We start from the raw sequence: 72,089 nt of genomic DNA, 5'->3' as shown, positions 1-72,089 counted from the left end.
TTCTGCACAGAGATAACACCATGGCAATTCTGCTGAAAACAACGTTAGTCCGGGTTAGTTCCATTCAAATCATGCAAGTTAGAGTCCAAAACAAGGGAAAAAGTGTTTGGAAAAGTAGATACGACGAAGACGTATCAAACCACCTTACCGCTCTTAACGCGGCCGCTCGAACCGTCGAGCTTGACTCGAGTCCGAATTGAGAGCGTTGCTAATTGCGGAAGGCTACCCTGCCACTCTCGACACGGCTGCTTGAGCTGTTGAGCGGACTCGAAACAGAACAAAGGCGTTGCCAATCACGGGAGGGCCGCTTTGCGTGCAGGTTTTCCATGCAAATAACGAGATCTCCGAGGGGAATAACCTTATATAGAAAGGAAATACTTAAAGTTCGGCATGACTTAGCTTTCTTGTCGCCGCTCTGGCGCCCTTCGCGCTTGTAGGCAGCGCCGTCCTCTTGGTCGTCTTCTTCCTGAGAAACCACGGCCAGGAGGAACTGCTAAGCTGGTTGCTAAACCAGATTCTCTCAACCGCGCCCCCTACCTGGCGCGCCAAAGATGTCGGGGATACGACACCTATGGGATCACAAGAATCCCTACTATGGTTGGCGGGGCGCGGGGTCGTGAGAAGTGCAGGTCTAACAAGAAGCACACGGATCGTTTACACAGGTTCGGGCCGCGAGGATGTGTAATACCCTAGTCCTGCTTTGGTGGATGTATTTGAGTGTTCTTGTGTTCTTGAGCTAGTTACGGGGTGTAACTTGCCCAAAGGAGCCGAATCCCTCTCCAGTATGCCATGGGCCTCCTTTTATAGTCGAAAGGGGCTGCCACAGTGGCACACATGAGGTGGAAAGGTCTACAGTGCTGCGAGCTTATCGCCCGTATTATAGGACAAGACGCATTTAATGCATCGCTTAGGTGTCCCTTAGCTTTATCAGGGACGGGAACGAGGCCCGTCCCATCCGTCGCCGCCTCGCCTTGCTTTGACACGCGCCCAGGCCAGCGATGCATGTGGCGCCATGTAGGCAGGCAGGTAGCTGAGGTGGCGCGGTGGTAGGGTCTTCACGAAGATCTGCATGCCACCACGCAGGTGCTTGCTGAATTGGCTTGGAAGCCGCATGTTGCCACCCAAGTGCCTACCGAGTTGGTCGAGCTGGCAGCTGCATGCGAGCGGCGGCGGAGTCTTGGTCGACGCGGGCCTGGCTATGGCTCCGCTCATGTCCTCGGCAAGGGCCTTGCCGGGGGCCCGGCAAGGGTCTTGCCGTCGTGTTGCAGTCGTCCCTGACAAGGCGCTTGCCGGGGGTCTTGTGGATTCCCTCGGCTGGGATGTCGCCGAGGGTCGCCATCTTCTGGTCATCATCTGATCTCACATGTTTATGATCTTGAGGAAGATCTGCATGCCACCACGGAAGTGCCTTCCGAGCCCTGGTTCCAACGTAGTTGGTTGGGTCGGAACCCTGAAGGAAATATGCCCTAAAGGCAATAATAAAGTATTATCTATTTCCTTATATCATGATAAATGTTTATTATTCATGCTAGAATTGTATTAACCGGAAACATAATACATGTGTGAATACATAGACAAACAGAGTGTCACTAGTATGCCTCTACTTGACTAGCTCGTTAATCAAAGATGGTTATGTTTCCTAGCCATAGACATGAGTTGTCATTTGATTAACGGGATCACTTCATTAGGAGAATGACGTGATTGACTTGACCCATTCCGTTAGCTTAGCACTCGATCGTTTAGTATGTTGCTACTGCTTTCTTCATGACTGATACACGTTCCTATGACTATGAGATTATGCAACTCCCGTTTATCGGAGGAACACTTTGTGTGCTACCAAGCGTCACAACGTAACTTGGTGATTATAAAGGTGCTCTACAGGTGTCTCCAAAGGTACTTGTTGGGTTGGCGTATTTCGAAATTAGGATTTGTCACTCCGATTGTCGGAGAGGTATCTCTGGGCCCAGTTAGTAATACACATCACATATAAGCCTTGCAAGCATTGTGACTAATGAGTTAGTTGCGGGATGATGTATTACGGAATGAGTAAAGAGACTTGCCGGTAACGAGATTGAACTAGGTATTGAGATACCGACGATCGAATCTCAGGCAAGTAACATACCGATGACAAAGGGAACAACGTATGTTGTTATGCGGTCTGACCGATAAAGATCTTCGTAGAATATGTGGGAGCCAATATGAGCATCCAGGTTCCGCTATTGGTTATTGACCGGAGAGGTGTCTCGGTCATGTCTACATAGTTCTCGAACCCGTAGGGTCCGCACGCTTAACGTTACGATGACGGTTATATTATGAGTTTATGTGTTTTGATGTACCGAAGGAGTTCGGAGTCCCGGATGATATCGGGGACATGACGAGGAGTCTCGAAATGGCCGAGAAGTAAAGATCGATATATTGGACGACTATATTCGGACTTCGGAAAGGTTCCGAGTGATTCGAGTATTTTTTGGAGTACCGGAGAGTTACGGGAATTCGTATTGGGCCTTAATGGGCCATACGGGAAAAGGAGAAAAAGGCCCCAAAGGGTGGCCGCACCCCTCCCCATGGTCTAGTCCGAATTGGACTAGGGAGGGGGGGCGCCCCCTTCCGTCTTTCTCCTTCTCCCTTCCCTTCTCCTATTCCAACAAGGAAAGGAGGAGTCCTACTCCCGGTGGGAGTAGGACTCCCCCCTTGGCGCGCCCTCCTCCTTTGCCGGCGGCCTTCCCCTTGCTCCTTTATATACGGGGGCAGGGGGGCACCCCATAGCACAACAATTGATCATTGATCTCTTAGCCGTGTGCGGTGCCCCCCTCCACCATATTACACCTCGATAATATCGTAGCGGTGCTTAGGCGAAGCCCTGCGTCGGTAGAACATCATCATTGTCACCACGCCGTCGTGCTGACGAAACTCTCCCTCAACACTCGGCTGGATCGGAGTTTGAGGGACGTCATCGAGCTGAACGTGTGCTGAACTCGGAGGTGCCGTACATTCGGTACTTGATCGGTCGGATCGTGAAGACGTACGACTACATCAACCGCGTTGTGTTAACGCTTCCGCTTTCGGTCTACGAGGGTACGTGGACAACACTCTCCCCTCTCGTTGCTATGCATCACCATGATCTTGCGTGTGCGTAGGAATTTTTTTGAAATTACTACGTTCCCCAACAAACCCGTGGATGAACAGTCGCAGGTGGAGGCTGGAGGAGGTCGACGGTGGATGAATAGTAGCCCGTGGTGGCTGGAGGAGGTCGACGATGGAGATGAACAGTGTCCCGTGGAGTCCCGTTTTGCGGTACGCCACACCCCTCCTCATGAACAGGACCCCCGTTTCGACCGTAGCATTCCAACACAAGTCCGTTTCCTCCGTTTTGTGGTACGCCACACCCCTCCCGATCAACAGGACCCCGTTTCGACCGTAGGAGGTCCGTTTCCTCCATTTTGCGGTATGCCAGACCCATCCCGATGAATAGGATCCCGTTTCCACCGTGGTCGGTCGAACACAAGGCCGTTTCCTCCGTTCTGCGTACGCCAGACCTCGTTTCCATCGGCTGTTCCGTCCGAGCTGGTTGGCTCCCGATGAACAGCACACGTTCCGTTGCCTCCCGATGAATACGACACATTCCGCTGCCTCCCCATTAACACGGCGACAATACAGTTTCTTCGTTCCGACCCAGCCATGTACACGAGCACTGGCCGTACGTATGCGCGAGTAGGCGTTCGAGACCCCGCCCGTATGTATGTACGTTGTCGTATTTACTTTCTTGCACCCTGGCCGATGTACATACGTGTACATGCTACATGTGCGCCTCTTCTACGACATGTGCCCTTCCTTACACGGCCACGGTTCATCGTTGCAGCCTGCAAACAGACCGATTGACCAGTATGTACGTACACGTTCGCGACCAGAATGACAACGCTATGTACGCTTCAACTGGGTGGGTCCTGTCGATGTCAAAACCGGCGGATCTCGGGTAGGGGGTCCCGAACTGTGCGTCTAAGGTCGATGGTAACAGGAGACAGGGGACACGATGTTTACCCAGGTTCGGGCCCTCTCTATGGAGGTAATACCCTACTTCTTGCTTGATTGATCTTGATGACTATCAGTATTACAAGAGTTGATCTACCACGAGATCGTAATGGCTAAACCCTTGAAGTCTAGCCTGTATGACTATTGTAATGAGTGTCTGTCCCTCCGAACTAAGTCCTCCGGTTTATATAGACACCGGGAGGATCTAGGGTTACACACGGTCGGTTACAAAGAAAGGAATCTACATATCCGGTCGCCAAGCTTGCCTTCCACGCCAAGGAGAGTCCCATCCGGACACGGGTGCAGTCTTCGGTCTTCGTATCTTCACAGCCCATCAGTCCGGCCCATGGCTAACAGGCCGGACGCCCGAGGACCCCTTAGTCCAGGACTCCCTCAGTAGCCCCTGAACCTGGCTTCAATGACAAGGAGTCCGGCGTGCAGATTTGTCTTCAGCATTGCAAGGCGGGTTCCCTTCTTTCCCAACTCCCAGGTAGTCTCCAGACGCGATGATTGTATCTGGACCTGTCACGCACCACACACAACCGTAGAGAGAACATAATACTCCCCGAGGCTAATCTGCTGATGACATCATATCTGTCCAGTCGTAATTCTGAACCGTTGTTTCGCCTGCGGCCCCACGTTCCGAAACGTGGTTGTCATTGACACGTCTTATCCAAGCAGAGATCGTGTCCCCTTATTAAGGGATTCTTTTATCGACATGGACGTGGGTAACCCAACCGTCTTTAGGGTACAATTCCTTGGGAATATGCAAATTTTAAGGCCCGGGAGGAGGCGTTCGATATTCTCGGCCTTTATAAAGGGGCATAGACCCACCCTTCCTCTCCACGCTTGCTTCTTCCTCGACTCTTAATACCCCGAGTTCCAACAACCAGGTTTCACCCTCCGTAAGCCTCAGTCATGTCCGGATCCAACCATCAAGGCCGGTGGGTGGCTTCTTCTATCACAGAGGAGGATATCACAAAGCTTCGGGCGGCAAGATATCCGACCGCAGAAATCCTCCATCGGCTTCCCGCGGAGGGGCAGGTTATCCCTACCCCTAGATCCAGCGAGAGGGTCGTGTTCATTTCCCACTTCCTCCAAGGATTAGGGCTCGCCCTCAATCCCTTCGTCCAGGGGCTCATGTTCTATTACGGATTAGATTTTCATGATCTCGCCCCGAACTCTGTTCTTCTCATCTTGGCGTTCATCGTCACGTGCAAAGCCTTCCTCCGAACTCCTCCACACTTCGGCTTGTGGCTCAAGACCGTCAATGTGAAACCGCAAATGATAGAGGGGGAGCAGGCGGAGTGCGGTGGCGCCTTAGTGTGCAAGCTTACCAGCGCTATCTGGCTAAAAGGATCTTTCAAAGAATCCTCCGACTTATGGCAGCAGGAGTGGTTCTATATCACCGAACCCCACGGTTCCATGTGGGCAGCTGCGCCTGCGTTTCGATCCAGCCCCCCAATTCAGCTTGCATCGTGGATTAATAAGGGGTTGGACTGGGGATCAGTTGACGAGGTGCGGACTCTGCAAAGTCGCATCTGAAGCCTCATTGAAAAGGATATCAATATTGTCAACGTTATTCAGGTAATGCTAGTCCACCGAACCCTGCAGTGCCAGCGACGGCCTCTCCGCCTGTGGGAGTTTTACCCAGAAGGGCCACGGACTCTTCAGCACTTCTTCGGCACTACGCACGAAGGAATGTGGAAATTATTCTTTGGGAAACAATGGCCGGATACCACCGAAGATACTGGCCTAGACTGTAACCATCCGGACACCCCGGTAAGTATTCATCCGCCGATCACCTCATAATCAGACATTCTGTGGTAAGACACTGAGCAAAACCATCTTCTTCCAGGCCTGGATAAAGAAAGCAGAACGGATTAGGAGTCCGGCCCCTCTTCCCGAAGACTCAGCGGACGCCTTGTTAACAAGGATGCTGGCACCAGCACCGCATCAAGTGCCGGCAAGGGAGGGCAAGGTGGAGAGTGGGAAGACTCGAGGTGACCTTCGTTCCGGAGGTAAATTAGATACTGAGTCTGGAGAAATCGACATTTCCTCACCCAAAGACGAAGGCGAAAGAGAAGCCAGTATACCTTCTCCCTCCAGGAAGAAAAGGGCCGCCTCCGAAGATTGGGAGGGGCGGTCTCCTAAGAGAGGGAAGATGCTACCGTCGAGCGGCTCGGGACTGGAAGGCGACACCAGTGAACAGTTCCGTTTCGAGGACAAGCCCTCAACCAAACTGTAAGTGAATCGACGGTGTTTTGATAGCGTCCCGCTTCTTTCCTATTACCGAAGAGATACGTAACGTGCCTATGTATTTTTACAGTACGGCACAGAGTTTTTCTGGGCAATCCTCTTCTTCGGGAGATCTCCTCCCAGAGATGATGGAAAGTGAGACGCCTCCTCCAACCTTCTCGCCCAATAAGGCGGACGACTCTGAAGTGTCATCTCGGAGGGTTATTCTTGATCAACAAGCGGTGCAGGGGACGAAGGAGGCAGTACCCGAAGGTGGACCTCCAACCATTCGGGATTCAGGGGCCAATAATGAAGGCCCCAGACTGTCCGGCTTTCAGCCAACGATGATTCTGGAGATGGGTGAATGGGTTCCTTTAAAGGATGGTCGTGCTCTTTCAGCGGCTTCCGGGGTCCCGGCGGCGCCGGATATCTTGAGGTATATGTTGCGAAAAGCATCTCTCTCGGGGGAACAACGTACCTTGATGGGTACAGTGGTTGAGAAGATTCTGTCCGCGAAGAGCGGATTGAATGAAGCCTTCATGAGCCTGCTAAGAGGCTTCAAGGTTTGTAATGTAATGTGTTCAACTATTTTTTTTGCAAAGATGCACCTGTGTATAGCTAGTAGCCCCTGAGACTCGGGTTGGCTTCCAATGGGAGGCAAACGGAGGATCAAGAACAAATACTCAAGGACTAATCTGATTAACTCAAACACAGGCAGCTCCCCCCTGCTACTTCCCAGACTACGGATATTGCTGAGCTGCAACGGAAGCTTGATGTGGCAGGGGATGACATTGCGTTAATCAATATGCGTCTTGACGAGTCGCAAGGTATGTATTTGGGGCAGTCCCTTCACATACATTTTTGTGACATAAGCATGATGCTGAAGGTTATATACTGGAATATGCATGACTGCAGATGGTGTTGCCGCCGTTGAAACTCTTCGGGCGGAGCTGGCCCGGTTTAGTAATGCGGCTGCCGAAAAGGCATCAGCTGAGTTGAAAGCCGAACAAGTTGCTCGGCGCCAAGACGAGGAGAAGATATCCACGATGGCGCTCGAATTAAAAAATGCTGCTAGCCGCTGTGAACTACTTGAGAAGGAAAATGAAGCCAAAACGACTGAACTTGTCAAGGCCTTACAAGAGGCGAGAGAAGCGTGGTCTGAATCCAGAGCAGCCCGTGAGGAGAACCAACAAGCTGGGGAGATTGCGGCCGGTAAGCCCTTTTTGCTACAGACTAAGTTCGGCAATCTGAACTATGCTCAGCTTAACCAAGTGTGGAGTTCTTCGGACGAGTTTTTAGACTTTCCGAAGAGTTCGTCCGATGTGGCGCAGTTTTACCAAGCGCGAGAGGGGTACGAAACGGAGAAGCTTTTCTGGTCACAATTTGGCGCATCGAAGCGCCCTCTGTTGCTGAATAAACAGATGTCCCGATGGGCCGAGCTTCATAGGATATCCGGCTCTGCCATGAAGAACGTCATAATCCGGTTGTGGCCAACTGAGCCTGTTCCGAATAGCTACTTCGGCTTGGTGCAGCGGCTTGTTGATGCGGCGCCACGTATCGACGCTGTGAAGCGGTCGGTGTGCATTGAGGGTGCACGGATGGCCTTTGCCCGAGTCAAGACATTCCGGTGGAAGATGAAGGCCATTGAAGTTGCGGCGAAGAGTCCACCCAAGGGCAAGGACCGTTACGCACCGGAGCATTATTTTGAAGACGTCCTAGAGGCCGCCCGCTTAATAGAGGGTCAATGCTCGAAAGACATAATGTTTGAGTGAGGTGTATGGGAATTGTAAAAGACAATTTTATAGTTAATCTATTTTTGATGTTTTGCTCGAAAGCTTGTGTTCCTCCAGTGCGGCCGTTTTAATATAGTCTGAAAGTTTTCCAGTCGTCGGCTTCAGCCCCCTCGTAGGAAGTACGGGGGTGTTCGGAAAAGCATTTAATCACTCTTGACCCAACGTCTTGGTCCATGAAGGAGGTGATAATGTGGCGAACCAGGCAATCAGACTATAGGGCGCTAACACTTTCACTTAGCCATAGGAGTTTTATAGGAGGGACTATGATATAGCCCCTGGCATGCGTACGGCTTATACCAATATGGTGCGTTACATATATGACCTGAAGAAAAAAGGTCCTTCGCGTGACACGGAGGGAATCACGACGAATTCCGGTAAGTCATCGAGTGGTTGACCAGCTCCCGCAGCATCATGACAGTCGGTTTTCGGCTTTCTCTACTGAGGTGCTTGACCATATGACCCGGAAGCACAATCGCAGTAGTTCTCCCTTTACTACCCTAGCCAATAGAGCGGAACGTAAGGTAGCAAGCACAGGAGCCGAGCAACCCAACCATTGACCCAAGACATGATTCGGAGCTGATGCATATAAGGCCAAACTCGTGACGCCGAAGTACACTTATAAAGCTGTTCGGACTTTGTTGGCGACTCATTTGTTCCCATACCGAGCCCCTGGCAGGTTGTGCCGAGGTATGGCTGTAAAACAACTATAGGGGCCGAATTAATTTGAAAAAGAAACGAATGATTAATTCGGATTATATTTACTGGGACCTGAGCGATATGCCAATGATTACTTTGTATATATAAAGACCACAACCCCAGCTATTTGACATGCCCGGGGTCGAAGGCGGAGGAAAAAGGCATATTACAGGCTCGAAATAAAGAGTGCGGTCTACAAAAGTTATTTTGGACCTCCTGTCGCACGTCTGCGCCGCCTGCCCTCGGCGAGGGGAATCCTTGATGGAAGTAGCCCCTTAGGTGAGTGTACGGATCCGAACTTCGATGGGGTCGGTTTAGATGCTTGTCCTTTGCGTCACCTGTTTTTTAAGAAATAATGAAGAAAGAAAAAATGAAAGTGGATAAAAATGTTACGGGAATGCTTGCCAGCTTGTCCGTATGGTGCTTCCGCCAATGCCCATGGTATCTTAAGTGCATAGTGATGTATACGTGGGGTGAATTTTGCGGGTATATGAGGTGGGCAGCGGAAGCCGGACTGCTATTTCTGCTCCGGGGTTGATCGATCCTCAGGGGGAAATTGCTTCTGACTCCCGGTATTTGGTTGGTGAACCTCTCCATCGTCCCTATCGCCTGGCGGCCTCCTCCCCTTGTGTTCGGCGTTGAGCTTGCCGGCCTGCTTGAAGACCCAACAGTTTCTGTTGGTATGATTAGCTGGTATATCGGGGTGGCCGTGAATCTGGCAGGGTCGATCCAGTATCCTGTCTAGGTTGGATGGTCCATCTCGGTTCACCTTGAGTGGCTTTTTCCATTGACCGGGTTTGGGATTGCTGAATCCGGCGTTGACTGTTGTGTCACGTGATCTTTCATTATCATCACGACTGTTGTGTTTGCTTCTTCGTGGTTTGCCATGGTCGTCTCGGACTTCGAAAGTGCCCGAGTCACTGGTGTTGCTGCTCCTACGAGCGAGCCAGCTGTCTTCTCCCGCGCAAAAGCAAGTCATTAGAGCGGTAAGGGCTATCATGGATATAGGTCCTTCTTGACCGAGGTGGCACGCAAGCCATTCATCCCGGACGCTCTGTTTGAAGGCCGCGAGGGCTTCCGCGTCCGGACAGTCGATGATTTGGTTCTTTTTAACTAAGAATCTAGTCCAGAGCTTCCTGGCTGACCCTCCGGGCTGCTGGACAATGTGACTTAAGTCATCGACGTCCGGCGGCCGGACATATGTCCCTTGGAAGTTGTCGCGAAAGGCGTCTTCCAAATCTTCCCAACTGCCAATGGAATTTTCCGGCAGACTATCTAACCAGTACTGAGCTGGTCCTTTGAGTTTTAGTGGCAGGTATTTGATGGCATGAAGGTCATCTCTGCGGGCCATGTGGATATGGAGGAGGCAGTCCTCGATCCATACTGCGGGATCCGTTGTTCCGTCGTATGATTCGATATTCATTGGTTTTAACCCGTCTGGGACTTCAGGCTCCATTACTTCGTCTGTGAAGCAAAGAGGGTGTGCGGCGCCTCTATGTTGGGCCACACTGCGACGTACCTCCGATGGAGTCCATTTGCGGTTTTCGGACCGGACGTGGCTAGGTTTGTCACGTCCGAATAGGTAGCTATCATCGCGTGTCGAGGCATGTCCTCGCGATCCGTAGATCGATCTTGCGTGTCCTGCTCTACTGTCCAAGTCCTGTCGAAGGTCGTATGTACAACCCCGAGCTGTTTTATTCTTGCCTTTACGGCGAGGCGGGGCAATCTGGTGTTCGGCTTGAGTTGCCGCTTTATCCGGCCCAAGTTGTGATCGGCCTGCCGCATTGTGCGATGATGGTAGGGGCTCGTCATCGAACTAAGGTAGCAATCTACGCTTCGGGTAGCTTTTGGTTGGGCCACTAAGGCCGTATTCTTCGGCGGCCAGGACTTCGGTCCATCTATCTTTGAGCAGATCTTGGTCCGCTTGATGCTGCAACTGCTTCTTTTTCAGGCTTCTTGCACTGGCTATTAGCCGGCGTTTGAAGCGCTCCTGCTCGATAGGTTCTTCAGGCACAATGAACTCCTCGTTGCCGAGGCTCCACTCTTCCTCGGAGAGTGGAAGGTAGTTACTGTCCTCCGAGTCTTCGTGTATGGCCTGTTCATCCTGTTCGGAGGTTGCTCCAACAGGGTCTTCATTGTCTTTGGCATCGTCCGTAGTATTGTTTTCTCCGGTGCCCGTGTTGTTGTCTTTTGTACGTCATGACTTAGAGCGGCGCCGCTGACGCCGGCGACTGGGCTTTGTCTCAGGAGCTTTGTCTTCAACTGGATCCTCTTTGTCGTTGTTATTAGTTTCTTTAGGCGTATTCACCATATATACATCGTAGGAAGAAGTGGCCGCCCATCGCCCAATGAATGGCGGGTTCTGGCCCTGCTCCTCGTCGGCATCGTCGTCCATCCTGACGATGTCTTCGGAGCTGTAATCAAGCATGTCAGTTAACTCTTCGACAGTGGCTATGGAGTGGGTGGCGGGTGGGAAGCAAAATTCCCCATCATCAGCCCCTAGTTCGAACTGTACATAGTTCGGCTGTGAGTCCCCCGCCAAGGACAAGTTCTTTAATGAGTTTAGCTTATCGCCCAAGGGCGAGTGCTGGAAGATGTCTGCGGCACTGAACTCAAAGATCGATAAGCGATCAAGATCGGTATCCGCAGACTCACATGGTTCGAAACTTATACCCGGAGAAGAGTCCGGAGTTCCGGTGACACGAGTATTGCGTGAGGTTAAGTCCATGTGCGGCTCCAACGCCGGAGAATCTGTGGCCTCTAGGATGGGGTTGAACCTCCAATCCTTGGATGCCACAGTGTGCTCTGGATCTAAAGCCGGAGTGGTCACAGGAGCTATCTCCTGGATGCGGTCTGACGACAGATTTAGGTCATGTTCGTCAAGGTGGCCGGGAGCGGTCGCCGCGGTCTCGAATCCGGCGAAGATCAAATCTCCACGGACGTCCGCAACGTAGTTCAAACTCCCAAATCTGACCTGATGGCCAGGGGCGTAGCTATCGATCTGCTCCAGGTGGCCAAACGAGTTGGCCCGCAGCATGAAGCTGCCGAACACGAAGATCTGTCCGGGGAGGAAGGTTTCCCCTTGGACAGTATTGTTGTTGACGATTGAAGGGGCCATCAAACCTTTTGGGGACGGCACAGTGGAACTCTCAATGAAAGCACCAATGTAGGTGTCAAAACCGGTGGATCTCGGGTAGGGGGTCCCGAACTGTGCGTCTAAGGTCGATGGTAACAGGAGACAGGGGACACGATGTTTACCCAGGTTTGGGCCCCCTCTATGGAGGTAATACCCTACTTCCTGCTTCATTGATCTTGATGAATATGAGTGTTACAAGAGTTGATCTACCACGAGATCGTAATGGCTAAACCCTAGAAGTCTAGCCTGTATGACTATGGTACTGAGTGTCTGTCCCTCCGAACTAAGTCCTCCGGTTTATATAGACACCGGGAGGATCTAGGGTTACACACGGTCGGTTACAAAAAAAAGGAATCTACATATCCGGCCGCCAAGCTTGCCTTCCATGCCAAGGAGAGTCCCATCCGGACACGGGTGCAGTCTTCGGTCTTCGTATCTTCACAACCCATCAGTCCAACCCATGGCTAACAGGCCGGACGCCCGAGGACCCCTGAGTCCAGGACTCCCTCAGGTCCCGACTGTCAGGCACTTCCTTGCGTGCGAAGATGTAGCTGGTGGGTCCCAGCAGTCAGGGGGCGAATCATTTTTTTGCCCGTAATATGGACGCACTTCCTTGCGTGCGAAGATGTAGCTGGTGGGTCCTAGTAGTCAGGGGGGAAACATTTTTTCATGAAATACGGTGGCCCGTCTGGTGGCTCCCTGCTGTCAGGTGGAGGAATAATTAGTTTACGCGTCATAAGGAGGCACTTCCTTGCTGTGGCCATGACCCAGCTGTCAGCCTCTCAATGTACAGTACTCTTTCGATGGAAGTCGTTCGTTGACCACATTGACCATGCCGCGCCGAGAGCACCAAGGCAGTGGACGACAGCGAGGCCGAAGGGAACGACGCGGAGCCGGGGGAGACGCGCCAGAGGAGTACGAGGGTTCACTGTTTCGGCTGCCGTCGCCATAGGGCCTGGCCAGCGGTGGGAGTAGTAGGGGGCTGTGAGGCCTCCGCGGCAGCACAGCTGGCCACGGGAGGCAGGAGAAGGCGGTACGACCGGCGCTGCTTTGAGCGGCTGTAGAAAGAAGACCAGAGGTTGAAGAAGCACGACGGCCGTTGGATGGACATCGTACGGTCACTGCAGATAGAATCGTTTATATTGACTAAGTTGACAAATCCCTTGGTACGCGTCAACTTAGTAGGTGCACAGGTCAGCCTCCGAAATGGTGCGCCCCAGATGTTAGGGGGAGGAATCATTTTTTGGGCGGGTGAAGCTAGAATATGCGATATTGAAGAAGAAGCATGACATCCGTTGGATGGACATCCAACGGCCACTGTTGCTAGAACCGTGTATTGACTATAAGTTGATAAAGCCTTGCATACGCGTCAACATACTTTTTTTAGGGGTTGTGTCAACTTACTAGGCCCACAAGTGTGTGGCAGAGAACTTATAGCCCATTTGAGATTTGTAAGAATGTACAGCCCATTTTTGAATTCTAATGGAATTTACTACAGCCCATTAACTGTTTGTTAAAAGTACAACCCATTTTCTAGCTAGGATAATGATTAATAATTTCAACCAACCGTTCAAAACAGAATTCAATAAAATTTCCCACATTTTGATGGGATCCGAAATATTTTTATCCCTAAATTTCTAGTCAGATTAAATATAATTTCAATATAAATTTGTCTTACGTAAAAATCCAACGAAACATTGCGCGCACAACAATTAGTAAAATTTAAATTTTCAAAATCCAAAAATAATATTTTATAAACTTATTACGTGTTTGGTGCATTTTTTTATAGTTACAGCCCAATTTTTATAATTACATCCCATTTACTATTTTTTAAAGCCCATTTTCTTGTTAAGCCTAATGCATACCTCCTAGGAAAGATTTGCAGCCCAGCGGGGCGGAGAATAACAAGTTAACCTTGCCTCGGTATTCCTCAAAAAAAAAGTATAGATGGGCTACCATTTTCAGCTTGAAAAAAATTAATATCTGGGCTGGATATCTAGCCTGGGCTAGACGGTGACAGCCCGCCCAGTTAACACCCTGCTCTCCTCTGAACAACAACGAAAACATCGCTCTTGTCTCAAAAAAATGAAAACATCGCTCAAGAAAAACTCAAAAATACAAATACTGCTCGAGCTGCTTGGTCCCAGTTGTCGGCCGCTCCTTGCGCAATTCTCTCGTTTATTGACTACATAGATTGACAATGGTGTGGGACCGTGATGTCAGAAAACCAGGAGGAAGCAATTTTTTTTACAGTTGTAGTATATAATAAGGAGGCACTTGCGTACGTGTGGCTATGCCCCAGGTGGGTCCCCACTGTCATCCTCTCCAAGTAAAGTCATCTCCTCATTCCTCATGTCTGTTGACCATGTTGAAAACGCGAGACGGCGACGCCACGGCGAGCGCAACAACTCGAAGGACGATGGAGAGGGCCTCGCGGGCCCTGCGGATGGTCTGATACAGCGCCCGCTGCTCATTCGGGAAGCCAGGATCATAGGGCCACATGTCCGCGACGGCATTGTCATTCGCTTGTTCACCGGTGCTCGTTGACGGGACTGAGGTTGCAGCACAGGTCCTCATGCGCTGGTAGCTCTTCCGCCATTAGGACGTCAAAGTGCGGCTGCACCAGCTCTATGGTGAACACGGCATGAACCGGCTAGGACAGTGGCGCCGGCTCCTGGTCGGAAGCTACGTCCATCGTATGATTGTCGTCGCTCAGCTCGGCAAGCTCGCTGGCGATCCATCATGTCCGGCTGCTGGACCGACCCGCTGCCAAGCATGAGTCTGACTGCCCTGGCCCACCCAGACCACCTCCCTCGCTCGCGCGCGCTTCCCGCCCGAAATGGTGAGCGCCGCCCGCCCCGCTTCCTGGTGCAGGCGATTGCTCCGCCTTCAAACGACACAGGTGCCGTCCGTCCATCTGCCGCCCACATTAATGATACGCGGTTGCCGAGGCGGCTACTCCGGCGCCACATGTCCGTCCCTCCGCCACCCACCATTGGTATATAAACTGCTGCGCCGGCCATAGCCGCAGTCATCCGCCTCTATTCCCTTTCTCCTGTCCACACCACTACTACCCACCATGGCTTCCTCACGCTCCAGCGCACTTCGGGACGGGCAGACAACGGACCAGAAGGAGATGGCAGCCATTGCTGCCGACTGCCTGGCCGGCAGGCAGCCGGAGGAGGATGACGTCCCAATGGAGAACATAGTAGTCGACAATCCGGTGCCAACCCCCTCCTCCGTGCCATCCTCGCTGGTGCATTGCACCATGACCATCAGCGAGGCCCGTGCCCAATACATGGACACGGTGAGGCAGAAGCGTGAGGAGCAGTTCCGCGAGGCGTAGGCCGACGCCGCCTACAACCACCATCTCCTCCAGGAGCACCTGCAGGCGGAGGACCAGATCGCCGTGGAGCAGGAGGCGCTACTCGCCTCGTATTGCTCCACCCGCGAGGGCCGCCTCAAGCGCCGGCGGTACCGCGTGCGGGTGGCGGAGGCTGTGGCCGCCTACAAAGAGGGCGATGAAGCGGGTGAGGCGCTGTTTGGCGAGACCGAGGATGAGGCAGAGGACAATGTCGGCTCTGACGAGTCCCCGCTCCGCTAGCATCGACGAGGCCCTGCTCCATCGAGGCCCCGTGGTGCCAACAACGAGGCAGAGGGCACCGCCGGCTCCGCCAAGGCGCTGCCCCACCGGTACCGAGGCGGAGGCCCCGCCCCGCCAACAATGAGGCAGAGGACATCGCTGGCTCAGCCGAAGCCCCACTCTGCCGGCAACGAGGGGGGATTTCCCTCGCTCCGCCGAGGCGCCGCAACGCCGGCAACGAGATAGAGGACATCACCGGCTCCGTCGAGGCCCCGCCCCGCTGCCAACGAGGCCGCGCCACACAGAAAACGAGGAAGAGTAGAACACGGTAGGTCACCGCCACTCGGGTCCAAGTAAGGCCACTGCTGCTACCCTCCGGTTGAATCCAAGCTAGGCGGGTTGACCATTGACGGCTGATTAGCTTCTTGGCGGCGACGTGGAGTCGGAGAGCTATGTTGGAGAAGGACGCTGTTTCTACTTAACTGCTGGTGCAGTTGGCTCACTGACACATGGGCCCAACAAGCATCTGGGCAACATGTTAGTTACGCAACTGCACTTGCAGTTAAGTCACTGAAGCTCAGTCCGCTGGAGAAGAAGCTTCTGTTCGGCTCAGCCGGAGACAGGTGAGTAGCTCCGGTTAATTAATTATACCTCCAGCGCACCCCTTTTTAGTTGAAGAATGTATGGAATGTAATGAAATCCGGCATGTTTATATGAAATCCGACCGTGCATGAATGAATTTAGTTCGATTAGTTTGAATTCTTGTATCACTGACATTGGATGAACATGCAAAACAAAACGTACTAGCATTATTCCCAGGGTGATCACCTCGTTTGTAGCAGTTTCACATGTACTCCCTCCGATCCTTTTTAGTCTGCATACAAGTTTTGTCTGCAGTCAAAGTATCTCTACTTTCACCGGAGTACAAAGAGTTTGAGCAGCTTTTTAGCGTTCCTGTACATTGCAATCAAACACACAGGCCTGGCAATTCATAGAGAACATTCAAAACAATCGATGATTATGCATCTCAGTGATTCACATGTCAGAGCCAATATTTACTTCACAACTAAAGAATAAAGAAAAATAGATCGACGATGCTGACAACAAAGGGCGTCCCATTCGAAAATATCAAACGAATGTCTTCTTGCTAACATCAATGAGCAAAATTTGACAAGGTTGTCCCATTCCAAAATGTCAAATGCTTGTTGTTTTGCGTACATCAATGAGCAAACTTTGACAGGGGTTTCCCATTCCAAAATATCAAATGCCTACGATTGTGGAATGGGCAGGGTTTGCCATCCGTTCGGACATTGACATGGCACGTCGTGCTAAATAAACCAGCTGTTATTTTTGTGCAGTTCCGCCAAAATCAACCAAATTCGCGCGTAGCTTGTATGATTTCGCCCTTATATGTTGCAACGCCTTAATCATATCGGCACCCCTTTCTTGTGGTGGAAATGAATGATTCGATGTATTCATAAACATTTTGTGCACTTCCCATTCAAATCAAGATGAGCACCCCTGTTTGCACAAATACAAAAAATATGATTAGTATAAAGCAAATTGTACTATGAACTGATATTTAAACAGGCACCTACATGGTCCACGTAGAGCACAATTCTAAAAAAATGGAACTCACTTGAAAGAATCCTAGAACAACATTGTACTTACGCATCACAGCAAAAAGATGGAGATATGTCAGTCCTTCTGAGCTGAAGTTAGTTTGGTCTTGTCGGGAGTAATGTAACCATCTTTCAACTGCTCCTTCTGATGAGAAGATAGACAGGGCTTCTTCATCCTGGCATAATCGGAACTAGTCACTTCATGATACGTCTCCAACGTTTCTATAATTTTTTTATTGTTCCATGCTATTATATTATCCATCTAGGATGTTTTATGCATTTATATGCTATTTTATATGATTTTTGGGACTAACCTATTAACCTAGAGCCATGTGCCAGTTTCTGTTTTTTTCCTTGGTTTTGAGTATCGCAGAAAGGGAAAACCAAACGGAGTCCAATTGACCTGAAATTTCACGGAGATTATTTTTGGACCGGAAGAAGCCCACGAAGTATCGGATATGGACCAGAAGAGTCCCGAGGCACCCACGAGGGTGGGGGCGCTCCCTACCCCCCTGGGCGCGCCACCTACCTCGTGGCCGCCTCGGAGACCACCCTGACTTGTTCCCCACGCCAAAAATCCCTATAAATATAGAAACCCTTGAAAAGAAACCTAGATCGGGAGTTTCGCCGCCGCAAGCCTCTGTAGCCACCAAAAACCAATCAGGACCCTGTTCCAGCACCCTGCCGGAGGGGGAATCCCTCACCGGTGGCCATCTTCATCATCCCGGCGCTCTCCGTGACAAGGAGGGAGTAGTTCACCCTCGGGGCTGAGGGTATGTACCAGTAGCTATGTGTTTGATCTCTCTCTCTCTCATGTTCTTGATTCGGCACGAACTTGATGTATCGCGAGCTTTGCTATTATAGTTGGATCTTATGATGTTTCTCCCCCTCTACTCTCTTGTAATGGATTGAGTTTTCCCTTTGAATTTATCTTATCGGATTGAGTCTTTAAGGATTTGAGAACACTTGATGTATGTCTTGCATGTGCTTATCTGTGGTGACAATGGGATATTCACGTGATCTACTTGATGTATGTTTTGGTGATCAACTTGCGGGTTCAGTGACCTTGTGAACTTATGCATAGGGGTTGGCACACGTTTTCGTCTTGACTGTCCGGTAGAAACTTTGGGGCACTCTTTGAAGTTCTTTTTGTTGGTTGAATAGATGTATTTGAGATTGTGTGATGCATATTGTATAATCATACCCATGGATACTTGAGGTGACATTGGAGTATCTAGGTGACATTAGGGTTTTGCTTGATATGTGTCTTAAGGTGTTATTCTAGTATGAACTCTAGGATAGATCGAAGGGAAAGAATAACTTCGTGTTATTTTACTACGGACTCTTGAATAGATCGATCAGAAAGGATAACTTTGAGGTGGTTTCGTACCCTACAATAATCTCTTCGTTTGTTCTCCTCTATTAGTGACTTTGGAGTGACTCTTTGTTGCATGTTGAGGGATAGTTATATGTTCCAATTATGTTATTATTGTAAAGAGAACTTGCACTAGTGAAAGTATGAACCCTAGGCCTTTTTTCAGCGCATTGCAATACCGTTTGTGCTCACTTTTATCATTAGTTACCTTGCTGTTTTTATATTTTCAGATTACAAAAACCTATATCTACCATCCATATTGCACTTGTATCACTATCTCTTCGCCGAACTAGTCCACCTATACAATTTACCATTGTATTGGGTGTGTTGGGGACACAAGAGACTCGTTGTTATTTGGTTGCAGGGTTGTTTGAGAGAGACCATCTTCATCCTACGCCTCCCACGGATTGATAACCCTTAGGTCATCCACTTGAGGGAAATTTGCTACTGTCCTACAAACCTCTTTACTTGGAGGCCCAAGAACGTCTACAAGAAGAAGGTTGTGTAGTAGACATCAAGCAATTTCTGGCGCCTTTGCCGGGGAGGTGAGTGCTTGAAGGTATATCTTTAGATCTTGCAATTAAATATTTTAGTCTCTTGTTTTATCACTAGTTTAGTTTATAAAATAAAACTACAAAAAAATGGAATTGAGGGTGCCTCATATGCTTCATCTTTTTAATATCCTTCATGAAAATAAGGATTCCGATAATTGTGCCAAAATGTTAGAAGAAGAATGCATTAAAATGTTTGGCACTAAATATTTGAATGACGAGTATGAACTCTTCGAATATCCATAGTACTAATGATGATTGCACTAGTCATGATGAAAATGTCTCTTATAAGCATGTCAATTTTTGTGGAGTGCATAGAGTTTGCAAGTACACACCAAATAGGGAAGATAGATTTTGCAAGAGGCATAAGTATTTAGAAACCAAATGGTTGCAAGAAAGGCTAGATGTTTGTGCTGAAAATTTAAATTTTCTTAGTCATACTTGTGAACTTTGCAATGAACGTGGTCATTTAAATATCCAATGCAAATTGTTTCATGATCGTATCGTGTCCAAAAATTGGGATGACTTGATTTCCCTTGCGCATCATAATGAACGTAGTTTGCTTGTGGGTTATGAAGAAATGAAACGTATAACTAAGGATATGCCAGAATTTTTCCTTGATAAAGTTCTTGATTTTGATCTAGAGGAAATTTATATGTATTATGCGGTGAATTGCATTGAAAATCCTTATATTGCCAATTACATAAAGACAAGAAAACAAATAGAAGATGAAGAGAATAGTAATGAAAGGGAAGATATTTCCCAATATCCTCCTATTATTTCTTATGATGAATCAGGTAACGAGGAGGAGCCTTCTATTCAACCAATCTCATTAATAAGGAGCTCCAAAAAGAGGACTAAACCCACACATAATGTGAAGAAGAAAAACAAAATACGGAGAAGCAAAGGTAAAAAGGTATCCCTCCCAGATGATGTTGCTCCTATTACTCATTGTGATGATGATAATTGCTATACTATTGGTGCTATCCATACTATTAATGATGAGAGTGATTATGCTTATGATATGAAAAGGCCCAAGCTTGGGGATTCTATGTTTGATGAGAATGACATGTTTGAGAATTCATTTGCTGCAATTAATGTTTGTCCCAAGCTTGGGGATGCTATGTTTAATGAAGATGATATTTTTAGCCTCCCAAGTTTTGATGAGCAAATTTATTATGATGATAGTATGCCTCCTATTTATGATGATTATTGTGATGAAACTTATGCTATAAAAAGTAGTGATGATTATATTTATAAAACTTGTCATGATTATGTTTACCCTTTTTCTGAACATTACTCTTTTAACGTGGAAACAATTTATAGTATTCGAGTCTCTTATGATACTCCCACTATTCCGAATGAGAAGAATTTTGCTTATGTGGAGAGTAATAAAATTTCTACGCTTGTAGATCATGAAAAGAATGCTTTATGTGATGGTTATATTGTTGAATTTATTCATGATGCTACTGAAAATTATTGTGAGGGAGGAATATATGCTTGTAGGAATTGCAACAATATCAAGTTTCGTCTCTATGTGTTAAAAGTGTTGAAGTTATGCTTGTTTTGCCTTCCTATGCTAGTTGATTATTGTTCCCGTAAGTTGTTTTCTCACAAAATCCCTATGCATAGCAAGTGTTTTAGACTTAAATGTGCTAGTCATATTCTTCATGATGCTCTCTTTATTTTTCAATTCTTATCTTTTATGTGAGCATCATTGAAATCATCATGCCTAGCTAGGGGCATTAAACGTGAACGCTTGTGGGGAGGCAACCCAATTTTATTTTTGTACTTTGCTTTTTGCTCCTGTTTAGCAATAAATAATTCATCTAGACTCTGTTTAGATGTGGTTTTATGTTTTAATTAGTGATTGTGCCAAGTAGAACCTTTGGGAAGACTTGGGTGAAGTCTTTGCGATCTTGCTGTAAAAACAGAAACTTTTGCGCTCACGAGATTAGATGTTTACTGGAGAGTGATTTTAAGTTGATTATTTTTGAAGATGGTTAATAGACAAATTCCTCACGTCCAACAATTTATTTCAGAATTTTTGGAGTTCCAGAACTATTTGTTTAAGTCAGATTACTACAGACTGTTCTGTTTTTGACAGATTCTGTTTTCGATGTGTTGTTTGCTTATTTTGATGAATCTATGAGTAGTATCAGAGGGTATGAACCATAGAGAAGTTGGGATACAGTAGATATTACACCAATATGAATTTAGAATGAGTTCACAACAGTACCTAAGTGGTGATTTATTTTCTTATACTAACGGAGCTTACGAGTTTTCTGTGAAGTTTTGTGTTGTGAAGTTTTCAAGTTTTGGGTAAGGATTCGATTGACTATGGAATAAGGAGTGGCAAGAGCCTAAGCTTGGGGATGCCCAAGGCACCCCAAGGTAATATTCAAGGACAACAAAGAGCCTAAGCTTGGGGATGCCCCGGATGGCATCCCCTCTTTCGTCTTCGTTCATCGGTAACTTTACTTGGAGCTATATTTTTTCACCACATGATATGTGTTTTGGTTGGAGTGTCTTTTTATTTTATTTTGTTTTGCTTGCTGTTTGAATAAAATTCCAAGATCTGAAATTCTTAAATGTTAGAGAGTCTTCGCATAGTTATATAATTATTCGACTACTCATTGATCTTCACTTATATCTTTTGGAGTAGTTTGTCATTTGCTCTAGTGCTTCACTTATATCTTTTAGAGAACGAAGGTGGTTTTATTTTGAAGAAATAGATGAACTCTCATGCTTCACTTATATTATTTTGAGAGTATTTTAGAACAGCATGGTAATTTGCTTTCACTATCAAATTACTCCTAATATGATAGGCATCCAAGATGGGTATAATAAAAACTTTCATATAGAGTGCATTGAATACTTTGAGAATTTGATACTTGATGATTGTTTTGAGATATGAAGATGGTAATATTAGAGTCATGCTAGTTGAGTAATTGTGAATTTGAGAAATACTTGTGTTGAGTTTTGCAAGTCCCGTAGCATGCACGTATGGTAAACGTTGTGTGACAAATTTGAAGCATGAGGTGTTCTTTGATTGTCCTCCTTATGAGTGGCGGTCGGGGACGAGCGATGGTCTTTTCCTACCAATCTATCCCCCTAGGAGCATGCGCGTAGTGCTTGAATTTGATGACTTGTAGATTTTTGCAATAAGTATGTGAGTTCTTTATGACTATTGTTGAGTCCATGGATTATACGCACTCTCTCCCTTCCATCATTGCTAGCCTCTTCGGTACCGTGCGTTGCCATTTCTCACCTTGAGAGTTGGTGTAAACTTTGCCGGTGCATCCAAACCCCGTGATACGATACGCTCTATCACACATAAACCTCCTTATATCTTCCTCAAAAAAACCACCATACCTACCTATTATGGCATTTCCATAACCATTCCGAGATATATTGCCATGCAACTTTCCACCGTTCCGTTTATTATGACATGCTTCATCATTGTCATATTGCCTTGCAAGATCATGTAGTTAACGTCGTATTTGTGGCAAGGCCACCATGCATAATTTTTCATACATGTCACTCTTGACTATCCCGGTACACCGCCGGAGGCACTCATATAGAGTCATATTTTGTTCTAGTATCGAGTTGTAATTCTTGAGTTGTAAATAAATAGAAGTGTGATGATGATCATTATTAGAGCATTGTCCCGTGTGAGGAAATAAAAAAAAGAGAAAGGCCAAAAAAAGAAAGGCCAAATAAAAAAAGAGAAGGCCCAAAAAAATGAGAGAAAAAGAGAGAAGGGACAATGTTAGTATCCTTTTCCCACACTTGTGCTTCAAAGTAGCACCATGATCTTCATGATAGAGAGTCTCTTATTTTGTCACTTTCATATACTAGTGGGAATTTTTCATTATAGAACTTGGCTTGTATATTCCAACAATGGGCTTCCTCAAATGCCCTAGGTCTTCGTGAGCAAGCAAGTTGGATGCACACCCACTTAGTTTCTTTTGTTGAGCTTCCATACATTTATAGCTCTAGTGCATCCGTTGCATGGCAATCCCTACTCCTCGCATTGAAATCAATTGATGGGCATCTCCATAGCCCGTTGAGTAGCCGCGTCGATGTGAGACTTTCTCCTTTTTTGTCTTCACGACACAACCTCCATCATCATATTCTATTCCACCCATGATGAGAGCATTTTGTGTGATGAAAATGAAGCATGGCCAAACTATATGATTTTTGTAAGTGCATCTAGTGCCCCTTAGTGATTTTGGTGTATTGAAGACTTATAGGTTAAGGGACTAATGTGTTTATGAGTGTACCCAGGTCTATAAGTCTATGAGGAGTTTGATATTTACAGAGAAAGTCGACCCCAAAAAATGGAGTTCTTCGACTGAAGACTTTGGATTTTTGAAGACTTTCTGAAGACTTTGAAAGTGAAGAAATTGGTGTGACTTTGAAGACTTGGTATTCATTCGAGGAACATGAAGCGTGAATACTTTTGTTTTCGTAGTTTCATTTTCTCTTTCTTGAGTCATAGGAAACACCGCACTGTTAAAGGGGGTCGAGGAAATACTAAGGAAAAATTTCCAAGTGATGCTCAATTCAATATCCTACACCTACCAATCCCTTCAAGTGAAGCCATTGGAAATCTCATATAGCTCAGTCAATTTCTTCAGTGACAGAGACGAAGTTCTTCTGGTCTCTGAGGAATTTGTTCTGACTGAGGAGTTAGGAATTCGCTAGTGCGGATTGCCTACACAGTGAGGAACATGATAGCCCTGAGGAATTTGATAGCTCAAATTTCCGACCGTTGCTGTGCTACGCGCCAGCTGTCCCAAAATATCTACCCATCTAATGGTCATATCATTCAAGGACATTTATCTCTTATCATGTCGGGCTGCTCCCTAGGCTATAAATAGCCGCCCCCTACAACCACTAGCTAGTTGGCTGCTCCGAGAGAAACTGACACTTTTCATTTGAGAGCATCCCATCCTCCGAGGACTTTGAGCAAAAATCATCAAGTGAGGAAAACCCAAACCCAAACACCTACAAACCCAAAGTGATTGAGCATCACTGAAGAGATTGATCATGTGTGGATCCGACGCTTGTTACCTTTGAAGACTGTGCTTCTTCCAGATGGTTAGGCGTCATGGTCTAGAGTATCCAAGAGGAAATTGTGGATCGCCGAGTGACCGAGTTTTTGAAGGTTTGGAAGTCACCTGAAGACTTACCACGAGTGATTGGGCGAGGTCTGTGTGACCTTAGCTCCAGGAGAATACGGTGAGGACTGTGTGTCCTCAGGTTTAAATACCTAGCCGCTCCAACCAGACGTACAACTGACATAGCAGTTGGAACTGGTCTACCAAATCATTGTCTTCACCAAGCTTACTGGTTCTATTTCCTCAACTCCTTCATTTCCTCATTATAGTTGTTGTGTGCTTGTTCATATTTGTTTGAAGACTTCGACTGAAGACTTTCTCAATTTCCTCAGTTCAATTTCTTTAGTCTGTTTGTCTTCATCCAGTCTTATCCTGTGTTTACGCTTTCTATACTCTGTGCTTGTCTTCATTTCATCATGATGACCATGCTTGTATTCTGTTATGATTACATCTGAGTACTTTTTTCGCTGCAAGTAGTTCTTCGCTTGTGGAATTTCCTCACCCACAAATTCCTTAGTGAAGAATTTATAAAAATCGCCTATTCACCCCCCTCTAGTCGATATAACGCACTTTCAATTGGTATCAGAGCAAGGTACTCCCTTGTTCTGTGTGATTTTGCTTTAATCGCCTGGAGTTTTAGTTATGTCGACCACAGGTATGATCAAGGTCTCTGCTGGTTGTCCTACCTTCGATGGGACGGACTACCCCTACTGGAAGAATAAGATGCGAATGCATCTTGAGGCAATTGATAATGATCTCTGGTATGTTTTGGAAAATGGTGTTCCCTCAGTCACACCTTCTCTGAATGCTGCTGATGTGAAGAGATTCAAGCAACTCGATTCTCAAGCGAAGAGCATCATATGTGGCCATCTGAGCAAAGGGTAGTATGGAAGAGTGAGTGCTTTGGAAACTGCTAAGCTTATCTGGGATAGGCTGTCCAAAGTCAATGAAGGAGTCTCAACTCAGCGTGACTCTCGAGTTGACGTTCTTCGCAATCTCTTCAACCACTTCAAAAGACTCAACAATGAAAATGTTTAACAAACCTTCGATCGCCTCACTGATATCTCAAATGAGCTTCAAGCACTCGGTGCCACTAACATCACCGACCATGAGGTAGTGAAGAAATTGCTGAGATCGCTTGATTCCTCGTTTGATACTCTGGCACTGATGATACAAGAACGTGGAGATTACAAGTCAATTGATCCCGCTGATATCCTCGAGAGGCTAAACACTCATGAGTTCCAGCTTGCTGAGAAGAGAGATCTCTATGGTTCGAGCTATGGCAGATCACGTGCCTTGAAGGCCAAGGCAGTCTCTGAATCTGAAGATGAAGATTCTGGTAGTAGCCTTGGTAATCCTGAAGAACTGAGCCAGGAGCTAGCACTGCTCGTGAAGAAATTTCAGAAGTTCTCAAGACGTGGTCGCTTTTGAAAATCTTCGAGGAGTAATGATTCGTCATCCAGTGACTATAAGAAGAGGCTATGCCAGAAATGCAAGAAACCTGGTCACTACATTCAAGATTGTCCTCAGTGGGAAAAGGAATCAAAGAAGAAGAAATACAAGGATTACAGTTCTGATGTTGCGAAGAAGAAGAAGAAATCTTCAAAGTCTTCATTATCAAAATCCTCAAAGTCTTCATCTCACAAGAAGAGCAGCTCCAAGAACGCTCGGGCATTCATTGGCAAGGAAATGGACTCTGAGACTGAATCTGAGGAACATGAGGAAGAGGAGGCATCTGAGGAGTCTGAGTCTGGTGTGGCGAGGCTAGCTCTCGCTACTGCATTCGTCAGCAAGTCCATCTTCAACTCTGAAGAAAATGGCTTCACCAACAAGGCTGATGAAGGCAATGATGACTACGCTCCCACCTATTGCTTTATGGCAAAGGGTGCCAAGGTACTCAAATACCCCTCCTCTGAATCAAGTGAGGATGAATCTGATGAAAACCTCAAGCCTAGCTATTCTAAACTTGCTAAGATTGCTGTGAAACAAGAAAAGGCTTTTGAAAAGGTTCAAAACATGCTAGACAAAAGTGATGATATGTTAGGTGAAGAAATGGATCGCACTAAAACCTTAACTGAAAATCTTCAGACACTTCAGTCTAAGTTTGACAACCTTCAAAGTCATCATAACACTCTCTTGTCTGATCATGAGAAGCTTTCTTTTGAATTTCTTCAAAGAAAGCAAGATCTTGAAAAGCTAAGAGTGAGTTATGAAGATCTCTAGAAGGAGCGCGATTCACTACTTGCTCAACAAATCAGCGATGCTCGGAAAGAATTTGTTCCTCCATGTTTGAAGTGCATTGAACGAGAATCTGCTAATTCTTCACCTGAATGTTCAAATGCTTCTAATGTTACAAATTCTTCACCTGTCTCTGCTATCACTAATTCCACATCTGAGGACATTGCTAGTATCACTGATGATGTAGGGCTGAAGGAATTGTACATGACAGGCATGTACAAAAGCCTCAAAGGGCATCAGACTCTTTGTGATGTGCTTAAAAATCAGATCCTCAACAGGAACCCTAGGAAAGAAGTATTGCCTTTGAGAGGAAAATCAATGCTGATGGAACATATTGGAAGCCTGAGAAGTACCCCAAAACCTCATGGGTTGCTGCAAAGGGACCTCCAATAGATCCATCTAATCTATCTGGCTTTACATGTGATTCTGCTCATTCTACTGATGAGTCATTTGACTCCAACTATAAACTGTTCAAAAATCAAAATGGTTAAGTATTTGCTAGATATGTTGGCACTAACTGCAGGAACGGTTCCCCTATGAAGAAAATCTGGGTTCCCAGAAGGTTCCTTGAAAATCCTCAGGTGAATGTCATCATGACACCACCTGTGAAGAATAGGAACCCCAGATCAAATTCTTCATATGGATCCGAGTCATCATACGGACCAAATTCCTCACGTGGATCAAATTCCTCTAGAGGATCAAAGTCCTCATACATCATCGTGCTAACACCTCTGTTTCACAGGGAAGAGCTAAGGGCCATGAATATGAGCATTATTATTCTAACCATTATGTTCATAAGTCCTCGAAGAATTTCTCTGCTTATTCATATGCTTATCCTAACCCCTCTTATGAGAAACGAAGTGGACTGGCTTCTATGCCACCTTTCTCGTACGGAGCTCGCGGAGTGATGAACCCTTTGCCACCCCTTCAGATGTGGGTGGTGAAGAAAAAGAACTAATTTCTTCTGCAGGGTCAGGTCTCCAAACATGCTTAAACGTCTGAAGAAATTGCCGGAGACCTAAAAATGCCTGAAAGGACGCAGGTTAATCATGAAGAAATGAATCCTCATTTCTCATGTCCTCATACTGCTTTATCTGTTTTATTGCTTGACGAAATTGATCTGATCAAATTGATGTCATATTCTTCACTGATGAAGTATATGAGTTCGTAAGCTGCACTAATTCATTTGCAGGATGATCAACCCAAAGCCAATGAGTGGGTCCTCGATAGTGTATGTACAAATCACATGACTGGTGACAAGAACCTATTCATGAATGTTCCCTTATCTCCATCGCATCTGAAGCATATCATCTTCGCTGACAAAGGCAAAAGCAAGGTATTGGGTCTAGGTAAGGTTGCAATCACAAAGGATCGACACATGGTCAAAGTCATGCTTGTCGAGTCCTTAGGATACAACCTGATGTCTGTCTCAATGCTTTGTGATCTTGACATGGTTGTTGTCTTTGGCAAGTATCGTTGTGTTGTGATCATGGAAGCTGACAATTCCAAAGTCTTCGAAGGCTTTAGGAGAGGAGATTTGTATATTGTTGATTTCTCTACAGGACCTCAACCAGCTGTATGTCTACTTGCAAAAGCTTCAGGAGGCTAGCTATGGCATCGACGACTTGGTCATGCTGGCATGAGGAATTTGGACACGCTCGCGAAGAAGAAGCATGTCATTGGCATCGAGAATGTCAAATTCCTCAAGGATCATTTGTGCGGAGCCTGCGAAGCTGGAAAGATGACCAAGGCCAAACATCCAGCGAAGACTATCATGACTACCACTCGACCATTTGAATTGCTTCACATGGATCTCTTTGGTCCTAATCATTATTCAGCAGTTACAAATGATGCATCTCTATATGGCTTTGTTATTGTTGATGATTATTCTCGTTACACATGGGTGCATATTGTCACTTACAAACATGAGGTGCAAGAAGTCTTCAAACGATTTTCCTCAAGGGCTTCAACCAACTTTGGTGTGAAGATCAAGCACATCAGAAGTGACAATGGAACTGAGTTGAAGAATTCTGGTCTTGATGACTATCTTGATGAACTTGGTATTACTCATGAGTTATCTTCTCCTTATACTCCTCAACAAAATGGCGTCGTGGAGCGCAAGAACAGGACTCTTGTTGAGATGGCTCGCACTATGCTTGATGAATAGAAGACGCCTCGTCGTTTCTGGATTGAGCAATTGATACTGCGTGCCACATCAACAACAGGGTATATCTTCACAAATTCTTCAAGAAGACTGCATACGAACGCCTCACTGACAAGAAACCCAATGTGAGTTATTTCGATGTCTTCGGTGCTAAATGTTGGATTAGAGATCCCCATCACAACTCAAAATTAGCATGGAAAGCACATGAAGGTTTTATGCTTGGTTACGGAAAGGACTCGCACACCTACAGAGTCTTCAACAACGTTCACCACAAGGTTGTTGAAACTGTAGATGTGCGGTTCGATGAAACTAATGGCTCGCAAAGAGAGCACCTACCTTCTGTGTTAGATGAACAGTCACCTGAGGAAACTATCAAGTTCAAGGCTACTGAGGATGTTATTCCTACCGAAGAATCTGCTGAAGAAGTCATTCCAGAACGTGAAGAACGTCATGCTGATGCACCTGAAGAAAATGGCGCTGAAGAAAATGCTGATCAAATTCCTCAACGACAACCCGCTCATCCTCGCGTTGCAAACGAAGTGCAGATTGAGAAAATCATCATCGACATCAACATTCCAGTGATGAATTTGCCTATATGATGAGTGAAGAATATCAAATGTCTATGATGGGAGAATTGAAATTCTTCTTAGGTCTTCAAATTTGTCAACAGCGCAGTGGCATATTCATATCTCAGGAGAAATACCTCAAGGATGTACTGAGGAAATTCGGCATGCAAGATTGCAAAGGGGTCAAAATTCCTATGCCCACAAATGGCCATCTATGCACTGATGAAAATGGTACTGACTTCGATCAAAAGGTATACCGCTCCATGATTGGTTCTTTATTGTACATATGTGCATCTAGGCCAGATATTATGCTTAGTGTTTGCATGTGTGCCCGATTTCAATCTACACCGAAGGAATCACACCATAAGGCTATGAAACATATTCTTCGATATCTAGCTCACACACCAACACTTGGATTATGGTACCGCAAGGGCTCGGCTTTTGATCTCATTGGATATTCAGGCTCTGACTATGCCGGTGATCGTGTGGACCGCAAGTCAACATCAGGCACATGCCATTTCCTCGGACGATCTTTGGTCTGTTGGTCCTTGAAGAAATAGAACTGCGTATCACTATCTACTTCTGAAGCTGAGTACATTGCTGCTGGTTCTTGTTGTGCTCAATTGCTGTGGATGAAGCAAACTCTCAAGGACTACGGCGACAACATGAAGAATGTGCCTCTCTACTGTGACAATGAGAGTGGAATCAAGATTGCTCATAACCCAGTTCAGCACTCGAAGACAAAGCACATTCAGATTCGTCATCATTTTCTTCGTGATCATGTGTGGAAGGGTGACATCTCTATTGAGCATGTACGGATTGAAGAACAGCTAGCCGATATCTTCACTAAGCCCTTGGATGAGAAGAGATTTAGCAAATTGCGATGTGAGCTAAATATCTTAGAATCTTCGAAAGTTCTTTGAAAAGGACACTCATCCTAACACTTATGCAAAATTGATGACTTAGATGTGCAACACATGAAGAAACGTTTTTCTTCAATCAATGAAGACTAACACTCTAAGTGTGAAGAAATTAACGAAGAATTTGATTCTCAGAGCCCTACGACAATTGTACGCGGTGTCTGAAATCGTCATTCTTATACGGTGGGTCACGCCACCACCAAAAGTTAAAAATCTTCAATTTGAGTTTTTCCTCAGTTTTGAAATCAGTTAGTTGTTCAATTTTTTCAACTTTGCAATGTCTTCACCATTTCCGTCGTTTTTCTTCATTGGCTATATATATATATATGTATGTATATATATATATAGGTAAATTGTGTGGGGCACCTAGGTGCCTGGGCACCTAGACCCATTACGGCAAGTCACATCCATTAGTGCATGCTATACAATCCACGTAATAATAGCTTTCCATATTCTGTTTGCATGCATTATTACCATAATGGTCTACGATTGCTTTCCAAAAAATAGTATTCTATTTATTTGCTAGCAATAGTCCTTTTCAAAACAAAATTGTACGGTGTTTCTTCTATATTAATACATGCTAGTGTCGGTTCTACAAAAAAGATGGTGTATCTACGTATATACACAAGATATATTTAATTTCAAGGTATCTGAACTTTTAAGAAAAATTAAGGCCAGTTTGAAATTTTTAACGACTAATTTATCTATATAATTTAATGTGACCAAATAATATATATGCAGTACGAGCCTTTCCTACTATTTCAATGGTCAACAAAAATATAATACGTCGTCCTATTATGTTTCTTACTTTTAGGTATGTAGAAAGCATGTGCGTACCGAGAAGCAATAGTTTTGCTCGTACAAATACCTAAGGTATTGTATCCATATACTTTTTTTTAATAAGGTGAATCATGTTGTACAATTGTTACTCAACAGGTATTGGGTGCTTGTATTTTGGGCGTTGTCATATATACACATCAAATGTATGATACCCAATATATCGTATGACTAATGTATGATACCCCATATATCATATGACTAATGTATGATACCCATGGTTTCATATACCCAACGATGATAAGAGTACAACAGATCTCCTATTCGGTATACGTTGGGTATACCCATGGTATCATATACAAATGTACTGTATCCCTAATGTCCACAAAAAATATGTATACTCATTGGGTATATCAATATACCTATTGAGTATCCCATTGGTATCGTATAACCAATGGATGTTCTTGTGTATTTTTTAAATGATTTAATCTTCAAGGTACCTAACATTTAAAGAAAATTAAGGTTGGGTTGCACTTTCTGACAATTAATTTCCCTATACAAATTAACGTGGACAACTAATATAATATGTCATCCTAGTTATTTTTTTTGTGTTTTAGGTTTGTACAAAACATGTTGATGCCGACGGCCAATTTTTTCATTCGTACATATACCTAAGATATCGTATCCATATACTTTTTCTAGTACACTTATATTCCTTGGAGATGTACACAAAACTGATATACTTTTGCATGGGGATATACCAGAAAATGATAGACCCTTTGCTGATACATGTATACTCGTTCGAGACATACCTGTAAATGATACTGGAGACATACCCAAAAAAAAATGTATACCCCAAGAATATATAAATAAATGTGACATACTCGGAAATTATATACCCAAAATCCATATACTCGCATGTGATGTACCCCAGATTAAGTACGAACTATAGGTCGAGAATACATCAAAGGTAGGTATATACCCAAAACATTAGTATGTGCATTTATATTATATGCATAAGGACACACATGCATGCCGCATAAAAATACTAAGTTTGTACGTATATACCTTCATAGGAGTTCCCATAACGTCCAATGAAATAAATTAAGAAGAAATTGCATTTATCACTTTCCTATTCAACGCATGTTATTAATACACCGAAATCATACATTTATTGGTACTTGCCAATTACTTCCATAAAGCATATATGGAAGCCGCTTAATATACTCGCACCCATTACTATCTACATGCATCTGTCTAAGATCCGACGGTCACGAGGTAAGGAGCCTGGGCACCTAGGTGTCCCAAACTGTTGTCCTATATATATATATATACATATATATATATATATATATATATATATATATATATATATATATATATATATATATATATATATATATATATGTCCACTACAACATTCACTTCTTGCTATTTCTTTATGTTGCTTTTTTTGCTAAGTGAATGTGATCGGACCCTTCCCCCTCTATGCTAAACTCAACCCAAACTATTCACAAATTCTTCATGTGCGTTCTATTTGAAACTCGTTCAAAATCTTCACTGTGTCCTTGTCAGCTGAAGAAATTGCGAACGGAACTTTAAAATATTCTAATCTGAATTTTCGGCTGTTGCCGCCCAAACCATTCCACATTCCACGATAATACTTATCTATTCACCCACGATCTCACACAATCGCCACCTCTCAGTATGTGGGTGACACATATCAAGCGAATGAGAAGGGTCAGGGGCACGTTCGTCCAATTTCTTCGGACGATTGGTTTTCCACCTCGGCTATAAATACCCCTCCCCTTCCTCACTTCGTTTTTACTCCGCTCGACCTCTCTCTCCCGCTCGAGCTTCTCAAAACCTAGCGCCGCTGCTACTTCATCGTCGCCGGTGAGGAAGAGCTTCACTGCCTCGACCTCGTCGCCGTCGTACTCGCGCCGGCTGCGGATTTCTTCACTCAGCCGCCGCCGTAGCAGTCTTCCTCAGCCAAGTTAGGGCGTGGAAGATCTGAACCGATGAGCTTCACATCTACACTTCCCAGTTCGTCGTGTTCTTCGTCCAGGGTAATTAAAAGTTACTTTTACTGCCCTCTTTGATTCAAATGTTTTCTACAAAATCTTCAAAAGGTGTTTATTCTTCAAATCTTCACACACTGAACACCTCACATGGCATCTGTTCTTGATCCTTTTCTCTAAGCAACATTTTTCTTCAACATTCCTCAATTGTGTGGATTTTTGATCTGTACAACTCTGGAACCTAAGACAAAGAACGCTTAGTGAAATTCTTCAAGACTCATCTGGTCAAATTCCTCAAACTTGTTCTTATTGCAAAACCTTCTGAGAACGCATATGACCTCTCCAAATTCCTCGCAACTATACTCTGTTCACAGGTACAAATGTCCGCTGCTGAATCACTAGGTTCTCATCAACTTAACTCATTTGCAGCGTTCCTTGAAGAAAAGTTGCACACCTCTTCAGAGAATTCCATTGCTCAAATTCCTCAGCTAAAGAAAATGGATGACGGTAAGAAGCCACGGAAGGGAGGAAAGAGGCCTGAGGTCAATACTGCTTTTGAGATTCCTGATGACATATACAAGGATTATTGCACTCCTGATGAGGCCAAGTTTGGCAAGGAGGACGAAAATCAGCGCAAGGTGTGCATACAAAGAATAGAGAGGAGATGGGCACAGGAATGGAGGGAGTACATATATGTTACTCCCAAGTATATGAAGAAATTCGCTCTTAATCCACCATGCCCAAGACCTCCATTGGCACCTGGCCAAGAAGCTGATCCCACCAGCCTCAAGCATGGTGAGGACTATCCTGATGAATGGGCCAAGCGCCAGGCCAAACTTGCCAAAATAGCTAAGGAAGCAGTGAGGAAATTTAATGAAGACTCTGCTGCTGCTGCTACCACTGTTGAGGCCTCTACAAGCAAGCCAAAGAAGGCCATGGCAAAGAAGCCTGCTCATAAGAGAAGTGCTTCACTCCCAATGCCCTCATGGCCAAGTTCCTCAGCAATGCCCTCACGACCAGATTCTTCAAAGCCCTCACGGCCAATTCCTCAAGCTGCTCCAGCTCCTCCAAAGTCCTCAGCTCCTCCGTCAAAATCCTCAGCACCTGTGCATCTCGCCACGTGCCAAAGGACAACAGGCATCTCTATTGCCTCAGGAGCTTCTGCTAGTTCTTCAGCACCACCCAATTCATCAACTGGGCCCTCTCTGCTGAAGAAAAAGGCCACTGCTGGACGAGGCTCTCGACCAAGTCCTCACAAGAAGCAGGTCGCCTTTCAAGTGCCGTCTGATGAAGACGAAGATGATGCTGAAGAACTTGCTGAAATCATCAGAGTCAGGCAACTCAGGGCCGCAAGAGCCAAAGGCACAAACGTGCCTCTGCTTTTGGATCCAAAATTGATCCTTGATTACATTGATCTTTGGCACAAGGACCCCAACACTCCTATGCATGACTTCAAGTTGACTCCTGGCCAAAGTCATATGTTGACTGCCTTCATTCAGGAAGAAAAATGGAAATTTGAAAAGGCCAGGCAGTTGAAGAAAACGCAGTACAAGGAGTGCTTCCTGAAGAAAAACGTTGTCTCTATGATAACTGAAGAAGTTGTCACTAGTCAATCTGAGATCAAGAAACTCAGTGATGAATTTGACGCTTACCGCGCTGATTGGCTGGGAGCCAAGGTCCGTTTTGTGAAACTAGCTGAAAAATTCACTTCCAATGTTGCAGCCCCAACGCAACAAGAAAATCCTCAGGCTGAGGCATCTGCTCAGTCTACTGAAGATAATGCCAGCACCACTAATGAAAATTAGGCTGCTGAAGAAACTCAGAGTACCAGGGCTGATGACTGCACTCCAGCCGCTGAAGAAATTGCCAGGGCAACCACTAGTGTTGCGCCTGAAGAAATTGAAAAAGTTAGGGCAACCGCATCAGTTGTGCCTGAAGTAAATGAGCCAATTCCCTCTGCTCCTCCTGTGCCTACACCAAGTCCAATTCTTCCTTCTGGATCAGATGCGCAGAAGACCAAGGCTACGGAGCGTGCAGCTATGAAGAAAAGGAAAGCATCAACTTCATCAGATTCTTCAGCTCCGAAGAAGATGAAGCCACTGACTAGCTCTTTTGCAAATTCGATTGATGTTATTCCTGTCTCATCCATGCCATCAAAGGACCTTGTTCCTTTTGATGAAGAATATGTGATCCCAAGCGGATCAGATGAAGAGATTCCTTCTGCAGCTTCGTCAGAGCAGTTGGATGAAGAAATTGAAGCGGACGCAATCCCATCAACCCCAATAGTCTCATCGCCCATGCCTCAGTTCACTGCTGAAGAGGCCGGCGTTGAGGAAAAGAGTGAAGAAGAAGATGTGGACATTGGGTGCACAACTCCAGTGTTGAAGGATGACTTTTGGGAAAGTCAGCATCCCAATTCTCCTCTGTTCACACCTTTGCAACAAATTCCTCAGTCCCCAGTGACTACATTTCAAATGGGATCTGAAGATCCTCATGCCACACCGTCTGTCCATGAAGAGATTCCAGCCACTAGTGCTGAAGAATGTAACATCCCAAAATTCTAAATTTTGGAATGTTATAATAAATAGATAGATTTGATTGTTTGTTGGATTGTTGTGTGATTGATTGAGTGAAATTGAGTGGAATTCGAAATCTTTTGAAAGTTAAATGAGAGGGAATAAAAGGACTTTCCCAAACATTCATTTTTGCTTTTATGATCTCCATGAATTCAAATTCTTTTCACCACAAAACCCTGGAGAGAAGATGACATGACTTCTTCCATTTATTTAAATGACAAGGGGTGTTGAAAATATTTGAATTTTATTTGAAAATATTTTTCATTTCTGAAACTTTAGGCAACTCAATGATTTTCACGAGAGAAGATAAAATGACTTCTTCAAACCAAATGAAATAGGAGTTGGGAGTTTCAAAGGATTTATTCAAAGTCCCATTGAAATTATTTTTCAATATTGGAGTTATTTGAGTTTTATTCAAATTATTTTTCTCCAAAAATAAAATATACAGAAAATAGGGTAACATGATTCCCTACATCAGAAAATTGGAGAAAAATAAATTTGAAATCATTTTGGTATTTTTAAAATGATTTTTATTGGATTTTATTAAGGCAGTAGCACTTTTTGCTTTATTTAAATTTGTGTGGATTTTATTTCACTTTACAAAAATGTCCACGTTGTAGAAAAAAAATTCTGAAAATTTTGATATATTATATGCCTATATAATATTTTTAATTATTTCGTTTTATTATTTTCTTTGTCTGAGAAATGTTTTATAAAAAAAAACTCCCGCCGAACTGGGCCGGCCCAGCTCCCCAGCCAGGCCCAGCGCAGCTCGTCCCCGACCCCGAGCGGAGTCCGCCGCCCGCACGGCTCGCCGGAGCCGTCTCCCCGCCGGACTCCTCCTCTCCTGCCCCCTCCCGCACGCCACCGCGCCGCCCCTCCCCCCTCTTAAATAGCCGGCCCCGACCCCTCTCTCTCTCCTCCTCCCCGCCGCAACCGCCGCCCTCGCCGGAGCCCGCCCCGACGAGATCCGCCGCCGCCGCCGCGCTTCGTCCCGTCGCCGAGGACCGCCGACGCCGCCGCCATCCTCCTCGCCGCGACGCGCCGCCCCTCCCCGACCCCTCCGTTGCCCTCCTCGACGACCGGAGCCGCCGGACCCGAGCCGCCGCCGCCGCCGCGTCGCTCCGCCGCACTTCGCCGGCGAACCCCGCCACCGCCGACCCGGTCCGCCGCCAAAAACCGCCGCGAACCGGTATAACCCGATCCGGTTTGTTTTTACTTTTCGGTTTTTCTTTTTAGTCCGGTTTAGTTTTTTTTAGTTAGATCTATTCAATGAACGTTCTCTGTTTAGAACTAGTTAGCAAGCGTTCGCTAATTAGCTTTTTCTTTTTCTGTTATTTTCGCCAGGGACCTAGTTGTAGTTATTTTATTTACAATTTAGTCACTGTTCTTCAAACGTCTATAACTTTTTACTCGTTTGTCCAAATCCAACGAAACCAACGCCCACGTCTTCGTTATGATCTCCTCTATCCAGTAAAACAACTTAAACATGTTTAAGTTTTAAAATATGAATTCAAACAGAGTTGTATTCAAACTTCTTTTGTTCATAACTTAAGTTTCGTAACTCCGTTTGAGTTGATTCTTTTTGCAAAGTGAAGCTCTTGACCTAAACTTTCTGATAAGGCCAAATTCATATAATTTTGGTACTGTTAGAAATTGTTTTATGTTGCAAGAGTTATTTGCTTGGTTTTGATGTTTTCTGAAGTGTCTTCTTCGTTCTTTCTGATCTTTCGAGTGATTGCTTATGTGTGGTTACCATTGCTGCTCTCGATAGATTGACCGGAGTGTGACGAGTAGATCTATCAAGAGTTTAGAGTGCGAATCATCTTCATCAACATTGCAGGCAAGTTCACACTTTGATCATACCCCGTTCATACCCAGTTTTTATTGCATTAGATCTGTTATCCTCAAACAATGCATGATTAGGATCTAATTAAACTGTGGGTATTGGGAAGTAGTTGAGGTAGTACCTATTACCTGTTTTCTTATCAAACCCTTGGGAGTTACTTCTACGTTGCTTTTCTTATTGCCATGCTATGCTCGTAGACGTGGATTGGGTTTGAGTGATATTCATGACAGATGTGAGATGTTTATTAATGGTTCAACTTAAGGTGGCAACTAAAACTCACATCTGGGTGGATTGAGGAACCTGGAGAACCCAGTGTTGTCTGTATGTATAAGGTCCGCCACCCAGGCTCAAAGGGATCATAAGATTATTCATGCTAGAAACTTCCGTGTGCAGCCACAAGCTATTATGGGCTCTAGCATAGCTGAGTAGGTTACAGGATCTCTTGAAGAGGTGGACTAGCAGATGTAGGGGAAAGTAGGTGTACCGGTCCATCCAGAGTAGAGAGTGATTGTTTCTGAAAGACTGTGTCTCGGTCATCCGTTTCTCAAACACCATGTAGTGCGAGAATCAAGCAGAGGCGATCGAGTCTTGTGGGGAAAAGTGCACAAACCTCTGCAGAGTGTACAAACTAATCATGGTTAGCCGTGTCCCCGGTTATGGACATCTTGAGTATCTAGTTCTTGGATTATCCCGTTGATCTCATCATGTTACTTTAATTAATATTGTTGGGTTAATGATGATACTTAATTGGGATTGAGATGCTGTCAACCATCTCAATGTTTCACAACCACCATGATAGTTAAATAAAATTTATTCCTTTGAAGTAGGGAAAAATTGGCTTTTCGCAAAAACATTATAACCATAGAGCTTTTCCACCAGCCATATATGCATGTAGTGATAGCCTTTGTTCATCATTTCTCTATGGTGTGAATTTTGCCAGTACATTCAATGTACTGACCCGTTTTCGGGCTGCAACGTTTCATGTTGCAGGATATCTTACGACGAGTAAGAGATACGTTAGGGTTACGATTTCTACACTCAACTTTGCCGTTGGTGTTGATGGGAATCCACAACCTTGTTACTTCCGCTTTTTGGATGGAGGTAATGGTATTTACGTTACTTTATACATGTGATTTACCTCTGTTATAAATCCTCGAGTACTGTGTGTGTCAGCATACCGATCCAGGGATGACACTTAAGCACACAGACTTGATCCATTCGGGTCGGGTCGCTACAAAGAAAATGTTAATGAAGAATTGAAGACCCAGGCTGCCACTGACGCAGAAGCTGAAATTCCTCAGCTTGTGGATCCTGAGATTGCGATTCCTGAGGTGGTGATGCAATTGACCGATACCCCTTAGCCCAAGCCAAAGGATCCCTTATCGAAGAAGCAGAAATTCAAGGCTGATGACTTCTTCGGTGAGCATGTGTTCTTCACAGACTATAATCCTTATGACTCTGCTCGTCTTAGAAGGAAGCGCTTCTGGACTGCCAACCAAGCAAATTTTTATTCTTCACTGCTCTTCAACAAGGACAAAGTCTTCGACCACGAGCATATTCCTCACGTATACATGGAATCACTGCCTTGCTTTACCCCAGTCCTCAGTGTGCTTCATGATGCAAGACTGCTCAAATTTTGCACGGATATTTGCGATTGGAATGAAAAGCTCATTCTTCAATTCTATGCAACTCTGCACATCACCGGAGACGCTGATGATATCAACTCTTGGGCATTGGACTGGATGACCGAAAACACTCACTACAAAGCACCGGCCTCTGAATTACTTCATGCCCTGCTAATCAGTCCTCCCCTTGAAGGAGCTCGTTGCCTGTACCATGAGCCTGAACACACTGCCCATTACATGCAAGTGTTAATGAAGCCTCTGAAGCCCGGTCAAGCCCCAAGGACCAAATTCCTCGTGAAGGAATTTCTATATGTGCCAAGAACTATCTATCGCATTCTGACGAAGACTTTGAGTCCTATCAAAGGCCACGACTCAACTGATGAAGAAGTCGTTTGCATCATGAAGAATCTGCTATTCAATATCATGCATGGCATTCCTGTCAACTATCATGATTTCTTCATGAGGACTCTAGCAAATGTTACACTCTCTCCATTTGAGTTGAAGCCTTACACACCTTGGATTATGAGATTCCTCAGAATAAGGTCTTCACTCAACTACAAAGCTGATTTTCAGAATCACCTCAATTACTTGCCCCCAATTGAAGTCCTCAAGCGGACATTTTCCTCAGCTGATGAAAAGGGTAAGGCCACTGTTGTTATTGATGAAGGCAATCGTCCATTGGATGGTCAGTTTCGCAAAGCTGCATCTTACTCCACGAATGGTGATTCTGCTACTCATGATTCTGCCGCTAATGCATCAAAGCCAAATACTCATGCCACAGCTCCCAGGGTGATGACTGACCGTGAACTTCTTCTTAGTCTTCACCATAAGGTGGATCGCAACCACAAATGGGTTAAGCGTCAGTTTGGTTCTATTCATCACAACATGACTGCTACACACAATGCAGTGAAGAAAAACCATTACTACCTCCATGAAGTCTTCGGTCGCACATGGGCTATTATGTCACATCTGTATGGTGAAGAAGATCTGAAGCAAATGGGTCTCTAGGAAGATTTTGACTGGTCTGCTCCTCCACCGAAGAAATTCAAGAAAGTCAAGGTTCCTTGCTTGGTGGCCAGCTCATATTCTTCATCGCGCGAAGCCGGTGAGCATGAAGACTTGGACGACACTACGGCAGGCCCTACAACAACAAACGACCCACACAATGTTGGCGCTCCTCCATCAACTTGATTTTCCTCAGGGGCGTTAGTCCTCATTTTTCGATCCTTTTGGTCATTTGATGACAAAGGGGGAGAAATTTGAGTTAGTTTTCAAGCGGGTCAACCTATATGGGCGTTTTTTTTTTGCAAAGTTACAACTCTCATTCTTCTCAGACTTTATTTGATCGAGTTGTAAACTTAAACTCTATGGTGGTCTGATACTTTTGCTGTGTTTTTCTGCATGCTTATTCCTCATTAATGTTAATGCCCGCATGTTGAATTACATCAGTCACCATATTTCATCATGCATTTCAAATTCTTCATATTATATGTCAAATGCGTGTATGAATTACAAGATATAGGGGGAGATCTCCATGATTCTACTCTTCAAGTGTGCATTGCTTCAAAAGCAAATTCCCCACTATGCACATCTTCAGGGTGAGTTCTTCTATATCTTGCAATCAAATTCCTCAATATCAGCACATACACTTCATATGTTTATCCCCGTTGAAAACTTAGCCTATATTGTCATCAATCACCAAAAAGGGGGAGATTGTAAGTGCATCTAGTGCCCCTGAGTGATTTTGGTGTATTGAAGACTTATAGGTTAAGGGACTAATGTGTTTATGAGTGTACACAGGTCTATAAGTCTATGACGAGTTTGATATTTACAGAGAAAGTCGACCCCTGAAAATGGAGTTCTTCGACTGAAGACTTTGGATTTCTAAAGACTTTGAAAGTAAAGAAATTGGTGTGACCTTGAAGACTTGGTATTCATTCGAGGAACATGAAGCATGAAGACTTTTGTTTTTGTAGTTTCATTTTCTCTTTCTTGAGTCATAGGAAACACCGTACTATTAAAGCGGGTCGCGGAAATACTATGGAAAAATTTCCAAGTGATGATTAACTCAATATCCTACACCTACCAATCCCTTCGAGTGAAGCTATTGGAAATCTCATACAGCTCAGTCAATTTCTTCAGTGACAGAGACGAAGTTCTTCTGGTCTCTGAGGAATTTGTTCTGACTGAGGAGTTAGGAATTCGCCAGTGCGGATTGCCTACACAGTGAGGAACATGATAGCCCTGAGGAATTTAATAGCTCAAATTTCTGACCGTTGCTGTGCTACGCGCCAGCTGTCCCAAAATATCTACCCATCTAACGGTCATATCATTGAAGGGCATTTATGTTTTATCATGTCGGGCTGCTCCCTAGGCTATAAATAGCCACCCCCTACAACCACTAGCTGGTTGGCTGCTCCGAGAGAAACTGACACTTGTCATTTGAGAGCATCCCATCCTCCGAGGACTTTGAGCGAAAATCATCAAGTGAGGAAAACCCAAATCCAAACACCTACAAACCCAAAGTGATTGAGCATCACTAAAGGGATTGATCCTGCGTGGATCCGACGCTTGTTACCTTTGAAGACTGTGCTTCTTCCAGACGGTTAGGCATCATGGTCCAGAGCATCCAAGAGGAAATTGTGGATCACCGAGGGACCGAGTTTGTGAAGGTTTGGAAGTCACCTGAAGACTTACCACGAGTGATTGGGCGAGGTCTGTGTGACCTTAGCTAAAGGAGAATACGGTGAGGACTGTGTGTCCGGGACTGTGTGTCCTCAGGTTTAAATACCTAGCCACTCCAACTAGACGTACAACTGACACAGCAGTTGGAACTGGTCTACCAAATCATTGTCTTTACCAAGCTTACTGGTTCTATGTCCTCAACTCCTTCATTTCCTCATTACAGTTGTTGTGTGCTTGTTAATATCTGTTTGAAGACTTTGACTGAAGACTTTCTCAATTTCCTCAGTTCAATTTCTTCAGTCTGTTTGTCCTCATCCTGTGTTATCCTGTGTTTACGCTTTCTGTACTCTGTGCTTGTCTTCATTTCATCATGATGACCATGCTTGTGTTCTGTTATGTTTACATCTGAGTACTTTTTCCGCTGCAAGTAGTTCTTCGCTTGTGGAATTTCCTCACCCACAAATTACTCGGTGAAGAATTCATAAAAATCGCCTATTCACCCCCCCCCCCTCTAGTCGATATAACACACTTTCAATTTTGTAGGGATGAGCTTTCTTTGGCTATGTTATTTTGAGAGGGCATAATTGCTTGGTTAGTATGCATGAAGTATTATTATTTTTATGTAAATATTAAACTTTTGTCTTGAATCTTTCGGATCTGCACATTCATGCCACAATAAAGAAAATTACATTGAAAAATATGTTAGGTAGCATTCCACATCAAAAATTGGGTTTTTATCATTTACCTACTTGAGGACGAGCAGGAATTAAGCTTGGGGATGCTTGATATGTCTCCAACATATCCATAATTTTTGATTGTTCCATGCAATTATATTATCCATCTAGGATGTTTATATGCTATTTTATATGATTTTTGGGACTAACCTATTAACCTAGAGCCCAGTGCGAGTTTCTGTTTTTTCCTTGTTTTTGAGTATCGCAGAAAAGGAAAACCAAATGGAGTCCAATTGACCTGAAATTTCACGGAGATTATTTTTGGACCAGAAGAAGCCCACGCGGTATCGGAGATGGACCAGAAGAGTCCCGAGGCACCCACGAGGGTGGGGGGCGTGACCTACCCCCCTGGGCGCGCCCCCCTACCTCGTGGCCGCCTTGGAGACCCCCCCTAACTTGTTCCCGTCGCCAAAAATCCCTATAAATATAGAAACCCCCGAAAAGAAACCTATACCGGGAGTTCCGCCGCCGCAAGCCTCTGTAGCCACCAAAAACCAATCGGGGCCCTGTTCCGGCACCCTGCCGGAGGGGGGAATACCTCACCGGTGGCCATCTTCATCATCCCAGCGCTCTCCATGACGAGGAGGGAGTAGTTCACCCTTGGGGCTGAGGGTATGTACCAGTAGCTATGTGTTTGATCTCTCTCTCTCTCGTGTTCTTGATTCGGCACGATCTTGATGTATCACGAGCTTTGCTATTATAGTTGGATCTTATGATGTTTCTCCCCCTCTACTCTCTTGTAATGGATTGAGTTTTGCCTTTGAAGTTATCTTATCGAATAGAGTCTTTAAGGATTTGAGAACACTTGATGTATGTCTTGCATGTGCTTATCTATGGTGACAATGGGATATTCAAGTGATCTACTTGATGTATGTTTTGGTGATCAACTTGCGGGTTCAGTGACCTTGTGAACTTATGCATAGGGGTTGGCACACGTTTTCGTCTTGACTCTCCGGTAGAAACTTTGGGGCACTCTTTGAAGTTCTTTTTGTTGGTTGAATAGATGAATTTGAGATTGTGTGATGCATGTCATATAATCATACCCACGGATACTTGAGGTGACATTGGAGTATCTAGGTGACATTAGGGTTTTGGTTGATATGTGTCTTAAGGTGTTATTCTAGTACGAACTCTAGGATAGATTGAACGGAAAGAATAACTTCGTGTTATTTTACTACGGACTATTGAATAGATCGATCAGAAAGAATATCTTTGAGGTGGTTTCGTACCCTACAATAATCTCTTCGTTTGTTCTCCTCTATTAGTGACTTTGGAGTGACTCTTTGTTGCATGTTGAGGGATAGTTATATGATCCAATTGTGTTATTTTTGTTGAGAGAACTTGCACTACTGAAAGTATGAACCCTAGGCCTTGTTTCCTAGCATTGCAATACCGTTTATGCTCACTTTTGCTACTAGTTACCTTGCTTTTTTATATTTTCAGATTACAAAAACCTATATCTACCATCCATATTGCACTTGTATCACCATCTCTTCGCCGAACTAGTGCACCTATATAATTTACCTTTGTATTGGGTGTGTTGGGGACACAAGAGACTCTTTGTTATTTGGTTGCAGGGTTGTTTGAGAGAGACCGTCTTCATCCTACGCCTCCCACGGATTGATAAACCTTAGGTCATCCACTTGAGGGAAATTTCCTACTGTCCTACAAACCTCTGCACTTGGAGGCCCAACAACGTCTACAAGAAGAAGGTTGTGTAGTAGACATCACTTCACATACTCCATATTCTTCTTCAGAGGAGGATGATCCTGTTGTGCAAAGACAAGAGGACAACTAAATGCTAGCATCTCTGTTTGCTCGGAAAAAGGAAAGGAAATATTTAAAACAACACAGATGAAGCACTTCTCAAGGACAATACCACACTCTCATGACAGTATCTAAACAGTAGCACAACACCAATAGAGATGACAAAGCTCAGTCATATGGATGAAATCCGTGGGCGAGTACCAACCTTTGTCAGGAGGCTTATTGTGTAGAGCATACACAGATCAAGCACTTCTCCGGAACCATCTATTGTTATCTACTGTGGTTGCCATGCTTACTATATACTCCTCAATTAGTTTAATGTTTCCAACATCTTCTTGTGCAGTTCCACTAAAATAAATGGTATCTTCAAAGAAGATCCATGTTTGCACAAGTAGAGATAATTACATATTACATTAAGAGTGGCATCAAGTCAGTGGCAAAACAATTGCTCGTTCCAGCCATAGCAATAAATTAAGATGCAAAACTATATCATTACTTGTGTCATCACAGTTCCAGTGCTTCATTATAGCACCGGGAGTTGATTCTTGTTTTTCTTCCGCTTGTTCTTCCCCTTCATCACTTGGTTCAATAACAGACAAGTTTCGCCTTCAATGTAAGATTTGGCATGTCAATTAGGGAGCACAAGTATAGCACTAAACAACGACATTAATTTTTTGATGAAAGTGGCAAAATACAAGCCAACAGTTGTGAAATATCCTTATCTTACCTCAATGGGATATTACGGTGCACATACAGATTGGAAGTCTTGTCTCCATTTCTGCAGTTCACTAAAATCAAGCAACATTACCGTACAAGTAGCACAACATATGAAAGCACACTGCACAATCATGTGAAAGAAAGCTAGTACTGACTTGTCATGATGCGGAATTCAAACAACTCACAAGAAGAAGATCTGAACCAAATTTGCCAACACGGAAAGGAAGTAAGATCTCCTCTTGTGCAGTTCCACTAAGATCAAGCAATCAAGCAACATTGTCGGTGTGACATTTTGGTTGAACTGCACAAAACACTCTTAAAACAAAAGTGTTTTGTGCAGTGCAACAAAAGGTCACAATAGCAACGAGGTGAAGTAGATAACCCTGTTTACATAGAGGTGCAAAGGAAACAACAAGTGGTCAATAACGGTGGATGACACAGAAGACAACAAAAAGAAGCATCTAACTTATCTAAATGGGAAAGAAAGCAAGACAGTAGCATTTCTCAAATGGTGGCATTGATTAATATTAACAGAGAGATTATATTAACAATAAAATTCATTAAACATGTAATTTTCTTTTAACTGTGGCATTGCATCAATTTTCCAGCGGCATTATTAGAGGGTGTTTGTTTATAGGGACTTTTTGGTGTAGGGACTAAAAAAAGTCTGTGTCAGTCCCATCTAAACCAAACAGGAGGGACTTTTAGGGACTAAAAGTGGGCATTTGGGACTAAAGAAAGAAGACCCCGAGGGAGAGTCTTTTGGGGACTTTTTCCAACAGTTGCCCCTGCCCCGCATCGCACCTTGTCTCTATTAGTTCATTACTAGGGGTAACATGGTCTTTTAGCATGTTATTTAATAACCTCTAGTCCATGTTTAGTCCCTAGAACCAAGCAGGTAGGGACTAGGGACTTTTTAAGCAAACAGGGCCTTAGATTAACAACAGCTAAAGAGTTGCACGGGACAGTGGATGCACCAGCACCATGTGCATCTACCGATGTATGAAGGGGTGATGCACAGTCTGTTGCAACAAAGAACAAACAACCAAGGAGCATATTTGTGTTGGTCCCAGATTTGTTGTCTTTAGACACCTTTCCCTATGTGAGAGCAGCAAATCTAGTCATGCTCAAACTCTACAGCCTTGTCCCCCAAAACAAAAATATCAGTTCGTTACAGATGTGCGTACTGTGTTTGTCATTGTTTTCCCTTTTCGACCAACGTAGGTGCTGGATAACCAATCTGTACTAGTACTTTCCCCCTTCCTTTCCTCTTTGAACCACGTCCTAGATTCATGCTATACGACTTTCCCCACTACGTTCCCCCATTCCTTTCCTCTTTGAACCACGTGTTAGATTCATGCTATACAACTTCCCCACTACTTTCCCCCCTTTCCTTTACTTTTTGAACCACGTCCTAGATTCATGCTATACAACTTTCCCCACAATTTCCCCCCCCCCCCCTTCCTTTCCTCTTTGAACCACGTCCTAGATTCATGCTATACAACTTTCCCCACTAGTTTCTTGTTTGATCCAACACCTAGATTCGAGTGCAGAAGCGGAAAAAGCCCACATGGAGCTAGAGCAATGCATGTGGAATAAGTAAATTATACCTTAAGGTTCTTGGGGTGTGGTTCGGTGGGCGACTGGAGGCCGTTCGTCCCACACTACGTACGATGGCGAGGAAGAAGGGGTCGGAGGCCCTCCCGCGCCGCTGCTGGGTGAAAGAGAACAGCTCCGCCGGTGGTGGATTCCCTCCCTCGCCCACGGTGACAGCGTTAAGCCTCCTTCCCTTCCCGGCGGACGGATCCTGCCGGCTCTTTGACCAGCAGTGAGGGGAGAGAGAGAGGCCAACGAAGTCTTGTTTAGATCTGGAGAGGGTGAGAGAGTGTGAAGAGAGCAACTACAAGCGCTGAGGCTCCAGCGTGTATATATATACTGGAGAGAGAGTGTGAAGAGTGCAAACCCTAGAAAACAAGCGTCGAGGCTGCAACGTAAACATGGTGAGGTGATTATACGGTCAATACGAGATCGTATAGCTTCGTATCCATCCATTTTGACTAGTCAAAGAATCCTCCCGGCACCGCCCCAGGTCACTTTCTCTCTCTGTCATGCGGGGCCTACCTGTCATTGGGCGGAAGAAAGAAGTCGAACAAAAATAAAATTATGCTCAAGTGTAGTTATCCAACCCGAGACCTCAAGTTTGATGAGCGAACAGGCTAACCACCTACACCACCCTCCCGTTATGTTCAACGAGAGGAAAATAACATTTTATACATTCCTGCATTCGTGTGACAAGCATGCCGTGTTTTTTTTGCGTGCGAGTCATTGGGATTTAAATCATAATCGTGTCATGTGGCTTTGGTGTAAGGTCTTTTGGGATTTAAAGTAGTGTTGGTAGTTAATACGCGTAGTTGCGCTCCATGCATTGGGTTTCCGGGGGAGATAACAAGGCAGGGTAAGGAGCGTTTGGTTACATTGCTTAGGCTAGTCATAGTGGTGAGTAACTTGGACTAGTAACATGCACGATATTCCTATTCTATGAACCTGTGTGTGCGTCTGCGTGTGTGTTTAACAGTATGTGTGTGTTAGACAGAGCGACACATCGACCTACTCCTACAGAGAGATGGTGTGTAGTGTATGATTAAGCCGCGAAAGTCGGTGCATCCTCTTCCGGGTGTCCGGTCGGGACAGGCGGACCGCTGCCACGCCCGCTCCTGACCACCCTGGCCCACCCAAAGCCCCTCCATCGCCCGCGCGCGCTTCCCACCCGAAACGGTCAGCGCTGCTCCAAAGAATCGGTGCTGCATTCATTCCCGGGCAGAGCGGACGCGACCTCTCACTGGTGCCTGCGTTGAAGAGAGAAGCGGATTCAAGAGTGATGGTTGCTTCGTCCGTCCAACTTACTGCTGAGTCTATGTGATATGACGGCTCATTGGTCATTATTACTGAGGTGGTAGGACTACTAGATGTCCCACGCTTTCGACGAAAGGAGGTACTACTAGATTACAATTTTCTCCATTCTTACATCTGAGGAGTGCGAGAGCAGTGAAAACACGCAGGCTCAGTGATTACATGGCCCACCTTACATTATCACCATATTTTCTGGACACCGTGCGACACCGAACTCTTTACATAGTACTACTAGTATAGTACGTACTGTAATTTATCAGCGAGATAAATTTATACAATGCTATGAAGCTTCCAGCTTCTGTTTCATGTATCTTGCGTCCAAGGTTGCCCGTTGCAACAATTCATCAAATACAAAGGAGACTAACATGCATGCTATTGCATCTCAATGATTGACAGATCATAGCCAAGATGTACTCCCTCCATTCCAAAATAAGTGTCTCAACTTTATGCAAACTTTAGTACAAAGTTGTACTACTACTAAAGTTGACACTTATTTTGGAACAGAGACACTTATTTTGGAATGGAGTCCCTAGCCCTTGAACCGTAAACCCTAACCAGGCTTTAATTTGTTGGCAACGCTGGAGCGTCCAAAGAAATGAAGTTTGCAACACTTTGACCATCCGATCATTTTGTGCAGTTTCACAAAAATCTTGATGAGCATCCCTGTGGCAAAGAAATTGCAGAAGCATGATTAGAATAAGATTACTGGGACTAGTTGATGAGACATAAACTCATCACAAATACAGTACGTAGAAGCCAGTAGAGGTATCTGCGGGGCAAAGAAGTAGAGAAATATCCACATGGATTGATGTGGGCAGCTGGAGCAGTGGTGCAAGCCGGCTATAAAGGGAGTTGTACCTGAGGGATGTCGGGACGTAGCTCAACCAAGAGGAGGGCGACGGGAGGCGGCTGTTGGGGAACGTAGTAATTTCAAAAAAATCCTACGCACACGCAAGATCATGGTGATGCATAGCAACGAGAGGGGAGAGTGTCGTCCACGTACCCTCATAGACCGTAAGCGGAAGCATTATGAGAACGCGGTTGATGTAGCCGTACGTCTTCCCGATCCGATCGAGCCAAGTACCGAACGCACGGCACCTCCGAGTTCAGCGCACGTTCAGCTCGGTGACGTCCCACGAACTCCGATCTAGTAGAGCTTCACAGGAGAGTTCCGTCAGCACGATGGCGTGATGACGGTGTTGATGAAGCTACCGACGCAGGGCTTCGCCTAAGCACCGCTACGATATGACCGAGGTGGATTATGGTGGAGGGGGCACCGCACACGGCTAAAAGATCAACTCATCAACTTGTGTGTCTATGGGGTGCCCCCTTCCCCCGTATATAAACGAGTGGAGGAGGGGGAGGGCCGGCCCTCTATGGCGCGCCCTGGAGGAGTCCTACTCCCACCGGTAGTAGGATCCCCCCCTTCCCTAGTTGGACTAGGAGAGAAGGAAGGGGGAAAAAGGGAGGAAGGAAAGGGGGGCGCCGCCCCCTCCTAGTCCAATTCGGACCAGAGGGAGAGGGGGGGCGGCCTGCCCTGGCCTCCTCTCTCTTTCTCTCCACTATGGCCCAATATGGCCCATATACTTACCGGGGGGTTCCGGTAACCTCCCGGTACTCCGGTAAAATCCCGATTTCACCTGGAACTATTCTGATGTCCAAATATAGGCTTCCAATATATAAATCTTTATGTCTCGACCATTTAGAGACTCCTCGTCATGTCCGTGATCAAATCCGGGACTCCGAACTACCTTCGGTACATCAAAACACATAAACTCATAATACCAATCGTCACCGAACGTTACGTGTGCGGACCCTACGGGTTCGAGAACTATGTAGACATGACCGAGACACGTCTCCGGTCAATAACCAATAGAGGAACCTGGATGCTCATGTTGGCTCCTACATATTCTACGAAGATCTTTATCGGTCAAACCGCATAACAACATACGTTGTTCCCTTTGTCATCGGTATGCTACTTGCCCGAGATTCGATCATCGGTATCTCAATACCTATTTCAATCTCGTTACCGGTTAGTCTCTTTACTCGTTCCGTAATACATCATCCCGCAACTAACTCATTAGTTGCATTGCTTGCAAGGCTTATAGTGATGTGCATTACCTAGAGGGCCCAGAGATACCTCTCTGACAATCGGAGTGACAAATCCTGATCTTGATCTATGCCAACTCAACAAGTACCATCAGAGACACCTGTAGAGCACCTTTATAATCACCCAGTTACGTTGTGACGTTTGGTAGCACACAAACTATTCCTCCGATATTCGGGAGTTGCATAATCTCATAGTCATAGGAACATGTATAAGTCATGAAGAAAGCAATAGCAATACACTAAACGATCGAATGCTAGGCTAATGGAATGGGTCAAGTCAATCACATCATTCTCTAATGATGTGATCCCGTTAATCAAACGACAACTCATGTCCATGGCTAGGAAACTTAACCATCTTTGATTCAACGAGCTAGTCAAGTAGAGGCATACTAGTGACACTTAGTTTGTCTATATATTCACACATGTACTAAGTTTTCGGTTAATACAATTCTAGCATGAATAATAAACATTTATCATGATATAAGGAAATATAAATAACAACTTTATTATTGCCTCTAGGGCATATTTCCTTCAGTCTCCCACTTGCACTAGAGTCAATAATCTAGATTACACAGTAATGATTCTAACACCCATGGAGTCTTGGTGATGATCATGTTTTGCTCGTGAGAGAGGCTTAGTCAAGGGGTCTGTAACATTCAGATCCGTATGTATCTTGAAAATCTCTATGTCTCCCACCTGGACTTGATCGCAGATGGAATTGAAGCGTCTCTCGATGTGCTTGGTTTTCTTGTGAAATCTGGATTCATTTGCCAAGGCAATTGCACCAGTATTGTCACAAAAGATTTTCAATGGACCCGATGCACTAGGTATGACACCTAGATCGGATATGAACTCCTTCATCCAGACTCCTTCATTTGCTGCTTCCGAAGCAGCTATGTACTCTGCTTCACACGTAGATCCCGCCACGATGCTTTGTTTAGAACTCCACCAACTGACAGCTCCACCGTTCAATAAAAGCACGTATCTGGTTTGCGATTTAGAATCGTCCGGATCAGTGTCAAAGCCTGCATCGATGTAACCATTTACGACGAGCTCTTTGTCACCTCCATAAACGAGAAACATATCCTTAGTCCTTTTCAGGTATTTCAGGATGTTCTTGACCGCTGTCCGGTGATCCACTCCTGGATTACTTTGGTACCTCCCTGCTAAACTAATAGCAAGGCACACATCAGGTCTAGTACATAGCATTGCATACATGATAGAGCCTATGGCTGAAGCATAGGGAACATCTTTCATTTTCTCTCTATCTTCTGCGGTGGTCGGGCATTGAGTCTGACTCAACTTCACACCTTGTAACACAGGCAACAACCCTTTTGAACTTCTTCAAAACTTTATCAAGGTATGTGCTTTGTGAAAGTCCAATTAAGCGTCTTGATCTATCTCTATAGATCTTGATGCCCAATATATAAGCAGCTTCACCGAGGTCTTTCATTGAAAAACTCTTATTCAAGTATCCTTTTCTGCTATTGAGAAATTATATATCATTTCCAATCAACAATATGTCATCCACATATAATATTAGAAATGCTACAGAGCTCCCACTCACTTTCTTGTAAATACAGGCTTCTCCAAAAGTCTGTATAAAACCATATGCTTTGATCATACTAACAAAACGTTTATTCCAACGCCGAGATGCTTGCACCAGTCCATAGATGGATTGCTGGAGCTTGCACACTTTGTTAGCATCCTTTGGATCGATAAAACCTTCAGGTTGCATCATATACAACTTTTCTTCCAGAAATCCCTTCAGGAACGCAGTCTTTACATCCATTTGCCAAATTTCATAATCATAAAATGCGGCAATTGCTAACATGATTCGGACAGACTTAAGCATCGCTACGGGTGAGAAGGTCTCATCGTAGTCAACTCCTTGAACTTGTCAAAAACCTTTTGCAACAAGTCGAGCTTTGTAGACAGTAACATTACCGTCAGCGTCAGTCTTCTTCTTAAAGATCCATTTATTCTCGATGGCTTGCCGATCATCGGGCAAGTCAACCAAAGTCCACACTTTGTTCTCATACATGGATCCCATCTCAAATTTCATGGCCTCAAGCCATTTTGCGGAATCTGGGCTCATCATCGCTTCCTCATAGTTCGTAGGTTCGTCATGGTCAAGTAACATGACCTCCAAAACAGGATTACCGTACCACTCTAGTGCGGATCTTACTTTGGTTGACCTACGAGGTTCGATAGTAACTTGATCTGAAGTTACATGATCATCATCATTAGCTTCCTCACTAATTGGTGTAGAAGTCACAGGAACAGATTTCTGTGATGAACTACTTTCCAATAAGGGAGCAGGTACAGTTACCTCATCAAGTTCTACTTTCCTCCCACTCACTTCTTTCGAGAGAAACTCCTTCTCTAGAAAGGATCCATTCTTAGCAATGAATGTCTTGCCTTCGGATATGTGATAGAAGGTGTACCCAACAGTCTCCTTTGGGTATCCTATGAAGACACATTTCTCCGATTTGGGTTCGGGCTTATCAGGTTGAAGCTTTTTCACATAAGCATCGCAGCCCCAAACTTTAAGAAACGAAACTTTGGTTTCTTGCCAAACCACGGTTCATAAGGCGTCATCTCAACAGATTTAGATGGTGCCCTATTTAACGTGAATGCAGCCGTCTCTAAAGCACAACGCCAAAACGATAGCGGTAAATCAGTAAGAGACATCATAGATCGCACCATATCTAGTAAAGTACGATTATGACGTTCGGACACACCATTACGTTGTGGTGTTCCGGGTGGCGTGAGTTGCGAAACTATTCTGCGTTGTTTCAAATGAAGACCAAACTCGTAACTCAAATATTCTCCACCACGATCAGATCGTAGAAACTTTATTTTCTTGTTACGATGATTTTCCACTTCACTCTGAAATTCTTTGAACTTTTCAAATGTTTCAGACTTATGTTTCATCAAGTAGATATACCCATATCTGCTCAAATCATCTGTGAAGGTGGGAAAATAACGATACCCACCGCGAGCCTCAATATTCATTGGACCACATACATCAGTATGTATGATTTCCAGCAAATCTGTTGCTCGCTCCATAGTTCCGGAGAACGGCGTTTTAGTCATCTTGCCCATGAGGCATGGTTCGCAAGTACCAAGTGATTCATAATCAAGTGATTCCAAATGTTCATCAGAATGGAGTTTCTTCATGCGCTTTATACAAATATGACCTAAACGGCAGTGCCACAAATAAGTTGCACTATCGTTATTAACTCTGCATCTTTTGGCTTCAATATTATGAATATGTGTATCACTACTATCGAGATTCATCAAAAATAGACCACTCTTTAAGGGTTCATGACCATAAAAGATATTACTCATATAAATACAACAACCATTATTCTCAGATTTAAATGAATAACCATCTCGCATCAAATAAGATCCAGATATAATGTTCATGCTCAACGCTGGCACCAAATAACTATTATTCAGGTCTAAAATTAATCCCGAAGGTAGATGTAGAGGTAGCGAGCCGACCGCGATCACATCGACTTTGGAACCATTTCCCACGCGCATCACCACCTCGTCCTTAGCCAATCTTCGCTTAATCCGTAGTCCTTGTTTCGAGTTGCAAATATTAGCAACAGAACCAGTATCAAATACCCAGGTACTACTGCGAGCTTTAGTAAGGTACACATCAATAACATTTATATCACATATACCTTTGTTCATCTTGCCATCCTTCTTATCCGCCAAATACTTGGGGCAGTTCCGCTTCCAGTGGCCAGTCCCTTTGCAGTAGAAGCACTCAGTCTCAGGCTTAGGTCCAGACTTGGGTTTCTTCTCCTGAGCAGCAACTTGTTTGCCGTTCTTCTTGAAGTTCCCCTTCTTCTTGCATTTACCCTTTTTCTTGAAACTGGTGGTCTTGTTGACCATCAACACTTGATGCTCCTTCTTGATTTCTACCTCCGCAGTCTTTAGCATTGCGCCGAGCTCGGGAATTGTCTTATCCATCCCTTGCATGTTATAGTTCATCATGAAGCTTTTGTAGCTTGGTGGTAGTGATTGAAGAATTCTCTCAATGACACTATCATCCGGAAGATTAACTCCCAGTTGAATCAAGTGATTGTTATACCCAGACATTTTGAGTATATGCTCACTGACAGAACTATTCTCCTCCATCTTGCAGCTGTAGAACTTATTGGAGACTTCATATCTCTCAATCTGGGCATTTGCTTGAAATATTAACTTCAACTCTTGGAACATCTCATATGCTCCATGACGTTCAAAACGTCGTTGAAGTCCCGGTTCTAAGCCGTAAAGCATGGCACACTGAACTATCGACTAGTCATCAGCTTTGCTCTGCCAGACGTTCATAACATCTGGCGTTGCTCCTGCAGCGGGTTTGGCACCCAACGGTGCTTCCAGGACGTAATTCTTCTGTGCAGCAATGAGGATAATCCGCAAGTTACGGACCCAGTCCGTGTAATTGCTACCATCATCTTTCAACTTTGCTTTCTCAAGGAACGCATTAAAATTCAACAGAACAACAGCACGGGCCATCTATCTACAACAACATAGTCATGCAAAATACTATCAGGTACTAAGTTCATGATAAATTAAAGTTCAATTAATCAAATTACTTAAGAACTCCCACTTAGATAGACATCCCTCTAATCATCTAAGTGATCATGTGATCCATATCAACTAAACCATGTTCGATCATCATGTGAGGTGGAGTAGTTTTCAATGGTGAACATCACTATGTTGATCATATCTACTATATGATTCACGCTCGACCTTTCGGTCTCAGTGTTCCGAGGCCATATCTGGATATGCTAGGCTCGTCAAGTTTAACCCGAGTATTCTGCATGTGCAAAACTGGCTTGCACCCGTTGTATATGAACGTAGAGATTATCACACCCGATCATCACGTGGTGTCTCGGCACGACGAACTTTGGCAACGGTGCATACTCAGGGAGAACACTTGTACCTTGAAATTTAGTGAGAGATCATCTTATAATGCTACCGTCAATCAAAGCAGAATAAGATGCATAAAAGATAAACATCACATGCAATCAATATAAGTGATATGATATGGCCATCATCATCTTGTGCCTTTGATCTCCATCTCGAAAGCACCGTCATGATCACCATCGTCACCGGCGCGACTCCTTGATCTCCATCGTAGCATCGTTGTCGTCTCGCCAACTATTGCTTCTACGACTATCGCTACCGCTTAGTGATAAAGTAAAACAATTACATGGCAATTGCATTTCATACAATAAAGCGACAACCATATGGCTCCTGCCAGGTGCCGATAACTTTGTTACAAAACATGACCATCTCATACAATAAAATTTAGCATCATGTCTTGACCATATCACATCATAGCATGCCCTGCAAAAACAAGTTAGACGTCCTCTACTTTGTTGTTGCAAGTTTTACGTCGCTGCTACGGGTTGAGCAAGAACCGTTCTTACCTACGCATCAAAACCACAACGATATTTCGTCAAGTATGTGTTGTTTTAACCTTCTCAAGGACCGGGCGTAGCCATACTCGATTCAACTAAAGTTGGAGAAACTGACACCCGCCAGCCACCTGTGTGCGAAGCACGTCGGTAGAACCAGTCTCGCACAAGCGTACGCGTAATGTCGGTCCGGGCCGCTTCATCCAGCAATACCGCCGAATCAAAGTATGACATGCTGGTAAGCAGTATAACTAGTATCACCCACAACTCACTTGTGTTCTACTCGTGCATATAACATCTATGCATAAACCTTGCTCGGATGCCACTGTTGGGGAACGTAGTAATTTAAAAAAAAAATCCTACGCACACGCAATATCATGGTGATGCATAGCAACGAGAGGGGAGAGTGTCGTCCACGTACCCTCGTAGACCGTAAGCGGAAGCATTATGAGAACGCAGTTGATGTAGTCGTACGTCTTCACGATCTGACCGATCCAAGTACCGAACGCACCACACCTCCGAGTTCAGCACACGTTCAGCTCGGTGACGTCCCACGAACTCCGATCCAGCAGAGCTTCACGGGAGAGTTCTGTCAGCACGACGGCGTGATGACAGTGTTGATGAAGCTACCAACGCAGGGCTTCGCCTAAGCACCGCTACTATATGACCGAGGTGGATTATGGTGGAGGGGGGCACCACACACGGCTAAAAGATCAACTGATCAACTTGTGTGTCTATGGGGTGCCCCCTTCCCCCGTATATAAAGGAGTGGAGGACGGGGGAGGGCCGCCCCTCTATGGCGCGCCCCGGAGGAGTCCTACTCCCACCGGGAATAGGATTCCCCCCCCCCACCTTCCCTAGTTGGACTAGGAGAGAAGGAAGGGGGAGAGAGGGAGGAAGGAAAGGGGGCGCCGCCCCCCCCCCCCTCCTAGTCCAATTCGGAGCAGGAGGGGAGGGGGCGCGTGGCCTGCCCTGGCCTCCTCTCTCTCTCTCCACTATGGCCCAATAAGGCCAATATACTTACCGGGGGGTTCCGGTAACCTCCCGGTACTCCGGTAAAATCCCGATTTCACCCGGAACTATTCCGATGTCCAAATATAGGCTTCCAATATATCAATCTTTATGTCTCGACCATTTCGACACTCCTTGTCATGTTCGTGATCAAATCCGGGACTCCGAACTACCTTCGGTACATCAAAACACATAAACTCATAATACCGATTGTCACCGAACGTTAAGCGTGCAGACCCTACGGGTTCGAGAACTATGTAGACATGACCGAGACACGTTTCCGGTCAATAACCAATAGCGGAACCTGGATGCTCATATTGGCTCCTACATATTCTACGAAGATCTTTATCGGTCAAACCGCATAAAAACATACGTTGTTCCCTTTGTCATCGGTATGTTACTTGCCCGAGATTCGATCGTCGGTATCTCAGTACCTAGTTCAATCTCGTTACCAGCAAGTCTCTTTACTCGTTTCGTAATACATCATCCCGCAACTAACTCATTAGTTGCATTGCTTGCAAGGCTTATAGTGATGTGAATTACCGAGAGGGCCCAGAGATATCTCTCCGACAATCGGAGTGACAAATCATAATCTTGATCTATGCCAACTCAACAAGTACCATCGGAGACATCTGTAGAGCACCTTTATAATCACCCAGTTATCTTGTGACGTTTGGTAGCACACAAAGTGTTCCTCCGGTATTCGGGAGTTGCATAATCTCATAGTCATAGGAACATGTATAAGTCATGAACAAAGCAATAGCAATATACTAAATGATCGAATGCTAAGCTAACAGAATGGGTCAAGTCAATCACATCATTCTCTAATGATGTGATCCCGTTAATCAAACGACAACTCATGTCCATGGCTAGGAAACTTAACCATCTTTAATTCAACGAGCTAGTCAAGTAGAGGCATACTAGTGACACTTAGTTTGTCTATATATTCACACATGTACTAAGTTTCCGGTTAATACAATTCTAGCATGAATAATAAACATTTATCATGATAAAAGGAAATATAAATAACAACTTTATTATTGCCTCTAGGGCATATTTCCTTCAGCGGCAACTGCCCACGTCGCGGCAGTGAGCAAGGGACGAAGGCAACCTCGCCGGCTTTGTGAGAGAGAACGACGGGGACCCCTGATCGGGACGTGCCGACAGTGGGTTTTCGCCGTCGGCGACGGCGACCGCATCTACACTAAGCATCCACCCCTTCCCTTGGCGGACGTGATCCGCCGAGATGTTGGAGAAGTGGCCACAGTCGTTTTGTGCGAGAGAGTGTGAAGAGAGCAACCCCAGCAAGCAACCGTGTAGGCTCGTCCTGCCTACGTATATAGTGGAGCGGTTTCCTTTTCTCTCCATATGAACCTATTTATATTGCGTACGTGCCACTGAAGAAAAAAAACTTTATTTATAATGACGCGGCACCTACTACTCGTTCTCCTATAAACCTTGCGCTTGGCATCTCCAAAATATTAACCTTGCGATTGACTCTTCGCCACTTCGGGAAGTCGAGCAATAACAGTACTGCAGTATATATCGTTCTAGCTATATGAGACTGAATGAATTGCTGCACGTCCACCACGTGGGCGAGGGTCGAGGGGCGAGGGAGAGTGCGTACTATTACGTCCGTTTCAATATGGACTACATATGGAGCAAAATGAGTGAATCTACACTAAAATACTTCTATATACATCAGTGTTTGGAGTATGTACTAGTAGTTCATATTGAAATCTACTAAAGGACATATATTCCAAACAATATGATAATCTCTCTAACTAAGGTAGGGACGAGGAGTAAATGGAGGGAGTAGTAAAAATTTCTCCTCGTCCTGCGAGCCACCGCGCGCATGGGCGAGGCAGCGGGCGTAAGGCGTAGTACTACTACCTCCGTCCTGGTTTATAGGTCACCTTTGTAGTTCGTGCCAAATTTTTACCAAATATTTAGCTACAAAATGTTAATGCATGTCAACAAAAATTATATCGTTGGATTCGTATTTCAACATAGTTTTCAATGATATAATTTCTGGCAACATGCACGAATGTTTTGTTAGTATCTATAGTCAAAATTTGACACAATATACAATGGGGACCAATAAACCAATATACAATGAGTAGTAGTAAGCAAGCTTCACCTCGTCCAGCGAGTCACCGCGCCCGTGGGCGGGGGAGACGGCGTAGTAAGCAAGCTTCTCCTCGTTCTGCGAGTTGACGGGACACATCAAAAATAATACGTACAGAGCGTCTGAGTGTATAGAACCTTGCCTCTAAGGTAGGCCCCACATGGTTTGCGTCTTTTTTAACATAACACGTCAAGTCGCAATTTGTTTATCCACCCGTGGTAGACGATCCTCCATCAAGTGGACAACCAGTACACGTGTCGAATTACCACGTGGGTTGCCTTTTCATACAGAAATGAGCTCCACCGTGTACCCGCGCGGGTGTGGTTGGGAAAGTGACGGGAGTACGTGTGTCGTGCGTGCACCACTTCTCTTCGTGCACGTCCCCCACCTACGTGGGTGTGTGTGAGAGAGATACAAACCTAGACAGATGGTGTGTGCGTTCGTGAGTGTTTTTTGTTTGGGGGGTGTGATTTCATGAATGTATCTATGGGAATATGTGTCGATGACATCTCAAACAAAATTTTGCATGCAATGTGTGTGAAATAGAGGCATATCCATATCATATATAGAGGGGGGTGATCCACGAGAAGAGAGGGAGGGGTCATAGATATCGATAGATTCGAAGAGAGAATCAAGTGGGCGGGTCCGTGATCGATGAAGAGAGCCGTCGAAATTATGTGTCTGCAAGTCAAGGATATAGGGCGACTGACCTACCGGAACGTCAGAGAGGGCACAGGGCAAGTTTGTGTGTGGCAGGGAGACATGACTAGAGCACTCGATGTATCGGTGTGTGTGTGGGGGTGGGGGGAGGGGGGAGGTAGAGGCCTAACTAGAGAGGTAGAACGACTCGTATATGTGTTGAGAAGGAGAGGCCCAGCTAGCTATGTCTTGAGGGAGAGCGGTCGACATCCATACATAACTGAAGGACGGGAAATAGGTTGGGACAGAGAGAGAGAGAGGAGAGAGAGAGAGAGGGAGAGGGGTAGAGTGCTAGATGGTGATGGAGTTGCTTCTCGAAGATGGTGGGAGAGGCCTACTAGACAAACTGAGGGTAGAACTGCAATATTATCAATAAGAGTGGCGATGTGTTTCTGTGTGTGCCTGTGCGTGATAGATCTGTCGGGACGCATGCATGGATGATGAAGGGGAACCATTTGTTTGGTAGGCAAACATAACTAGATCGGTAGATCAATTGTTATTTGTCGGAGGAAGGGAGAGACATAACTAATGAGGTAGATCGATCGACGCATGGGGAAAAACGAGTTATAAGGACCTAGCTAGCTATATGTATAGCGGGAGATCGGTTGGTGTACATCCATTTGTTAGAGGCAAATAAGGCCCAGCGAGACGGATAGACAGAGATAATGGAGCTAGGAGGTGGTGCGAGAGGTCGAGCTACTAGCTAGATAGGGGGAGGAGTGTGCGGTTGTGAGATCGATGAAAAGAGGGGCGAGAGTTTACACGTGTGTGGGACCGTATGAGAGACACGAGGCATGGACACAGAAAGGAGGAGATGGAAGGTGCGTGTGTATGTTGTAGGCAGACATCGCTGGAGAGGTTTATCAATTAGTGTGTGTCAGAAAGGAGTTGTGGAGACTGTGGGAGAACGACCTAAAGAAAAAAAATGAATGTGCACGATGGATAGAATGCTGAGGGAGGGGGAGGGCGTGTGCGTGCACGAGTGAAAGTTAGTGCTAGCTACAAAGGTTAGAGGACTGTGGGGGTGTAAGAGACTAACAAATATCATAATTTGATATGAAAATGGATTCATATATTTGAATACGAGATCATAGTGTTATATATAAACATATGCATGCATGAATATAGCGGTGATACGCGTGCTGTGGTTTTGCACATGTTATACCATAATGTGATAATGCATGGCGTTTGCAACTCACAGCTAAATGTCGAACAATCTAAACCATACTATACATCGAACAATCTCACATTTTATTTAAATTAGTGATAATGTGTGGCGTTTGCAGCTTACAACTAAATATCGAACAATCTAAACAATACTATATATCGAACAATCTCACATTTTATTTGAATTTGTGGTAATGTGTGGTGTTTGCAACTCACATCTAAATACTTGTAGGCGTAGGGGGCGGGGCACCATACATTATGTAAACACATTATACATATGAGACATGGTTTAGATTATGAAGATCTAGCTAGAGCTTGAAATGTACTGTGATTTGAAAAAAACATAAAGTGGATTCAAAAAATCGAGTTCGAGTTCATATAGTACACATAGTTTAGATCTAACTCGAGAGTAATCATGTGGTGTGCTATGAAGATAATACACAAATGATGGTTTAACTTGACAATAATGATGATTGTAGATCTTATTAAAATAGAGAAACGAATTCAAATGGTTTGACTTCACAACAATCATTATTGTAGGTCTTATTCAAATAGAGAAACAAATTCAAATTCAGGTCATATTGAAATGGTAGTATATACGTTTGGAATGCACTAAAACGTTCATTTGAGTAGCAGGTTGCATGCATTATACATGTAGCGAAATATTTTAATTGAACATAACATGAATTCAAAGTTTTGAATGACATTTGTAGTGCGAATTGATGTGGTACAGTACACGAGACTAGACTCTCTTGTGTGCTGCGAATTGATTTCTTTTTGTTTTTTCGTTGACGGAAGTGCGAATTGATTTGCTACAGTACACGTTAGGCTTGTCCGGAAATTTCAACCCGCGCCTTGTTACCCCGAAATATTTAAGATATATCTTTGTCTCGTTGTGCTCCGACAACTCCCTCCATCTCAACCCGCGCCTTGCTATTCCAAAATTACAACGCGCGCGAAAACTCCCACCTCCTGTGAAATCCCGACACGCGAAATGCCCGTGATACCCCTGAGCCGAAAGAATCGCCTAGGTCAAATCAGAGGGGGTATTTTCATAACTTACCCCACATTTCGGACAAGCGCATCCCTAAGCCATGGTTCCCCACTCACATCCCATCCGCCCACCCATTCGTACACCGAGGCCGCCAACACCCGCGAAGCCCCACACCCTCCTCCGTCCGCCACCCAGCCGGAGCCTCTTCCCCAACGACGTCGTCCACAGCAACACCTCGACGTCCCTCATCCACCATACCGGATGAGAATCCGTCGTCGATCTCATCGTCCCGCCGGTTCAGCCACCCCGTCCTCCACCTCCAAGGAGCTGCCCCGACGTTCTCCTCGTCTTTTGCGCCACCTCCATTCCCACACCGCCGTCTTCACCTGCACCACCGGAAGAGCATCATCATCACCGTTTCCTCGGATGAAGCTGAGGCCTAATCGGCGCCACCAAAGAGGTTGTACACTAATCGCCGCATTTTCTTCTTGACTCGATCTCACGGTGCTGCCGGCGCTCGGTCCCGAGCTGACACGGTGCAGCTCCATCCACGGTGGCGTCGCCGGCCACTTCCTCCACGGCGTCACTCCCTCGGCGGTGACGTCCACATCAGTAGGATCTGCTGCTGCTTTAGCTCTCGCTCGCGCTGCTGCTCTGCTCTTGCTCTCGGTCCCCTGCTTGGTCTGCTCTTGCTATTGCTCTTGCTCGTGTTGCTGCTCTCGCTCTTGCTCTTGCTTGTGATGCTGCTCCGATTTAGCTACACTTCGGTCGACTGAATCGACTTTTGGGTTAGTCGATTTTCAAGGGGTGGGGGGCTCGCCAGAGTTAACGAAGAACCAGCCGCAGCGGGGAGGGGGGCTCACAGGAGAGGTACCCCACTATCTATCTTAGGGTTCAGGCTGGGGGCGGTGGTCGCCGGCGGTGGCAGGGCGGTGGCGTGGGGATTGCCGAAGAAAAAGCTTGGCACGGGGTGGCAGTGGTGGGGAGTGGTTTCGGGGCGGTCGGGGCGGCGGGGGGCGGCTCTTTGGCCGGTGGTGGCTGGCGGCTCAGGGGGTGGAGGTTGAAGATGAACAGCAGGCCCTTGATTTCGTATCCAATGGCTGGAAAATTGACTGACCAGAGATGAAAAAGTCAGGCGACTGACGTGTAGCCTCACCTGATGCTACTACACGACCAGCTGCCCCGGCTCTCGCACGCGCTGCTGCAGCTACTGCTTTTCTGCTACTAGTGCATTCAGTTTCGACAATACAATTCAGTTTCGACAGCAAAATTCAGTTTCGACAGTTAAGTTCAGTTTCGACAGTTAAATTCAATTTCGACAGTTAAGTTCAAAGATGAGTAGCTGATGTATTTTACATCTAGCACTTTGTGGTTATGTATTTTACGTCATCTATTGGAGATGCTATTAGAATTCCACTCAGGTTAACGTTGTCTCTCATGTCCTGCTTCAGCCTCGGCATTGTACAACTCACCGGAGCTGATCCAACGACGAAACCCTCCATCACGGCGAAGTAGTACCCCGAGCTCCATCTCAAGATGCCTAAGATCTTCTTCCCCTCCTCCGACGGCCAAGTCAGCCGGATCATCCTCACTGACCAACCCAATCACACTGAGATCGACATGGCTTCGCCAAAGAGGTTGTACACTTGTTGCATCTCTTTTTTACTCTACATGTTATATATATTGTCCACTGAGCACACGCAGTAACGTGAAATATGATTAGTTTCTCCTACTATATGACAAGCAGTGAGGTACCAGGCAACTTAGCTATCCGTGATAGACTCTCTTGAACGCCATCATTATTTATCTCTATGCGTTTGAGCTGTGCATTTGTCGATGGGCCTGGGAGTTGAGCTAGTAGGGCAGTTGCCTGGGTCCAAAGTAGTAGAAGTAGCACAAAAACATTTTTTGAGTGTAGGCTTTTCCTTGCTCAAGCCTGCCTACTAGAATCGCCAGTGCTTGAAAGGAAAAGTGAAGGAAAAACATAGGAATTGGAAAGTTTCCTATGGTACTACTATTCATGCATTTGGTTCAAAGGAATGGAGCAAAGGAAAACTGTAGGATTTGTTCCTTTAGTGTCTCCTTGAAAGAAAAACCGTAGGAATTTTAATATCCACTTGTCCTCCTTTTCAAATTCCTATTCCTGTAGCACAAGACTAAGAGATAGTAGCATAATAGCATTATAACCGTACATTTTCTTGTAGTTTGACTTAATCTCACCATGCTTCTTTGCATCCTGTGGTCTTCCAATTCTGGTGAACCAAACACCCATATTGGCAGAAATCCTGTGTTTTTAAATTCTCTGTTTTGCACGTGCATTCCTATCCTAAAACTGTGTATTTCCTATCCCTGCTTTGTTAGAATCCTCCAATTCAAATGAGCCCTTACAGAATTACTTGTCTTACAGATAGTTGTCAAAGAAAACCTTGTGTGGTTTGTTCCGCTCCTGCTGCGCCATGTCCACCCCAGCTCAGCTGCTCCAATGACAGAAGGGTCCAGGACAGCAGGGATCCGGCCTCCAGACTGTCTTTCGCCGCCTCAGATCTTCTTCCCCGCCACTGGCAGCCATGACAACTGCATTACCATCATCAACCGAGCAGATGACCTCGAGGACTACACGGGTCCGCAAGACAGGTCGCACTCTTTCATGTCTGCTTACGTTATGCATCACTTAATATTACATGCTACTTTATCGTCCTGTTCACCGATTAGACTCTAAGTCAGCTCCAAACTAATGGTCAAACTTGAGTTTTTAAATGGTTGTGGGGTACATATCGAGGCCGCAATCAATAGTATCTATCTACTATCTGGTTAATCTCTGGTGTCTACTATGAGTTTCATGTTGGGTGGGAAACAAACAGTAAAGAAGCCACTATCTGTATTTTTTAACTGAAGCCATTATCTGCCTGCTATCACTGGTTTTGGGTCTATCCACAGATTGCTACCATCACTCTGGGTTTCTGCATGCACTCCTTACATAATCTCACAATGTTTTATTCCTATGCATGTTAGTTATTGTACACAATGGAACTGAACATGTGGAGCAAAAGAGGCGAGCCTTGCATGGCAATAAAATTTCATGCAGACGTCGCTCCATGGTAGGCGCAAAGGCAGCCCCCCCCCCCCCCCCGTTTCGGATTGTAATCGGGAGGCAGATATCTGTTCTGAGGGGGATTCAGAAGGAGAAGACCACTCCTATTTACCCCCTGAGGTCTTTGCTCTAACTTGGCATGCTGATGTTGGTTATATCATGCATATGGTGCCTTCAATTGCTTACTTTATACATCAAATATGTCATCTGCTTAGTTTAGACATGCTTTGTGTGAATGCCATCTGTTTAGTTTATTCATCGTTTATGTGAATTATGCAACGCCTTCTTGTTTAGCCAGGCATCATATATGTGAATTTTGCAATGCCATCCTGCTTATCCAGTCATCTTATATGTGAATTATATTAGGCCATCCTTTTTTCGTTACGTATTACATTTGTCAACAATGTTAGTACATTCAACTACTCTTCGTGTGCATCAGCCATTTGACACGGTGATGGAAAATTCTGGAGTGGAAACAAGGTCTTCAGAGCAGACTATGCGATCTGACGAAGCGCATATCTCACTGGTTACGGATAGGTCCTCAGAGGAGGATTCAGAGAAAGATGACCAGTCCTATTTCCCCCCAAGGTGTCTGCTCTAACTTGGCAAGGTTATGTTGCTCATATCGTGTGTATGGTGTCTTGCATTGCTATGTCATTTGATTAGTTTAGACATGCTTTGTGTGAATGCCACTTGTTTAGTGTCTAATTACCATATATGTGAATTATGCATTGCCATCTTGTTGCAAAACATTATATATGTGAATTATGCAATGATGTCTTGTTGCAAAGGCATTATATATGTGAATTATCCAATGCCATGATGTTTAGCCAATCATAATGTATGTGAATTATGTCATGCTATCATTTTTTGTATTACGTGTTCCATTTGTTGACAACATTTGTATATTCAACTACTCTTCCTGTGCATCAGCCATTTGAAGCGGTGATGAAAGTATCTGGAGTGAAAACAAGGTATTCAGAGCAGACAATGCTACCTGCTGAAGTAGACATCTTGCTGGTTACAGAGAGCTCCTCAGAGGAGGATTCAGAGACTGATGACCAGTCCTATTTCCCCCCTGAGGTCTATGCTCAAACTTGGCAGGGTTATATTACCCATGGCATGCATGTTGTCTTGCATTGCTTAGTTTTTACATCATATATGGATTGCCATCGGCTTACTTGCTTACTATATAAATCATATATTTGAATTATATCATGCCATCATGTTTACATACACAACATCTATCTGAATTATGGCATGGCAACCCATTTAATAAAGACATCATATAGTTATATCATCTCATCCTGTTTAGTGTTTACAGTCATCATATTTTGAATCATGTCATTCTATCTGTGAATTATATCATGCTATCATGTTTCCATAGGCGGCATGTATGTGAATTATGGCATGCCAACCTATTTAATAAACACATTATATAGTTATATCATGTCATCCTGTTTACATAGTCATCATATTTTGAACTATGTCTTTCCATCTTTTTTAGTTAGCCATCATAATGTGAAATTGTGTCATGCTATCCTGTTTAGTTAGCCATCATATATGTGAAATTGTGTCATGCTATCCTGTTTGGTTAGACAACATAAATGTGAATTATTTCATGCCCTCTTTTATTCCCCACTATCCATTGCACCTGTCTTATCATACAATGTTTGTACATTCAATTACTTTTCTTGTTTATCAGCCATTTGAATTAGAGAGGGTGATGGCAGTATCTAAGGGAGTAACAACACGGTCTTCAGAAAAGATAGTGCTACCAGTTCATGCAGACAGAACCACGGTTGTACTTGCCCAAGAACTAGCCCCACCACACATAACCCAGACTACCACAGATTGTACCCCTACCCAGTTGGACAGAGAACCAGCTACACCCCTTCTAACCCCAACCCCAGCAAATAGTAACCCAGTTCTAGTTGACACAACACCGTATCCACCACAGAGCACCAAAACACAATCAGTTAGTAAGGGAACTACAGTGCCCAAAGCACGAGGACCACCAGTCCGAATCCCAACTCAACGCTTAAAGGAGAAGAAGAATTGTTCTCAGGTCAGGTTCTGTAGCTATGGTTCATACTCCTTTGCTCTTGCATCACTGTATTTACTCGTTCCAACTATTTTCAAATTTGAAGGATGGAATTGAAACTCCAATGGCGCAATAGGTATGTTTCAAAACCTGTTTCTTTAACTGGTTTGCTGTTGTAACTTGCTCTACGTTGATTTCAGCTTTAATTGAATAAACAGTTATGTTCTCATGCTATGCACATTACAAGTGTTGTTATTGCTCTATAGTTTCCCACACTTATATTCTGTCTATTCTGCTTTGTCTTGAACAAATATTATTTGAACTGTGTCTCTATCTTGATTTGGCAACAAAAACTAGAATGATATAGACCATAAAGTGACCATGGTATATAGATATATGTTTGTTTCATGTTGTTATCCTGTCCACTTTACTGCTGAACTGATTTACCAAAATGAGTTTCATATACAACATGGTAAACCTATGATGTGTCTGCTTGTTTCTCTTTTAGAATGCGGACAAAATATTGGAGAACGGTACCCCGTTATGCAATTGTAAAGGAAGTAATGCAGATAAGGTTCAAGATAGTGAGACATCCTTGTTGGTCTCCCAGAAAGCTGATAAAAATTATCTTGCCGACAGTGAGAGAACCCAAAAGTCATGTCTTGATGTAGTGTTCAAGTTATTGGCCACTACTGCTGGCACAAGCTCTTCGAACTCGCTGCCTGAATCAGTTCGTCTTCTTGAGTCTGAACTTCAAGTTGAAAGACATCAATCAGATGTCCTACGACAGGAAGCTGAAGGACTGAGGAAGTCCCTGCAGAATTCAGATGCATACTTTCTAGTGCAACAGCAAGCGCTGGAGGATTTAAGCGCCAAACAAGAGAAAGTTAATAAGCTTGCTAAGCATCTTGCAAGCATTACGGGTACCCAGGATATTGTTTCTTGAGATCTTCTAAAGTGGTTTTAGTTCTGGGCTTGTTTTGCTGCGGCGTTTATTTGCATTGGTCGCCAACTTTGACAACCAGTGTATATGATATGCTGCTTTGTTCCCCATATTTGCACTGGTGGCGAACTTTGATGCCCAGTGGATGTAATATGTGTAATAGCGGTGATAGCCTAGCGTAAGTTGCTTGCTTATTTATTTCCTTGTTTTCTTGTTTATTTGTTTGCTTGTAGTCACTGCAGTTCTTTTTCCGTGGTTTGCTAGTGGCCGCAATAACCTATTTTTTAAAACTAGGCCACAATAACCATGGGCTACATATTTACTGTAGTTACCATGGACCTCCTACGGGCCGTAGAAACAATGGGCCTTGTAAGGGCCGTAGAAACAATGGGCCTTGTAAGAGCCGTAGAAACAATGGGCCTTCTACGGGCCGTAGCATCAATGGGCCTTCTACGGGCCGTATGATCGATCCGCCAAAATGGGCCAATAACAGACCGCAGTATGGGCCGTAAACGGGCTAGATTTGGAATCGTCCGTTTATGGGCCAACAATAAAGGGCCGTCGTTAATCGGCTGTATTTGATGACGCTATGAAAACGGCCCAACTAATTAACGGGCCGATTGTAACCACGGGCTGAATTTGGCCCACAAGCAGAAAAGGCCAGTAACGGGCCATAAGTAACCGAATGCTGGAAATAAGCCCAATAATAAATGGGCCATGAGAAGGTCAAAAGATAACATGGGTTGGAAACGGCCCAATGGAATAATGGGTTGTTAGTGGGTATGAAGCAATACACTGTTCATTGCGGGCCAGATTCACTACGGGCCATTAATGGGCCAAGAGTTACAAATGGCCTCGTATAGGCCGAAAGACATCATGGGACATACATGGGCCGGAAGTTACAACGGGCTGGAATCATATTGGACGGCCCAGATGAAGCTACTGGGCTTAATTCCGATAGGCCGTAATGGGCCGTGAGTTAGCGGGCCGTAAATGGGCTATATAGGTAAAGGCTTTCCGCGGGCCGGCCTGATACGTCCATTTTGCATCATGCTTTTATATCGATATTTATTGCATTATGGGCTGTTATTACACATTATGTCACAATACTTATGCCTATTCTCTCTTATTTTACAAGGTTTACATAAGGAGGGAGAATCCCGGCAGCTGGAATTCTGGGCTAGAAAAGGAGCAAATATTAGAGACCTATTCTGCACAACTCCAAAAGTCCTGAAACTCCACGAAAGTTATTTTTGGAAATAATAAAAAATACCGAGCAGAAGAAATACTAGAGGGGGCCCACACCCTGCCCACGAGGGTGGGGGCGCGCCCTACCCCCCTGGGCGCGCCCCCTGCCTCGTGGGCCCCCTGTTGGCCCTCCGGTGCCCATCTTCTGCTATATGAAGTCTTTCGTCCGAAGAAAAATCATAAGCAAGCTTTTGGGACGGGACTCCGCCACCACGAGGCGGAACCTTGGCGGAACCAATCTAGGGCTCCGGCAGAGCTATTCTGCCGGGGACACTTCCCTCCGGGAGGGGGAAATCATCGCCATCGTCATCACCAACGCTCCTCTCATCGGGGGAGGGCCAATCTCCATCAACATCTTCACCAGCACCATCTCATCTAAAACCCTAGTTCATCTCTTGTATCCAATTCTCGTCTCTAAGTCTGGGATTGGTACCTGTAGGTTGCTAGTAGTGTTGATTACTCCTTGTAGTTGATGCTAGTTGGTTTATTTGGTGGAAGATCATATGTTCAGATCCTATATGCATATTAATACTCCTCTGATTATGAACATGAATATGCTTTGTGAGTAGTTATGTTTGTTCCTGAGGACATGGGAGAAGTCTTGCTATTAGTAATCATGTGAATTTGGTATTCGTTCGATATTTTGATGAGATGTATGTTGTCTCTCCTCTAGTGGTGTTATGTGAACGTCGACTACATGACACTTCACCATTATTTGGGCCTAGAGGAAGGCATTGGGAAGTAATAAGTAGATGATGGGTTGCTAGAGTGACAGAACATTAAACCCTAGTTTATGCGTTGCTTCGTAAGGGGCTGATTTGGATCCACTTGTTTCATGCTATGGTTAGGTTTACCTTAATACTTCTTTTGTAGTTGCGGATGCTTGCGATAGGGGTTAATCATAAGTGGGATGCTTGTCCAAGTAAGGACAGCACCCAAGCACCGGTCCACCCACATATCAAATTATCAAAGTACCGAACGCGAATCCTATGAACGTGATGAAAACTAGCTTGACGATAATTCCCATGTGTCCTCGGGAGCGCTTTTCTCTATATAAGAGTTTTTCCAGGCTTGTCCTTTGCTACAAAAAGGATTGGGCCACCTTGATGCACTTTATTTACTTTTGTTACTTGTTACTCGTTACAAATTATCTTATCACAAAACTATATGTTACCTATAATTTCAGTGCTTGCAGAGAATACCTTGCTGAAAACCGCTTATCATTTCCTTCTGCTCCTCGTTGGGTTCGACACTCTTACTTATCGAAAGGACTACGATAGATCCCCTATACTTGTGGGTCATCACGGCCCGTTACCTTTTGACCAAGTCAAACGGGCCGGCCTTTTCACCGGAATGGGCCTCTGTTGGGTCGTGCCACGTGTCGACCTATCATAGGCGCCTCCTGTCCAATGAATGGATGACATTTGTCCTAACGGTGAGCCAACACGTGTTTCCTCCGGCCAATGACAATTTTACACGTGGAAAATCCTCATTGGTCCGGCCTGTTAACAGGTTATCGGAACCAAAACCGGACCCGATAGCTTAACGGCGACCCGTTACGGTGGATGCCACGTGTCGGTCACCCTTGACGAAAGCACTTCCATGACGCGCGATTTATCGTCATGGAAGTGGACACTTCCGTGATGATCATTTTGGTAATGTCATGGAACACTTCTACGACAGCATAGGTATGACTATCTTGATTCTGTCTAAAAATCGTCATGGATGTACATGCATGACAGAAAACGTGACCTACTGTGACAAACACGTATCATCACGGAAGTGTATTTTTTTGTAGTGTAAGCTAGCTTCTCCTCGTTCGGCGAGCTAACAGGACACATCAAAGCAGTACTAGTACTAGTCCTTTCCGGTAATATGGCTTAACTTGAAACGAAAAAAATACACTGGCGGTCAACATATGTAACAATACGCTCTTTACGGTCACTATATATAGTTTTGCGGTGATTATACGATCACTAGCTCATCGTAGAGCACCTTATTGCACCCTACTGACCGGCCACATAGTTGACGTGGCACTTTGTTGATTGGTTAAATTGAAACCTGGTTTCTGGGTCCCACCTGTCAGTTGGCAGAGCAAAGAAATCATTTAAACAAAACTTTACGCAGGCGCGACAGGAGTCCAACCCTTGCGCGCAAACCACCCTGTCTGTGTATGTGAGTGCATGCGTGTGTACTCCCTCGGTCTTCCAACAAAGAGTGTACATCGGCTAAAAAACAAAGAGTGTACATCTACACTTCCAATGCATTTAGCCTTTAATCTAAAATCGATATTGATTGACTAAAGCACCAACTTGTGCTCTAGCTATAGGCTACATGTCTATCCTTAATTACAGCATGCAACAACCTTGATTTAATCTTCTTCTCTCAATGGTCGCATGCACAAATAAGTCTGCTACTTTTGGGCGTTAATTATGCCCTGGTCAATGTGTAAATCTCTAAATGTACAGTCTTTCACGGACGTAGAGAGTAGGTTGAGCACTTGAGCGTGAGCGTGTGTGTTGCGTCGTGTGCTATGTGCCGAATGGGTGTGTGAGTGTTGTGTGCGTCCATGTGTACGTGTGAGTGTTGCATGTTGCATGCATGCATGAGGCTTTTACTCCCTCCCATTGACATGTTCATATTTCAAGCTTCCTCTGTTCCCTCCATATGGTGATACTCCCTCTGTTCCCAAATACGGAGTAAAAGCCTCCCTCTGTTCCGAAATACGGAGTATTTGTCTTTCTAGAGATTTCAACAAGTGACTACGTACGGAGCAAAATGAGTGAATCTACACTCTAAAATATGTCTACATACATCCGTATGTTGTATTCCATTTCAATGTCTAAAAAGACAATATTTAGGAACGGCGGGAGTACCAAATAAACATTAAGTTCTCTTGTTTTTCCCTCCTTGGTCACAGTGCACGACCAAAGATGACTTATCCACCTGGATGGAGGGAGTAGATGGTCAAAGTTTGACACAAAATTAATGCATTGGTAAACATAATTTGTTGGGGAAAACGAGTGCATTAATTGAGTGTTTTTGCAAACTACAAAAATTATTCCACCACTCATCATCTACCTTGGTTGATGAGATTTTGAATTGAGCCCTATAAACCGAAAAGAAGGTAGTACTAGTACTCCTACATTATTGGCGCCGGGTGCCTTGGCCAATGTTTCATCTTGTTGGACAGGATGATGAGCGTACAGGCATAGGGATACTGTAGCTAGGAATTCTTCGCGATCCATTATTCCCCATCTTGGTCAGAGAGAACTATTCAACTAGTCTTCACAATGAAGTGACAATACACGCTGCAGCAGATGGGACACTTAATTAATAAGCTGAACTAGTGTGTTGGTGTTTATAAATCAGCCTTACCCAGTATTGCCAATCATGTTTGCCAGTGGAGCACGCTTCCGCAAATATGACTACGCACCTCTCTCCTCCATTAACTGACATGTGGGCCCTCTAGAGGTAGACCCACATGGCATCGGCGTAACTATTTACATTCCG

Source organism: Triticum aestivum, chromosome 5D (assembly GCF_018294505.1).
Source record: "Triticum aestivum cultivar Chinese Spring chromosome 5D, IWGSC CS RefSeq v2.1, whole genome shotgun sequence".
Lineage (NCBI taxonomy): Eukaryota > Viridiplantae > Streptophyta > Magnoliopsida > Poales > Poaceae > Triticum > Triticum aestivum.
Note: the sequence above shows the minus strand (reverse complement) of the source record.